Source organism: Haemaphysalis longicornis, unplaced genomic scaffold, assembly GCF_048455015.1.
Source record: "Haemaphysalis longicornis isolate Haplotype H1 unplaced genomic scaffold, Haemaphysalis longicornis Haplotype H1 scaffold_7, whole genome shotgun sequence".
In the NCBI taxonomy this organism is placed as follows: Eukaryota; Metazoa; Arthropoda; class Arachnida; order Ixodida; family Ixodidae; genus Haemaphysalis; species Haemaphysalis longicornis.
The window spans coordinates 99997489-100068936 of NW_027526422.1; the positions used below are offsets into that span (position 1 = coordinate 99997489).

The window sequence follows — 71448 nt, forward strand, 5'->3', positions numbered from 1 at the left end:
TTACACCCCGTAGGACAAGCTTTGCGGCACAAACACCAGTCGAACGGGAACCTTTATGAAGTCAGTTGGAATGGTTGTTATCAAGCAACGCCTAGCTTCAACTTCAGCAACATCACAACATTTTCCCCGATAAATTGCTGTTTGATGTTTGGGAATGTTTTGATGAGAACACCAATGCGAATGGTGGAGTGCCTGCTATCTTCCCAGAAATGCGTAATGAAGTGTACGTTTAGATCACTCCGAGCGAAAAGGAAATAACACAAAAAACAGAAACTCAGCTAAATCGGCAAAGTAAGCATTGCCTTTCGGAAACTAAAAAAATAAAAATAACGCAAAAATTACAAACGTAAAAACAATAAAAAAGCCCAATGTTATCACGCAAGTAACTGAACAACTAAAAAAACACAAAGATATTAAAACTAGAAATGTACGAAAAAATCACAAAGTTTTTTTCAGCATGCGATAAGGAAAAAACAAAGAGAAGATAAAACAAAAATATAATCAACTCAAGGAACCGCACAGGATGGTTCGAAGTCTACCCTCAGGTCATTAACTATCGAAAAATGAAAAAGGATCTGCTCAGATACTGTTTGTGCGTGTTGTTTCAGTTTTATTCTTTGCAGACAATTCTTGCAAAGTAGCAGCGAAGCAGCAGAGTTTTTCCACCTCTGACCGGGATCCTGTTTCGTGAAACAAGAACCAGTTTCTTCCCCTTGAGAGCACCCGATTCTATTCTGAGTGCAGTACCGTCCTCTGGGGCAGCCGTGATCGTATAGTGGTTAGTACCTTGCGTTGTGGCCGCAATAACCCAGGTTCGAATCCTGGTCACGGCATGTTTTTTTTTTATTTTCACTGAGGATCAATCACATACTCTCTCACCATGGACTAACCCGTCAACCGTTCCCTCCCCCACATAAGCAACCCACCAACGGCGAAGGTGTCATACATACCTCGTCAGCTCCAAACTGACACCTTCCCCGAAAACACGCTCCGGCGCAAAATATTTTCACCATCCAACTAGAGACGCCGGTTCACCTCTTGTCTCGGGCAAGAGCAGCTGCCACGACTCGCGGCTATCCAGACTAGGATGGCCGCCCACAACAGCACTGTCCGCTCCAATAAACGTTTGTCTCTTCCTCCTTTAATATTCATCTGAATTCTTCTTGTGCCCCACATCAGGAACCCTGTACCTCGTATTGTGGGCAATCCCAAACGCCCCACATTCCCCTTCTGATCACAACCCTTTACAGTAGGCAGCGACGCTGACAGGCTCCAACCCCTGCTCGCCGCTTCGGCTGGTGAATAGGGCATGGACTGCGGTCCTGGACTAAAGATCAACATCTAAGTACGATCACGCCAGTTGAGAAGAGGTCGGAAAATAAAGTCTATTCTATCTCTCTCTCTCCCTCTAGAGATCCTTATAAATGATACGTGGAGTTTTGGGAACCCTCTAAACGCTTCGGCCAGATGAAGGGAAATATTTCCTGAAGCTGAACTATTTAAATGTTTTACGCTCAGCGATCGTGACGCTTACTACAACTGCGATAACAAAAAAAAAAAAAACGTATTGTGCAACATTGTCAATAAACGCTTTCACCCTTTCCTTCGTGCATGGAGGTGCTGCCAAAGCAATAGTTGTCGCCAGCGCAGAGTGGCACTGCGTCATTTGCTCGCCGCAGCTTATACACCTCGAAATTTCTTCTTTCATTTTTCTTGTAATATTATTTAAACTCACGGTGGAATGCAGTTATTTGTGCAAATGAAAGGAAGCCAGCCTACGGTCACGATATAGCTGAAAACACGTCACTTAAGCACGCAAACACCACCATGTCCGGAATATAAAGAAAATGCTTTTGAGTAAATTTTCAAGATACGCCATGGGCATAGGGCCGTAATACTTGAGCGAGATACTTTACAACCCCTACTTTTAACTTGTGAATGCGCTTGTTGACTGGGTACTGAAGGCTCTGCGGCATTAGAAAAATGTTTTCTGAAAGTGCTTTGGATTTGTTTTAAATAGTTTTGGCCCCTGGAACGAAAACGCGTATGTATGACCACTAAATATGACCACTAAATAAATGACCACTAAAAAAATGTATGACCACTAAGCACCATCAAGAAGAGATATTTACCCTGGCCCAGGTTTTGTTTTGGACATATGAAATTGCATCAATTTTATACTAGACATGGCGCATTAAAGCGATGCTGTTCGTTTCTCGTCAGTCGAAAAATTTTATATATTAAACAAAAGCTCAGGTAGGACCGCGCAGTTCTCGCTCAAGACGCCGAGAGTATGCGTCAGGCTGCTTGGCAGGACCCAGCTTTTGCCTCCAGAAAGGCCCAGCTGGATGTTTCTTTGCAATCCGGCAGACAGCATAGAGTAAAGTATTACTTAAAAAAAACACAAAACAGGCATAGAAGCCGCACGATAGATGACGGGGCGCCTGTGAATAATGGGACCCCCCTTCGTGTTCCAAGTAAAGATTAGGTTTGGAGCTGCTTCCGAAAAAAAGGGGGAGGGGATTTGACGTCATTAAAGGGAGAGATCATGCGTCATTCAAGCTTTGCCACCAGGGAAGCCGAGCGCACGCGACAAGCCAGCCCAGACGGCGAGAACCATTTCATACTTTTCCACATCAGCATATGTAGTCGTTTACAACGACTCCCTGGGCATCCACTTTCGCAGGACGAGATTGCAGCATTTTTTTCTTCTTGGTTTTCTTAGTTGCTTCCCTCGTTTTTCGTAACTCCAGCGTCATTGACACCGACATATGGCTAGCCTGCGCTCAGTAAAATAGACGTTTTTTTTTTCATGTAAAATCTGCGATGTTATTATGCTTAAGCTATACATAACGTGAATCGTAATGGAGGGGTGCGGATTCATTGCGCCTTCGTGGAGTGTTTAATGAGTTCTGAGCAGTAAAGCAGTAAGCAGGGCTACTCTAAAACGGAGTAAACCATAAGCATCTCTCCAGTTCATTCGATCAAGTTGCCTCGTTGAATAAAGGTAGCGGCTGGCTAATATCTTTATCTACTGTCTACTACTTTAGCTGTTCCATACACGAAGAAGTGGTGTTACAATACCCGTGAGTCGATATGAGCTAGTACGTTCTATGGCAGTGAAGAAATGGACACTGTGGTTGTCCGACATGACCTTTTCTCAATCGCTACCAGCGGCACCCGCTTTATAGAATAAATACTTTGGGGCAACTGCTGCAATTTAGTTCGTGTCAAGATTCTTTCGCACACCATGTTGTAACCACGACCTTGCATAAGGACGACATGTCACACTTATGCTAATGGTATTGTCGCCAGGTATTAAAACGAAAAAAAGCATGGTTAACGCGGAAATTGATGAGGCCTGTTTCATAAAGTGCAAGTCCCGAAGCTTCGATCGTTAAGCACTTCCTTTCTTTTTCAGTTTATAATTCACTTGCAGAAACTGATGTTCAGAAGAATACAATGGCCACGCAGGTATGCGGCAGCCCGAAGTTAGCCTTAACGTCGTTCTCTGAGGTTCAACGTCCTGAATGGGTACACTCAGCTCGCACTGAAATGTGTATGACATTGCATTGCATGTAATTAGGCCCAACGTGAAACCACCGCTGTGATTCACTGGCTAAGGTGTTGTTCAGCTGAGCCCATGGATGCGGGTTCCATTCCTTACGCAAAGGCTGCTTTTCAGCTCGAAGCAATAAGCGAAAACGCTTTAATCCATAGTAATCCCGAGCTCACAACTACGGCGTGCCTCATTGCCCATGTGTAGCTTCGGCGCGTTCAACCCCATATACAATCAATCGGGCTCGACGTGAAGGTTGTGGTGTCTATTTCGTACTTGTGACCCGTGTGTTTTTGACGCTGTGAAAGATGATCGACGTGAAGGTTACCGAAAGTTTTCTAGTTAGCTAAGTTGGTAGAGCGACTACCCCAAATTGCCGAAAATAAGGCTCGATATCACGCATTGTGTTTCATAGGGTAACTTCTGTTTGAACTCTGGAATTTGAATTCAGGAACTCTAGAATTTGAGTTTTGTGAAACGACACTACCATTATTCGTGATGACCTGATCTCCAAGCTTACATTCCCACCTTACCCGGCATGACTCAACATCTTCGGAACATGTTTGTGCGAGTGTGTCATGCGCTATCTCATAGGCTCTCACTGGTAGAACTTTTTTATTCCTCTTCCTTGCTGTTATAATGCAGAAAGAAAACATTTATTGCACTGCCAACGATGTATTCTTTCGGCAGACCTTATTGCTTGTCGTTGATGGAGGCACTCTACGCAAAAGGAATAATATTAACAGTGTTGGGGCAATAGCTATCTGAAATCTACCGCATTGGACTTCTCTCGTTATTTTATATCAGCCTATCCAGTATGGGCGACATATGCGTCGCGCATAGAGGTGAATGTAGCGCGGATGGGACTACGCGAGCAGCAGCATGAGATAAATTGATATGCGGAAAATAAATTACCCACCGAAACATACAAGGGGAAATATAAAAATGTAAAATAAAGTTGAGAGGTAAATACAGTATTCTATTCCCCTATTTTCTGTGACTGGATTAAGCGTATGCGGCGACGCTTAAGCTCAGTCGCGCAAGGCTTGAACCAATACAAAGCTTCAGGATTCCTGCCTACGTGAGCACTCAAGGACACATCCCCACGCAATTGTTCTAATTTGAGATTGATAATTTACAAGTTTCTTCGTTGCTTTGCGATCTGAAAGTATACCTCATTGTCATATGCATCGATATCATCGTGTTCGTCATGCCAAGTATTACATGCGGGGCAGCGATTTACGACAGATGGGACGCAGCGGCGGCGCATACGTGCACGACGTACGCGCGGCGTTCCTGAAGTCGTGTCGAGATTCCGCGGAGCAAGTGTTGCGCCAGCTTTGGCGGTGTTGGTTGCCTGGCAATGCGAGGCGATGCTCGGGGTTTTCGAAAGTTTCTTTTTTTTGCCAAAGCCACTGCGTGAACCCGGGTGCTCGGCGGTCACCGTGAGGCATGCGGGTCACGAGAATTCGGCATTTTCTACTCTGTATTTTTTCTCGGTATTTTCTAGGTATTTTTAACGGGTTACGCACCACACATTATGGCCAGATAATTTAGCAGTGTGCTGAAAGTCCTAGGTGAAAATATTAGGCGAGGTGGTGCTTGCCCAGAAGACGTCGCACTGTAGCGACGACGAATAAAAACGTAATTCTCTAGACATGTATTGTAAAAACACCATTTTATTCGAACGTCCTGTTGGCTGCACTCTGTGAAATCAAGTATACTTATTTTTCTAGGAGGTCCCGTTGCAGTCTCTGACTTTGGGACCTCCGTCTGTATATCATAACCGTGTACTCAACCGTCTGTTCAGAATAAAATCTTCTAACTCTTTCACTCGTCCCTCTTCACTGGTCATACTCCTTCAAAATGTGAAACGGCAAATATTTTTGAATCCTTTTTTGAGTCAATGGCCAGACAGCGCAAGGCAGATATTTACGATCCTCATAGTTCATTCTGTGTTTATTTTTTATATATTTGTCTATATTGCAGGTACTCGCGTGATGTCCAAATACTTTTTGATTTCTTTAGTTCGTCCTGGGTTGTTTAGTTTTATGCTTTGTTATTCTTGCGTTGTCTGTATGTTTCCTGGAAACTCGCATAGCCCTTTGCGATTTGGTTCCCTTATTGCGGATAGTTTTGTTTTACATTATATTGTTTTTTCAGCAACGAACAAGAGCTTCTAGATTAGGTTCTAAACAGCTTAAGTTGGTGATATTGTTCTATTTATTTAGAAATTTTGCGTTTCTTTGTTTCCTCTTGCAATGACCAAATTTAAACTATTATAGAGAATAAATAAACCAACTTCGCGAATAGGGCATTTTACCGCCGGTGTTGGGGTTATAGGCCTACAATGCCCACGCATTCAGAACATCGTACTGCCTAGCGTTCTGCGCTGTAGTGTTGCTGAACTCGGAGCTGGTGGACGCTTGATAGCAACCACAACTGCTGATTTCATACAGCGTCGGGTACGATTGGCTTGCATGTGGAAAACATTTTTTCTTCGCTGTGTAAGTTTACCGAATATATCGTGTAGCTTATTTGAGTATCATTCTTCTGTTCTCCAAAAAAGCAGCGAGCATAGCTTTTTTTTTTTTACAAAGCGCTTGCATGAAGGGAGTTTGTGGCATTCAAGAAAACAACCAACTGAGCCGAGTATTTCTTGCTGGCACTCTCGTGTCGAGAGGGAAATAACGCACCAAAAACCGCGAGACACGTCTTCTAGAGCCATTTGCGGTGCTTCTATAGAACGTATCCATGCCCCAATCTTGTTTTTTGAAAGCGGATGCCTCCAGCATGCTTGCACGGTTGATACGCAGTTGCTGAATGGTGTCGAAACTGCGAGCTGAGTTAGCAACATAAACATGATATACAGACGGAGGTCCCAAAGTCAGAGACTGCAACGGGACCTCCTACAAAAATAAGTACACTTGATTTCACATAGTGCAGCCAACAGGACGTTCGAATAAAATGGTGTTTTTACAAGAACGCCCCCTGGCTACGGCCCTGGTAGTCAACGTTGTTTTAGTAATAGCAGAAATCAATTTTTGATACGTCAAAATAATGTTTTGTGGGATGAGAACTGGTAAGTTACGGTATTTTACAAAACACCACCTGCATTGTGTTTTGTTTTATTTATATTGTGCCTGCTTATTCAGCGCGGGCTGAAATTACGAGGAAAAGACCAACCGAGCGAAATCCTAAGTGCCTGCTGCTTCAACATTCCTGTAGGCTCTACGAGGCTTGCCTACAGCATATATCTCCCTTGCGTCTATGAAATCGTTTTTACCCATTGTTATGAACTGTACGAGGAAGTTTACATGGTAGAATATACTTTCCATTGCGTAGAGTTGAGCTGCTAAGTTATCACAGCGGTGATAAGCTTGCTTATGCAACACGCCGGACGTTTTCCCGTGCCGAGTGCGTCGGGGTTGTAGCTCAGATGGTAGAGCGCTCGCTTAGCATGCGAGAGGTACGGGGATCGATACCCCGCACCTCCACGTTTTTTTTTTTTTTTTTACTGAGGGAGTCTTCTACGTTCAATTTTTTAGCATAGCTCAAAATTTGTGCACGGTGAGGTGGAAAAGAAAGTTTTTCAGCTTTCCATTGTGAATAAGTATATTCATGCAGGCTAGGCAACCTTGCATTGCAAACAAAAACGCGTGATCGAAAAAAACGCGAATTCACTGGCTTAGTTAGGAGGTGCCATTCCTCCTAAGTCAGGACCGAAGTGACGGAAAACAAAAGAAACACATTCCGTCGAGCCGGATTCGACCCAGCGACCTATGGATGTCAGCACGGTACCTCTACAGTCCACCGCTCTACCAACTGAGCTATCGACGGGGATGGCTTCGCCGCTTACTTCTTTCGGACCGCTCTCGTAGAGCAAGGAAACTGTAGTACCAAATGGAGCTTGCGGCGGAAGTGGCGTAGAAGCAGCTTAGTGTGCTTTCTGCCCCTATAGCGACTCGTGGCAGCCGATTGTTTTGCTTTTTGGTTTTCGAGCTCGTTTCTTTTCTACGGGCGTTAGCTTCTTGAGCAGCCTGTTTCATTTTTTGTCTCTGTAAATGTGGTCTGACCAGCCCCTCGGAAGAATCCGCGCTGTTAACCTTTCAGCAGAGAACTCGGGGACGACATACAGCGCCGACTCCAGAACCGTGTCTTACTACACAGACTCGCCCCGTTCCTGTAGTAACCCATCTCAGGGTACTCAGACTCACAATCCTACGAGACGGCTCAGGCTCGCACACCATCCTGGCACTTCAACGAACAGTTACTCAATTGGCACAACTAGTTAAGCGCATCACCCACCAACGTACTGGTCTAAAAAAAGCTGAAACTGCCCGTCTGGTTCAAGCTTTCTTCATCTGTCGCCTTACATACGCAGCTCCTTACCTTCCCTCAAACCAGCACAGCACAAGAAACTGAACATTTTAATTAGGCAAGCGTACAAAACTACACTAGGCCTCCCCACTAACACCTCTACTGACTTGTTCTTACGCTTGGGAATACAGAATACGTGGACAGAGCTGTGCGAAGCTCAACGAACTTCGCAAGTCCAACGCCTTAAGCTTACTTCCACTGGCTGTAGTACCTTAGCTCGCCTGGGCTACCCGACCCTGCTCTGCCTCACCACCTGGCACGCCTTCCGCCCAAACTGCGCGCTCGCATTAAAGTCGCCCCGCTACCCCGGAATATGCACCCAGGCATCCACGATGGTCGTCGCAGCGCCCGCACCAACTACATCCGCATGCAGTACCAGCATCTTCCGAACACGCTGTACGTGGACGCAACCCATATCCAAACCGATCAACTTATGCCGTCGCCACTTTCTTCAGCCAAAAACCCATTATCGCCACTGCCTCCACGCGGGCCTCAGCACAAACTGAAGCTGGAGAGATATTCATTGCGCTCTCCCTTACCTCCACTCGTCGCGACAACGTGACAGTGATCACGGACTTGCAGGAAGCCTGCCCGTATCTTCAAAAAGGTATACTTCCTCGAACTGCCCCACACATCATCGAACACTATACTTACCTCCCCGAAGAGTGCCACATTCTATGGTCTCTTGGCCATTGTGGGTTGGCCGCCAATGAAGCGGTGCATTACGCGGCCCGAGAATTGATACACCGGGCCATTGCCCCCAACCTCCCTCCTTCCACCCTGGATGCCCACCCCCTCCTCATCTACGACATTCTCACACATAAGCTGTCTCGTCGCACCTTCCCGACACTTCACCCTTCTCTAACTAAGGCTGACGAAATCACTCTCCGACAACTTCCAACCCGGACCTTCCCTCACAATACACTATGGCATTTGATTTTCCCTACCTCTCACTCACCCCATTGCAAGTTTTGCCCCTAAAGGGGTACACTTTATCACATAGTATGGGAATGCTCCCACACGCCCCACCTCCCTACCAGTCCCCACCCTTCGCCTTCACAGTGGGCGGCGCAGCTGTCCAGCTCGCTCTGAACCCAGCTCCCAGCTTAACCTGGTGAGACGGGCACGGATGGCCAGCCAGAGCGAGGGGCTCTTGTACTAAGGAGTCCCCCCACAGGTCTGCTTCCACACACGGAGTCAGATTCGGATTCCATAAAAGTTTATTCCTCATCCGCCTCCATTCCATCTCAATTCCTGCTTGTGTTTTTATTCCTGCTATGATGCATTCTTTCAACAGCCGTAAGATTTGTGAATTAGGGACTGCTCGACGAGAACTCCCTAGAAGTCGTAAACAACGGATGCAGTACATCTTTTGAATTTCATTCGCCTAATTAAAAACGTTCCGAGTAATGTAGTGTGCCAGCACAAATATTCATAAACGTTGCAAAGCTCGCCTCCAACGCTAACCTGCAAAGCTCACCTCAACAGTCCTTTGCCCTAACATCTGAGCTATCGACGGCTGTTTTCCCTAAATACACAAGAGATTGGCCCGAAAAGCTTTTAAATCCCCGTATCTACAATGACGGAACGTTCAATGACACCTATTTTAGAAGTCAGGCAGGCACACGCAGCGTGAGGCCCTCCTCAAGAAAATGCCACCAGTCTGGCAGCTGCGATTGTGCCGCATACACACAATACACGACCGCACATTCTTCGCGAAAAATTGATTTAGTCCCTTGAGATTCCTCCGCAGTTTGGTCAATTATGCGACACCTTCGCAGGCAAAACGATCCGATTAGCATAAAAAGGTCGGAGGGCACAGGACAAAGAACCGTATCGTGCTATAGCGCAGCTCCTTCAGCGCTCAGTCAGCACGCCCTGGCAGCCACAGCGGCAAATTTTGTTCGTTCGGGGCCAGCGAGGTCAGCCACCGCCAGGGTGCCAAGTAACGCAAAAGGACACCGTCTGTGTACTAAGAAAGAAAAGCACTTGTTAGGCAAACCTAGTGGCTAACGCAAACACTCTATTAAAATAAAAAGGGACGGAGAGCTGCCTGCGTGTGCTCATCACTACCCAGCTTGGCTTCCTAAATGGAGATGTAAGTTTCGTGAAATCTTCAGGGACGTGAAAAAAACAGGTTTCTCACATGTTTTTCGTTCCAAAAAATATACAAAATTGAAAACAGATAATTCTGCACAGACCTATAGGACATACATCTGAAAATGGAAGACTAAGACGTCTCCTCAAGCGTGAAAAGAGATCGTAGTTGCGGGTGACGGCACGAATAAAGCCAAATTACGGACGGTATAAAAAGAAAATAAGTAAGAAAAATATACATACAAACTTATTTATGTTCAATTGGGGTTGAACTCCGGTCACCATGAGCTGCAGCCATGTGAGGTAACTACAGCACTAAACCTTTACCGCGCCAGTACGGCACTAGAGTTTCCAGGGGGCATGCAGCATGACTGGTGAACGTCACGGCGACGCAAACACCTCGCAGAGGTGAAGACGCATTCCATAATCGCTGACTTTCACCTTAACATCAGTTAAAAAACTCAGGTTCCTGATGAATTTCTCCATTTACATAACAAAATAAATAATTGTTTCATGCTGCATCTCACAAGTCCCAGCAGAGATTCCGCTGTAAAAATCTGCACACGATTTCACTTCAAATCATTGATTTCAGAAACAGTTTCCCTCGATGCAGATTGATGGCATCACAAGTAGTTTATCCGTGGAAGCTCTCTATATATATTTTGTAACTTTAGTCTAGTTGAAAAAAACGAAAAAATCCTTGTGCTTTTCCAAATAATTTTTTTTTGTTTTCTGACTGGTCGCAATAGTTATCGAATTACTCCGAAAAAACTGAAGCAGCTGGTACTGCCGGTTCTTATGCCTTAAACCCCTTACATTATTTGAGGCAGTGTATAATGGTGTGAAGGTGGACAATATGTGGCTAATTCCTCCACTCAAAAAAAAAGGAGTCACGCTTTTTTTTCAGTTTTCAAATCTAAACATTTTTATTTATTTTAGAACAAAATTTTACCAACTCTGTTCAGGTCTCAAAAGAAGACTTCCAAATCATTTTGGAGCATACAAAAATTTTGTCATTGATAGCCAATATTTTCAGTAAAAATATTTTGAGTGGCTTTGTAGCCCCCAAAATTTACTTGCTGCGCCACAGAACTTTGAGGAAAAAGATTTGTTTCTATAGGTTGAAAACAACATTTTCGTCTAAAAAACGGGTAAGCTCAAAGGTACAGAAGGGAATTTTTTTTTTTTGCAGCACGCTTAGCGTGAGCCAGACAGCATAGGAGCGTCAGTGGTAACGCAACGTTCTGGCTACTTCGCCGCTTAATTGTTCTTTCTGGGCCGCTAACGTCTCGAGCCCTACATTTCAAGGCAGAAATTCGCCTGACTGGAATTTCGATAGGTACGATAGCCGTACTCTGCCCTTTAGAGATTCTCTTTGCCGCACGGCTTGGATTTCGCTGTCCACCGCTGCCGCATTTCAAGGCAGGCTATTGGAGCCGTGCCAACCACGACGACGACTAAGGATGCACAGCTTTCAAAGGTGCTGAGCGGCTGGTGGATACTCCGAAGGCCCAATAAGACGATGGGGTGCAGAACATCATAAGGTGGAGTGGCCACCTTAAAAGTACCTTTCCTTTCAGCTTTTCATTTTAGCGTATTTGCTTTCTAAAAAGTGAAAAAAGTGAGTTTTCAACCCTAGCATTTTGAAGAAAACGTCTCATTGTTACATATTATTCGCGTTATTGACCTAAGAATAGACTTTTTGATCCCCGCCGCATATCAGCACCATCGGCTGATTTTATTGGGCTACACATTTAATTACACGGCACAACTTTAAACTTCAATTGGAGCATATCTAGTTCTAGCTGTGATAGGTCTTCGTCATTAGTTTACTCCTTTACCCGAAGAATTCCGGCACTTCGCTTAAGGTTTAACAGTGGTGTAGCCTCTACTCACTTGTGTTGGTACAATGTGTCTACGGCGAACATGCCCGGTCATTTGATTATCCATTCACACACGCTATTTGCTTTAGTATAACGAGCTATAACAATTCGTTCACTTCATCGTCGGCTGGCTCAACTTTAAGCTTTTTCCTCGATACCTAACGTACGTACGGGCGACCGTCCACGCGCTAGCAATAAGATACTGGGGCTATGGTATGATCGCCCGGTCTTCTTCAACGCTGTGACTCTTGACCATGCACTCGTGTCTAAGAATTCTTATTTCACAACCTACTCACACACTCGTGGATACACATATGCTCGGTGTGATTTCTCCGGTTAAACCATATTGGCGGACCAAACGACCGGCTGACAAACGAAAAAACCGCATTGGGTTTTAAGAGCACAGTGTTTCGCGTGTACACGTTACTCGCGGTGCATGCGATTCTTTAAGAGATCTGCCATGCCATCGAAAAAAAAAGAGACGTGGAGGTGCGGGGTATCGATCCCCGTACCTCTCGCATGCTAAGCGAGCGCTCTACCATCTGAGCTACACCCCCAAGTATCACAGGAATGAAAACGTGCCACGTCGTGCCTAGGCAGACGTGTCGCAGGTGTTGGCGTTGAGCAGCGTATTTCTGTGCTACTCAAACTCATTTTAGCACTTATACTTCGCATTATCCTTTTTATAAAATTGTTGAAAATATTTACAGATTACTCTGAAAGATTGACTCTATGTGCCATCCCCAAGAGGTTGCACGAATATTGAAGCAGCAGTCCACTTGGCTGGTCGACCTACCAAAAGTTCTGCCAGTCACAGGATCTAGAAATAGAAAGCAATAAATTACTCAATAAATCAATTTGGCGTTTCGTCAAATACCTGAATTTACCAATCACTTTTGGACATATTGTAAGGTGGAATTATCCAAAAACGCTTGTGCTCGCCATCAGAAAGGAGGAATGACAAGTAATGTATCCTACAGAGTGTCGTACGCCTTTTTCTAAGCGGGTAGAAATGACGTTTAAATAACTGGTCAGCGTCTCAAATCACACCATACACGATAAAACAAGCCTGTGGCGTTGTGATAGCCGTACTGTAGTTTATATAATTGTGCAGAGAGACGTGCCCAGACATTTCGTGTTCCCCTTTAAATAAATACCATGTGGGAGGAGTTGAGCTTAGATTTTTTTTGGAGAATAAAGCACACTTTTGAAATAATGAACTGCCCAGAGAAAACCGGAAACCATTTACCAGCAAATTCACCGCATGGCTGTTCCCTGAAGCTCATGATCTTAAGTCATCTCGTTTTCGACTCGATTGAGCGACTCTGTGTCAATCGTGTTGGTGTTCCAGGCCTATTAGCTTATCAAAAGGGAAGATGGTGTATACATATATTGTTAAATACGCCCAGATATTCCTCCGAAAGACGGACTTTAGGCCTCTGCTGTATTCGGTTTTCCGAGAAAAGCGCCCGCAAAGAATATTCGTCACAGTTGGTTGTTCTTCTGAACGACAATGAATGACGTTGTGGCAAGCGCATGTACGAAAAAGGGAGTGTTTGCTTCCTCAGCTCACAACTGAACAAAAGTGTTAAAGAAAGGTTCGCGATGCAATGAAAAACTTTACACCCCGGAAGAAATGTTTTGTGGCACAAAAGCCAGTCGAAACGGGAACCTTGATAAAAACAGTCTGAACGGTTGCTATCAAGCACCCGCTAGCTTCAAGTTGAGCAACATCACAGCGTTTACCCCGATAAATTGCTTTCGAATGCGTGAGCATTCTTTGATGAGAACACCAACACGAATGGTGTAATGCCATCTAACCTCCCAGAAACGAGTAATGGAGTGTATATTTAGATCACTGCGAGCGAAGACGAAACAACACAGGAAATAAAACAGCGAAATCGGCCGAGTTTTAATGGGACAATAAAGGAACCATTGTCCTTGGGAAACTAAAAAATAAAAAGAACGCCACAATTAAGAATAGTAAAAATTAGCAGAGAAATCCAAAGGGATTACGCAAGTCTCTAAACAATAAACAGAAAGTGAGAAAACACACAAATTATAAAGACTACAATTGTATGAAAAAATCACAAAAGTATATATTCCACACGTAATTAACGAAAACACAAAGTAAAAATATAAGAAAAATATGATCAACTCAAGGAACAGCAAATGATCATTTGCTGTTCCTTGAGTTGAAAAAAAACTAAAAAAGAAGGAAAAAGAAAATGCCCAAAAACTGTTTATGCGTGTCGTTTCAGTTTTATTAACGAAATGTCAGGTTTCGCAAACGCAGAGGCAGAGTATTAAGTCTTACAAAGCAGCAGCAAAGCAGCAGAATTCTTCTAACTTCTTGCCGGGATCCTGTTTCGCGAAACAGCAACCCATTTCTTCCACTTAGGAGCACCTGATTCTATTTCGAGTGCACCGCTGTCCTTTGGGCCAGCCGTGATCGTATACTGGTTAGTACCTTGCTTTGTGGCCGCCATAACCAAGGTGCGAATCCTGGTCGCGGCATGGTTTTTTATATTTTCACGAAGGATATACTACATACACTCTCACTATAGACTAGCCCGCCCGTAATTTCCTCCCCCTCATAAGCAACCCACCAACGGTGAGAGTCATACATACTTCGTTAGCTCCAAACTGACACATTGCACCAAAACAGCCTCCGGCACAAAACATTCCCTATACAATATTCACCTAAATGCATCTTGTGCAACCACATCACGAACACTATACCGCAAAGTGTGGGTATGCCAGAAAACCCTATATTTCCCTTCCAATCACAGCCCTTCACAGTAGGCGGCGACGCAGAAGAGCTCGCAACCCTACTCGCAGCTTCGGCTGGTGAATAGGGCACGAACGGCGGTACTGGACTGAGGATACCCCTCACTGGTCCGGAGGGACCGCAATCACGACAGATGAAAAAGCATGGGAAAATATAGTTTATTCTCTCGCTCCCTATCTCTCTATCGCTCCCTCTCCTCTCCTCTCCTCTCCTCTCCTCTCCTCTCCTCTCCTCTCCTCTCCTCTCCTCTCTCTCTCTCTCTCTCTCTCTCTCTCTCTCTAAAAATCTTGATGTACGATAATTGGCTTTTTATGACCCTTCTCACCACGTCAGCAAGACGAAGATATTTTCTAAAGCTGACCTGTTTAAAAGTACGTTCAGCCCTCATAATGCGTACTATCACCATGATAACAAATAAAAGTACTGTGCAGCACTGCCCATAAACTCTTTCACCTTATCTTTAGTGCCTAGAAGCACACCAAAAGTAATAGTTATCGCCGGCGCAGAGCTGGACTGCGTGATTTGCTCAACGCAGCATATACACCTCGCATTTTCTGCTTTAATTTTTTCTGAAATTTTATTTAAACTGACTGTCGAATGAGTTTATATCTGCAACAGAAAGGAAGCCCGGCGGTGGCCGCAATATATCTGGAAGAAGGCCACTCAAGTGCGTAAACACCACCAAGTCCGGAAAAGAAAGAAAACGCTTCTGAGAAAATTTTCAAGATACGTCACGTCATGCGCGTAGGGCCGTAACAATTCACTGACGTATTTCACGACCCACAAGTTTAATTACTGGCTGTGCATCTTGACTGTGTACTGAAAGCATTGTGGAATTAAAAAAAATGCATTCTAGAAGTGCTGGGGATTTGTTTTAAATGGTTTTCGACCGCTAAACGAAAACACGTACTTATGACCACTAAATATCCAGAAATGGCCGTACCTTCACGAAGAGATATTTGGCGCTTAACGGGTTTTATTTCGAGCGTGTGCATTTTCACCATTCTCAATCTACACAGGGTAGTTTTACATCGAAGTTCGTCGCCTCTCGTTGGTCGGAAAATTTGATGTTGCAAATAAAAACCCAAGTAGGACACCGTGGTTCTCGCCGAAGACGCCGAGCGTAAGTGTCAATCTTGGCGGGACCCAGCATTTGAAACCAGAAAAGCTTCGCCTAATTTTTATCAGCCATAAGACATACAGCACAGACTTTAGTATTCACTACAAAAAACCCACAGAACACGCCTGGAGACTGCACGATGAATGAAAACGGAATTTGATGCGTTTGGTTAAGAGGTGGGATGTGTGTTGCAACTGTAGAAAATTCTTTAAAATAAGCTCTTTCGTGGCGTTTATTTTGTCAGTTAGTTTAAAAGATACATCACACGATACTGGACGTGCATTCCAAGGGGCAACAAGGTCAGCGGGAGCAGCTTTGTGTAGGCTGTTCATCGTCATACCGAGTTCCTAGGCCAGCGGGCCCATTCGCAAGGAGAATGGCATGGTGATTAATGGATGGTTAAGAAACAGATTTCTTGCCGACGTGTTTGTGATAGAATTACTTCGGTGATTATTCAATGACGCCACCTTGAGGGCATACATGGCTGCTGTGTAAGAACGCTGGTGTTTTAAATACCACTGGTCACACTCAACGTATAAGCTTTGGATGAGGCTTGTCCGAAATGCTCCGGACACAAGGCGAAGCCCCGAGTGCAGAACTGAATCCAACACTGTTAAGGCTGTTTGACTGGTGGATCCATATATTGCACTGCCATAGTCCAGGCGTGACCTCACTAAGCTGTTGAAGAGACACAGAAGGGCTGTTTTATCTGCTCAATATGACTGGTGGGTCTAGCCTTTCAGTATATTCATTGCCCTGACACACTGATTTTTTAGTTGTTTAATGTGTGGAATAAACGTTACCTTTTCATCTAGCACAACACCGAGAAATTTGTTCTTTTTTAATCGGAATCGCGACACCATTCCGAATAATATTATCATCCGGCCTTATGCCACGCTGCCAGGAGAACAAAACAGAAGTGCTCTTTTGAGGCTTCACCCTGAAACCATTTTCATCAGGCCGCATGGCGAGTTTGTTAGAATAATTGCAACTGCCGCTCGCAGATGGAGAGATTACAAGCTTTATAGCTGATTTGAATATAGTAATCGTAAACCCAGTAGAAAATAGTTAATTTTAACAATCAATGTAAAGTGTGCAGCTCAGTACGCCACCGTGGGGGACCAGTTTTCTTGGATGTGTGTTCTAGAAAGCGATTCTTCAACCCTTACGCGAAAAGTTCGTTCACAGAAGGAGCTTTCTATAGCGTCGAGCATGTTTACAGATACACCGCAGCCTTCGATGTCACGCAGGATGCCGTATCTCCATGCAGTATCGTACGTCTTTTCCAAGACAAAGAAAATAAATACACAGCGCTGCCTGTGAATAAAAGCATCTTTGACGTACGATCCCAAAGCCACAAGCTGGTCGGCCGTAGATCTTGTCGCCCGGACACCTGCCTGGCAGTTATCAAGGATACCACAATATTCTATAAAGTGCACGTCTTCTATTTACAATTTTTTCGAACAGGTTCTTTTTTGCGAAAGTTTGCTCTGCAGCAGAAAACGGTGGGGGCGAGTGTGTCTAAATGCACGTAAACGGGAAGTTTTCACTCAAAAAGTCTTAAAGGCTCCGGTGATACGGCCCAAAGAGCCAGCGTCTGTAGTCGGGCGGTCGGCCTGGGTTGAGTCTCACACTATGTAGTACTTGCTGTCGGGAACGTTGGAGTCCACGGCAAGTCCACAGAAGATGGTGAATATCTGCGGTCGATGCCGACGTGACACGAAATGGACATGTCCGGCCAAACGGAGCCCGTCGATCCGGGGGCCAGGTGTGGGTGACAGCTGGTGTAAGAGCAGCCCCGACGCGAATCCTTCGTAGCGCCACCTCCTCACGGCGGGTGAACCCCCCAGGGAGGTTTGATCCACACGGTGGAATAAGTGCGCGTGTAGAGCGCCGAAGGTCTTGTTTGTCGGTGGCCAACTTTGACATTGCGTCGACTGGAAATAAGGGCGGTGGATGCGTCGTGGGAGGTATACGAGTCGCCGCATCCGCCTGTTGCTGTCCAGGGGTCGACGTCCTCTGGGCCCAAGTAATATTAACTCTGAACCTAAGGGTCGTAGCATTCGCGTGGATGGTTTGGGACATAGGCACTTGATGAAGTACCTTCCGGAGGTCTCGGACTGCTTGTATTGAATCTGTAAAGATGTTGACAGGTTGTGATTGGTCTGGCCTCAGCAGCTCTATAGCCGCCAAGGCGTCGAAAATCGCTTTGAGCTCAGCTTAGTTAGACAGCAGGTTCTTACGTTCAATTACAGTTAAACATGCGTGTAACGAACATCTGTAGAACGAATTCCTGGATAGAATGATTTTTTTCAATGCCCCATTGCCACCCCCATTGAAAGCCATAATTTTGCTACCTCTATATAACGTAGGCGTTGCGACAGTTAACCGTGATGTAATGAATTCACTACGCTGGTGAGGCATTGTCATTGCACTTATTTTAAATAATTGGATGGAAAAGGCAGTAATTCAGCGAAGTTCACCTTCACCACGAACTACCGTGCGTCTCCACATGTGAGTGCGGTGTCGGTTTGGGGGATGGCGGGCCTGTACATGGCGGTCACGCGACGCCACTGTTATCTTTGGGGTCGGTTCGTCAGTGATGATTTATGCGGTAAGAAAACGAAAAGTTTTGGTTTTTCTAGTCAGTTTCCCAATTTTAAATGCCGTCTTCGCCGGCGAGAAAGAAGGACGTCACTGCCCGGTACAGTATCCCAGCTAGTACACTCTCAACAATTTTGAGTTCCGAAAAGAACATCAGGTTCGCAAAAAGGCGCCGTTTTCCTTTAAACGCGTAAAGGCGCTTAAAAGTGTCGAAAGAAAAAGTGATACTTAACTAAAGTTTGTGAATACGGGGTAAGTGACATGGGTTCTTTTGAGCTTCGTGTAGTGAGTAAACGCGGGGGGAAGAATCATAAGGAATTCACGCAGTTTGTCACTGTGAAACAAATCCTTGAAGGGTGAGTTCACCATCACTGATGTCTATCATTTTAGTTTTGTTTGTGGCTCAATGAAGCGACACTTAACTCAAAACCTGCATGTAACAAAAACCTGCATGTAACAAAACATTGCGAATTTTAGACAACTTCCTTATTTCCAGGTTTAACTGTATATGCCCTGCTGATTAGGCTTATTGCTGAAAAAAGGCTGTACAGGTTGTTCAAGCTGGGCTTGGCCAGAACGTAGCCGTCACCACTCTGTACGCAAAAGGAGAGAGAGAGAGAGAGAGAGAGAGAGAGAGAGAGAGAGAGAGAGAGAGAGAGAGAGAGAGAGAGAGATGTAAACGTCAAACCTGCCAGGAAAGGGGCTTGCTACATCACCATGGTATGAGTACAGTCGGATGGCACCGATATGCGAAATGGGTGGTGTGACTGCAGCAAGATAGGAAAGAAAATGACGATGAAAATAAAATGAACGAAAACGAACGGAAACACCAAAAGGGGAAAAAAATGAAGGGGCATATAAATTAAGCTCTACAGAGAAAAGCAGTGCAATTGGGCAGCCGAGGTCAAAAGCAGGAGCACCGCCTTGTCCGCGGTCGTGCAAAGCGCCGACAAACTCCCGATACCGTTATAATGGTGTGCGTCATAAAGTAGTAGTAGCGCTCTTAAACAGAAAAGTAGGACCCATTGTACAAGAATGGGCGGTTTGGAATGAGAGCGAGGTTCAGTACAAGCAAAAGTGTATGAATGCCTCTGGAGAGAGTTCTCCGTGCATCGGAACTGTGAATTTGTCGTTTTTCACTTGACGTTCAGTGCTGGAGGTCGTAGCGAAAAATACAATACAGATCAAGCAACTACAGTACCCGTGATAGGCGGCTTTTAAAGGAAGGATTGGTTATTTTACGATGTGAGTCCGGATCAGTTGCGTAGAGGAGGAAAAGGGGGGGGGGGGGGTTCCATGGTCAATAGATTGAGAGCACCGTAAAAGTTTTATGTGAGGCGAATGTAGAAATGTAGAACAACTACAGGTTATAGGTTAAAGTGTAGCAAATGTACAGGCATTACAATAGGGGCGGCAGTGGAAACCGTGCCTCGGGTTCTAGTGGCGCCGGAGACCGCATGCACAAACAAGGAATCAATGAAAGCAGAGGTCCTCTGCTTTCACAAAGCACAAAAGCTGAGCATGAGCGGCGTGATGCATGTACATCGGCCTTTCATCTTCCTCTACGTTGTTTGCCTCATCAGAACAACGCGACATTTCCGGGGGACGTTCAAACAGGGTTTAAAACAGGAGAAACCTCAGGGATGGTGAGCGTGAACAATTGGCGTAAAGTTTCTGCAACCGCAAAGCAGAAGTGCCGCGTAGAGCTTGCCCTACATGTCTGTACGGCGTCGGTGGCTGGACATTACTAGCGTCCTTCCTGCCCTCCCCCTTCCACTGCGGCTTCGGGCCATCCTTTCTTAATAAAGTTTTCTTCCTTCCTTCCCTACATGTACCAGAAAAGATGTCTCGGTCAGTGCACGCCGTAAGGGCGATCTTGGTTACTGCGAGAATCTCTGATTTCAAAATGTATATCTATATATTACAGCAGCAATCACACCAAGCGAAAAGCTGGAAGTCGGAGACAGTTGAATTATCGCGCTGCTGCTAAATGGTAACTAATGGTTGGTTGCCAAATAGCACCATACTGCGCTGCCTCTTGCGCAAAGTCACGTGATCGCGTGAGAATTTTTTCGAGCTTCTTTCGAACATACGTATGCCGGTTTCGGTCCTTAAAGTAACATTGTCAACTTCATAACCAATTTTATTTGGACACTCCTATCGCTGTCGTGCTTCCAGCTGTATTGTTCGTTTTTTTCTCGGTTTCAATGGGGAAAAAGGAAGAGGCTAGGAACCAGAGTTTTCCGAATTCCACTGTGAATAAGTATATTCATTCAAGCTACACAACGTTGCACTGAAAACAATGGTACACGAGTGAAAAGAAATGATTTTAACTGCCGCACAACAAGAAAAAAAAACACTCCGTCGAGCCGGATTCGAACCAGCGACCTATGGATGTCAGCAGGGTACCTCTACAGTCCACCGCTCTGCCAACTGAGCTATCGACGGGTACGACTTCGACGTCCACACGTTTCCGCCCGTTCTCCGGGAGAGAGGAAACTGGAGCACCAGTTGGACATACTTTACACCGATAGTGGCCCATTGGCAGCTAGCTGCGCTTTCTGCGTCTATTGTGATTCCTGGAAGGCGATTGTTTTCGCTTTTGAGTCTCTCGCTGGTTCATGTTCCCAAACCGTTCGCCTCTTGAGCCGCCTGGTTTTATTTTTGGTTTATTGTATCTCATGTGATTCTCGTGATTTTATTCTTTCTATTATACCTTCTTTCGAGAGCCGTTACTATTGCGAATGAGAGATTGTTTGACGAGAACTCTCTAGGAGTCGTAAACAGAGGGAGCAGTACGACTTTTGAGTTCAATTCGCGTCATTACATACGTTCAGATTCACGTAGAATGGGAGCATAAAAAACCATAAAAATTGCAAAGCTCATTTCCATGGGTTCTCTGCATGCGTTTTGCATAGTCTACCCGGATTTCATGGTAAGATATTGTTTATCTTCGAATATTTTGTAAGGTGGGTGGTGTGGACCTGTGCACCGCACCACGTCCAAGCTCCCTCTTAACTGTAACCGCTTCAGAGGTACTGAGTGTCCTCCAAAAAGATCGTCCCTTTCCGTAAAGCAATGCTCACCCATTCAACCCATACCCCCTTTTAGGTGATCCATGTTACACATGATTGACTGATTGTAGGGTTTAACGGTCCGACGAAACGCAGCCGATAAGGCACACCGTAGTGGAGGGCTCCGGAATATATTTGACCACCCGGGGATCTTTAACGTGCGCCGAAATCTCGTACACACAGGCGTTTTTGCTTTTCGCTTCCATCAGAAAAGCGGGCGCCGCGGCCGGGAATCAAACCCGTGACCTCGTGCTCAGCAGAGCAACGCCTTAGCCACTGAGCCACCGCGGTGGGTACGTTACACATGGATATCGGCATTGTAACTTTTGGGAATTAGTACAGTTTAAACTTTGTAAAATACAGAAGGCAGAACATACAGGGCATACAGAAACTCGTGAGGAAAATGCGAATTTCTGAGGAATTCGAAAGTGCAGCAAACTCTTTAATAAAGCCCTCACGAAGCTTAGGATTGTTGGGATAGGCAGAAGCAAGTGAAAAGGGCCTTTGTACATACTTCATGTAAGGACGGGGCCAGAACACTGCATAATATTTAGTAGAACTCCGAAATAAGACCGTCTGGTTCTGGTGCTTTATTTCTTGACCTTGATTTATTTATTGATTTATAAATTTGATGTATTTCCTGGCTTGACTTTCTTAACTTCAATATTTCTTGACTTCGAAAAGGCATTCTTATTGGACCCTTTATTGTCATTTGATGCATAAATTAAAACAGCTGAAGTTTGATTCATTTGCACTAGCCTGGATATGTAACTTCTATGTAACGATATGTAGTCGTAATTATAACAAACAAAATAAATAATAAAACAAAATATAACAAAATATAACAAATTATTATATAACAAAATAAATCAACTAACGCGACAATCAACTAACCTTACAAAGACACCTTTTAGCAATTGAAAATTGGTGTAGCGAGTGGCAGATGTCACTAAATGTACTCAAATGTAAAACCATATCTTTCCATAGACGCCGAAACGAACCTAATTACAGTTAGTCCCTTCATGGTTCGGTACTCCAAACTACTAATTCGTAGAAATACCTTGGTGTACATCTAACAAATGATCTGACTTGGTCCGTACATGTTGAATTGGTTGTTTCTGCAGCAGCCAAAACTCTCGGTATTCTCCAACGCAATTTAAAACTTGCCGCTCCTGAACTAAAAGTTGAACTAAAAAAGAATATGCATCCGCTATCTGGAATACCGTCAAAAAGTACCTTTCTCAGGCACTGGAAGCAGTACAAAATCGAGCAGTCAGGATTGCATTTTCAGACCATTCATCTTTTACGTGTGTAACCAAGCTAAAACAGCGTGCCTCTCTTCCACTTCTAGATCACCACCGAAAGCTTGTTCGACTAGCACTCTTTCATAAATAATATTACACTCTGTCACCTAACAAATACGTCATAAGTAGCGCAAATTTTTCGAGCCAAAGAAAAAACACATTTAATGTATCGTATACCCGGCCCAAAAGAGTTACATACGCACACGCTGTTTTCATTCGCACAGCCTAAGATTAGAACGAGCTTCAGCAGGAACTGGCGCAGATTAGAGATTCAGTACAGTTCATGCTATAGCTGTTAAAAATACAAGCCGACTGACTTAGCTTAGTTTGCGTGCAATGCTTTCTCCCGATAGCACGTTTTCGATCACCTGCATGTCTTTAAAAATGCTTTGATCACTCTTTTGCCGTTTTAAACTCCTTTTTTCATTCCTTCCGCTCTTTTTTTTTTCGCTTGTGACCCGCCACCTTACTTTTTTAAATCAATGCTTGTCAAGTTCGTTCATATATCGCGAGATTTTTCGCCTGTGAATTTTTTTCTTTTTTTATTCTGTGTATGTGCCTTAAACTCTTTGACATTCCTTCCGCTTTTTATTTTTCCCCTTGTGAGCCGCCCTCCCCTGCAGTTTTTCAAATCAATCGTTCATGAAGTTCTTTGTTAATATTTCGCGTGGTTTTTATCAGTGATATTTCTTTTGAGCTCACCACTCATGTAATGCCTGTGGTCCAGGCCTTTGAGGTACTAAAATAAATAAATTCTTCAGAATAACAAATTAAATAATTTTTTTCATAATGGGAACAAGATGCCCTAACTATACTGTGTGCATCAGAAATGCGTTAACCACCATACTCGATTTCCACTATAAACTTTTCTAGGGCTGACTGCCTTTCATCAACAAATACATGTCGGGTTGGCGGCTCCTGCAAAAACCTACGCGTTCTTGACGGAGTAAGGGCTCTCCGATATTTTTTCAGCCATAATATGCGGTATCTGAACTTTTGCATATTTCATCAAAGATTGTACCGGACTCCGCTGTGTTAGGCTCATGCAATTGGATCAAGAAACTGCTGTGTTCGCGCAAGTGAGCTCGCTTCAGAAAAGACGCCCGACCTGATTTCTCTTTAGCAAAGTCTTTACACCCTTGTTTAAAACAGGGTCATTTTTGAAAAATACTCAGGAATGAAAGTTCGAATGGACCTTTCAAGTAAGCTGGTATGGCGTGCTGAAAAGATCCATCCAAGAGTACGCTACTGTTGAGTTTCAACAGGTTCCAAGGGATGTGAGCAGCATGCCAGCCCCGTGGACCCATCCGAGCTGAGATCAAGCAGTGTCCAAAAAACAATATTGCCCTAACAAGATAATTACGCACAATGGAACACTTCCCTGCGAAAACGTAGCTTTCGTACAGACGGACACTAGGAAAACGATAAAAAGGGGTAAGGTGTAGAATGCTTCCTCTAGCGATCCCTATATTAACTAGGCCACTTTCACTAATGACATCGCTGAGAACCGCGGTACTGGCATCATAGCGCCAGTTATCTGCCGAATGACCCTCGTGAGTACACACGCAGTTAAAATCCCCTTGCAGTTGAACACTTATCGCGGTGCACAAAAATTGAGCCAAGGAGAGGAAGAAACTCACCTTTCCGTGAATTCGTTTGGGGCACACACGCATAGAACGTGCCATTCAATGCCCGATATGTCATCGTCGCAGCAGAGAACCACTCCGCGTCATCCACTTTGCAAGCAAGAACAGTCAGATCAAGGTTTTTCAGAAGAAAAGCATACAACCTTTAGTTTGGCCAATCTAGTGGCTAACGCAAACACTCTATTAAGATTAGAAGGGGCGGAGAGCCGCCTGCGGGTGCTCATCAGTACCCAGCTTGGTTTCCTGAACAGAGATCTAAGTTCCGTGAAATCTAGAGGCGCGTGAAAAAAATCAGGTTTCTATCATGTTTTTCTTCCCTAAAAATATCGAAAATTGAAGACAGACAATTCTGCACAGACCTATAAAATATTCGACATACTCCTTAAGGTGGAAGACTAAGACGTCTCATCGAACGCGAAAAGAGATCGCAGTTGCTGGTGACAGCACAATAAAATCAAATTACGGCCGCTGTGAAAGGAAAATAAGTAAATAAAATATACATACAAACTTATTTAGGTTCTATTGGTATTTTAGCTCCGGTCGCCATGAGCCACCGCCATGTGAGGTAACTACAGCACTAAACCTTTACCGGGCCAGTACGGAATAGAGTTACCATTGGGGCGTGCCGCATGACTGGTGATCGTCACGCCGACGCAAACACCTCGCAGAAGTGAAGAAGCATTCCATAATCGCTGACTTTCACATTAACATCAGTTAAAAAACTCAGGTGCCCGATGAATTTCACCATTTACATTACAAAATATATAATTGTTTCCTGCTGCATCTCACAAGTCCCAGCAGAGACTGCGCTGTCAAAACCTGTACACTATTTCACTTGAGATCATTGATTTCAGAAAGCGTGTCCCTCACTGCAGATTGATGGCATCACTACTAATTTCCCCGGGCGAGCACTTATGTATATTTTTTACTTTACTCTGGTTGGAAAAACAAAAAAAAATCCTTGTGTTTCTTTCTATTGATTTTTTTCATAGTTGACTGCTCTACATCGGAATATTCGCGTTACTTTTCAAATTACTCTGAAAAAAGTGAAGCAGCTGGTAGTGCCGGTGTTTCTGCCTTTAACCCTTTACATTATTTGAGGCGATGTGTAGTGTCCACAAGAACCGGCTAACCACTCCCCTCAACGAAAGAAGGAGTCACCCTAGTTTTTGAGTTTTGAAACCGAAACATTTTTTCTTAATTTTACAACAAAACTTCACCAACTCTGTTCATCTGTATGAAAAGAAGACTTTCAAAACATTTTGGAGCTTAAACATTTTTTCATTGATAGCCAATATTTTCAGTAAAAATGTTTCGAGTGGCTTTGTAGTCCCAGAAAGTTATTTACTGCGCCTTAGAACTTTGAGCGAAAATATTTGTTTCTGTAGGTTGAAATAAAAATTTTCATTTAGAAAACGGCTTAGCGGAAAAATACTGAACAGAAATTTTTCTTTTTGCTGCACGCCAGCGTGAGCCAGACAGCGTAGGAGCGTTAGTGGCCACGCAACGCTCTGGCTTCTTCCCCGCTTAATTGTTCTTTCTCGGCCGCTAATGTCTCGAGTCCTACATTTCCAGACATGCATTCCCCTGACTGGAATTTAGATAGGTACGATAGCCGTACACTGCCCTTTAGAGATTCTCTTTGCCGCACGGCTCGGATTTTGCCGTCCACCGCTACCGCATTTCAAGGCACGCTATTGGAGCCGTGCCAACTACGAAGTCAGCTAAGGATGCACAGCCGCCAAAGGTGCTGACCGGCCGTTGGATACTCTGAAGGCCCAATCAGACGATACGGGGCAGAATAGCATGCGATGGAGTAGCCACCTGGAAAGTGCCTTTCCTGCCGGCTTTTCCTCTTGGGGCCCTTGCTTTTGAGTTTTTAACCCTAGCATTTTGAAGAAAACGTCTCATTGTTACCTATTATTCGCATTCCTGACCTAGGAATAGAATTTTTGATCCCCAGTGCATATCAGAACCATCGGCTGCTTTTATTTGACGCCCCATTCATTTATACGGCACAACTTTAAACTTCAATTGGCGCATATCTCGTTCTAGCGGCGATGTGTCTTCGTCATTAGTTTCCTCCTATGTCTCACTGTAAGAACTTCAGCCGGAATACTCACCCGAAAACGTCCGGTACTTCGCCCTGGGTTTCATAGTGGTAGAGCCAATACTCACATGTGTTGGATGCATGTGTCTACGGAGAACATGCCTGGTCATTCTATTATCCATTCGAATAGGTTATTTGCTTTGGTATAACGAGCTATAACCATTCTTTCACTTCATCGTCGGCTGGGTCACCTGTAAGCTTTTTCCTCGATACCTAACGTACGTACGGGCGACCGTCCACGCACTAGCAATAAAATACTGCGGCTATGGTATGATCGCCCGGTCTTATTCAACACTGTAACTGTTGACCCTCTACTCGTGTCTAAGAATTCTTATTTCACAACCTACTCACACAGTCGTTGATATGCATATGCTCCGAAGGATTTCTCCAGTTAAGCCATGTTCCGGGACGAACCGACCGGTTGACAAACCACGAAACTGCGTTCGGTCTTAAGCACAGCGTTCCGCTTCCACACGTTACTCGCAGTGCATGCGATTCTTAAAGAAATCTGTCATGTTATAGGAAAAAAAGACGTGGAGGTGCGGGGTATCGATCCCCGTACCTCTCGCATGCTAAGCGAGCGCTCTACCATCTGAGCTACACCCCCGACGGGCACCCGAAGGAAAACGTGCCCCGTCCTGCCTAGGCAGACGTGTCGTTCGCGTTTAGCAGCGTATCTCTATACTACTCAAACTCATTTTAGCACTTATACTTGGCATTATCCTTTTTATAAAATTTGTGAAAATCTTTACAGATTACTCTGAAAGATTGACTCTATATGCCATCCCCAAGAGGTTGCATGAATATTGAAGCAGCAGTCCACTTGGCTCGTCGCCCTACCAAAAATTCTGCTAGTCACAGGATTTAGAAATAGAAAGCAATAAATCCTGAGACACTCAATGTGCCGATTCGAGAAATACCAGAAATTACCAACCACTTTTGAGCAAATTGAAGCTGGAATTATCAAAAATAGCTTCTGCTCGCAATGACGAACGATGAATGACACGTTATAAAACCCACAGAATGCTCTACGGCGTTTTCGAAGCGCATGGAAATAACCTTTAAATAATCGGTCAAGTCAACGTGGTCAAAACACACCATACACGAGAAAGCAAGTAGAGAGAGAGAGAACAATCTTTAATGAGTCTGGCTGTGTCAGCCGAGCTAAACCGCCTGGCTTGCTACGCCAGATGAATGCTGTGACAATGATGATTATAATGTATGTGGTGTTATGATAGCAGTACTGTAGTTTGTATAGAAGTGCAGACAAACGTGCCCAGGCGTTTTGCGTTCATCTTTAAATAAATTCCATGTTGGAGGAGTTCAGGGAACATTTCTTAGGAGAATGAAACACTCTTTTGAATTAATGAACTGTCCCAGAAGAAAGGGGACATCATTTGCCAGCAAATTTACCGCATCGCTGTTTCCTGAAGCTTATGTTCTTAACTCATGTCGGTTTTGACACGATTGAGGGACTATGTGTCAATCGTGGTAGTCTTCCAGGCCCATTAGCTTATCAAAACGGAATATCGTGTATACATATATTGTGAAAAACGCCAAGGTATTGCTCGAAAAGAAGGACTTTTGCTCTCTGCTGTATTCGGTTTTCCGACGAAAGCCCCCACAGAAAGTATTCCTCACAATTGGTTTTTCTTCTGAATGACGCGAACGATGTTGTGACAACAGCATGTGCGAAAAAGGCAATGTTTGCTTCCTCAGCGAACAACTGAACAAAATTACCAAAGAAAGGTACGCGATGCAATGCAAAACCGTACACCCCGAAGGAAACATTTTGCGGCACAACAACCAGTCGACCGGGAACCTTGATAAAATCAGTTGAAACCATTACTATCAAACAGCCGCTAGCTTCAAGTTCAGCTACATGTTAAGTTCGGGCTCCGCATGTAATTAATGAAGGCCGCCGGTGGCCCATGTATTGGCGTAGCCTCCGCTGGTAGCTACGATCCCGTGTCCCTTTCAAGTAGCCGCACGAACGTCAAGTTCGGAGCCGCGGAGAGCCTGTGTTGTGCCCGTCCTTTTGTGTGTCAAAAGACGGGGGCGATTAGCTTGAGTACTTCTGTCGCGTCGGAGGTGGCTGGGTTGTTCGGCATGACAAGCTGACGAGAAGCTGAATGACGGTGAATCTCTTAGTGTTGAAAGCGCGCGCGGTTTAAGTTTGGAAATCTTCGACCCCGGCGGCGGCGTGGGTCGTTGACGGGTCAATCGCCTCGGAGACCACCGAGTGGGCCTGATGCGCGTCTTCCGGTGCGACTGGCGGCAGGCCGCGGCGCCCTTCGTCTGGGAGGGAATTAGCAACCCTCATTGTCCCGCGCGTTGCGGGACAATGGGGGCGTCGCGGGAGGCGCCGCGCGGAGGGAGGTCAGCCGCGCGAGGACCGCTCCGGGCCCTCGGCTTGGCTGTTGTTTGTGCAGATGCCGCCCGCTTAACGTAATGGATAGTTCACTTAAGGCCGCAGATGTCCTGTATTTTCTGGCCGGGTGTAACAGCGTGCGTAGGAAACGCACTTTGAGTGCATAAGAGAGAGGGTTAGGTCACGTGACCGCAGGTGAGGACATGTGTGTGATTGGCTGGTTACTGTGGCCAATCAATGGTTTGTAATAATTGTTTTGAAAGGTTTTTCTCTCTTTCTTGAACGCCCCCTTTTTGGAGGCGGGGTTTTTGCTATCAAAACCGGAGTGTTGGGTTTTGTCGAAGGTCGGTCGAGAGGGGATCGAGTTTAGTATAGATCTCGGCCGAACAGGCTGCTGCTGTCAGAGTGACAATGTAACCGTCACTCTGACCTGATGTAAAGTTGGAGTTTTGTAAATAATGTAAATAAGCCTAATATCTAGCAAGGAAGGCAGTCCTCATCCCTCACCCGCTCCAAGCATCGGTCGTCGGTCATCGGAGCGAGTCGAGATCGTCCTCTCGGCTCGCGCATCAAAAGAACATCCCTATTTCGCCTCCATCAGTTCGCCAAGAAGATGGAGAGGCGAAATTTAACTGGCGCAGTCGACAGGATGACCACGACCATCGGCTGGAGCTGGTGGGGCATTGCGGAGAGACTCCTTCAACGCAAGGTTCGGCTCCGACCAACGACGAGCCAGACTCCAAGCATTGACGGGGCGACACCTCAGCGGGAGGCCTCGTGAGTTCCGGCTCAGTGCGGCAGCAGCCGCGATTCAACGGCAACGGGGCGACACCTCAGTGGGAGGCCTCGTGGGCTCCGGCCCAGGGCGGCGTAAGCCGCGGTTCAACGGGGCGACACCTCAGCGGGAGGCCTCGTGGGCTTCGGCCCAGGGCGGCGTAAGCCGCGGTTCAACGGGGCGACACCTCAGCGGGAGGCCTCGGGGGCTTCGGCCCAGGGCGGCGTAAGCCGCGGTTCAACGGGGCGACACCTCAGCGGGAGGCCTCGGGGGCTTCGGCCCAGGGCGGCGTAAGCCGCGGTTCAACGGGGCGACACCTCAGCGGGAGGCCTCGGGGGCTTCGGCCCAGGGCGGCGTAAGCCGCGGTTCAACGGGGCGACACCTCAGCGGGAGGCCTCGTGGGCTCTGGCCCAGGGAGCACGGCCCCATCCCAGCGGCGAGAGCGGCGCATCGGGTCCACGAGCTGCTGCACCAGCGACACTGCGACCCGGCCGAACCCGGAGCGGGCACAGGTGGGCCCTGATTTGTTTTCTCCGGGTTCACCATGGCCACTATGCTAACGGGATGTCGCGGCACCGATAGGAAGGTTAGTGCCATTGTGCTCGAGATTGAAGAGTTGAGAGCGGAGTTAGCTCTCAGGAATGCGCAGCACGCTTTCGAAAAAGCAAGGCTGGCGGGTAGCAGGGGCGCGGGTAGCTGGTCCGAATGGACAGCTGAAGAGCTTAGCGCTCAGTTAGCCCAAGGGAGAGCGGAGGTCGCTTATGAGAAAGCGAAGCTCCGCAGGATCGGTAATCTCGAAGAGGACACCAATGTCTTCACAGTGTTCGTTCCATCATGGGCGTTTCGAACGCCACAGGATAAGGAGAGTAGCTCCGCCCCATGCGCCGACATAGACCCCGCGGCCGACCGCGAGGAGCCCCTCGTGGATGAGCTAATTCCGAGATCGAGCGAATCTGTCGAAGGCATGGTCATCTCGGAGGAGGCAGAGGTAGCACAGCCGTCATGTGAGGGCAGCGAAACGGCGGGCCTAATTGTTGAGCCTGCGTGCTCGAAGCAGGAATGTGCAGGCGGCCCGCGGCGTCTTGCGCGTAGGTCGATTCCGACGGGCGCGAGAACGCGGGACGCGGGGGCAGGTGGGGTGGCGCAGGTGCGACACCGTCGTACGCGCTACCGCCGAGTAGGGTGTTCCTTCTCTCCCGGGAGCAGAGGACACCGCGAGCCAAACCAGGGTTCGTGTAGAATCAGCTGGTGGCGCACAAAACGGAATCGGCTTCCGTGCGACGGTCGGTGTGTGCCACCGTGGAAGGAGGTGTACGCGCTGAATAGTATGCAGTGCGAGACAGGGACGGTTTAGTGTTGTTTGCCGCACACTAATTTGTTATTGTTTTGCGTTTTTTTTCTGTTGTTTTTTTTATGTGTAGGGTTCGCCCAGACGAGCGTTATTGTTAGTTTTACCTGTATTGTAGTTCTTCCCCTTGTTGTTAGTTTTTTTTGTTTGTGCATGTGTTGGTTGCGTTCAGCTGTCGTAAGGTGTGTGATTAGCGAGTAGCGCAGCTTGGCGGTCTTAACTCTGTCTTCTTGTGAAGCAGAGCCGCGGGTACAACACATTAGGGAGTGTACCTTTGGGTACAATGGCGAGTGCCTTCCTTTATTTGCGCTCGTTGGCATATGGTCATGGTGGGCCATGGAATGTGCAGGTAGGGCCCACTTGTGGCGCTTGTGTGCGAACTAGTGTTTGAGGTACTGAAAAATGAACTTTCAGTACATCGAATGTGGACAGCAAGTGAACCGCAACAGGGACGAACAATCTGTGTCGCATCCCGAAAGAACCGGCGTCCGCGAGTGCGTGAAGAGAACTTTCTTTTAACGTTTTTTTATTTGTACAGGACTAGCCTCATTTGTGCGTTTGGGTTTGTTTGGGTGTCTGTTCCTTTCCTTAGAGTGAAAGAATGCTCCTGCATGCACGTAACATTTAAGAGTGGATGGTGTCATTCATTCAGTTGTGAAGTTTGAACATTTATACCCTTCGTGGGGTTGGTTACCTTTAATGGTAGAGGGTGCCACGAGTTTGTTCTCACGGGCCCTGTAGTTGAGCGCCTTCGTTTAATGTTTGATGTTGCGCAAGCCATGGTTAGGCCAAGGCACTGAGTATGCCGTGTTGTATCCGTTTTTTTTTTTTGGTGCAGTTGGCCGGCGCGTGTGCTGGTTGGGTTGGCGTGTACCGGGTAAATTTTTTTTATTGTTGTATTGTATTGTATTTTGTAGTGTACTCGCGTAACGGCTTGAGCGCGTTTTGTTTAGTTCTTGCTCTGCAGCAAGACATAACAAATAGTGAGAGTTAATGTTGTACGTACAGCTAGTGTACGGACAACATTCTTAGTGCGGAGGTGTTAAGTTCGGGCTCCGCATGTAATTAATGAAGGCCGCCGGTGGCCCATGTATTGGCGTCGCCTCCGCTGGTAGCTACGATCCCGTGTCCCTTTCATGTAGCCGCACGAACGTCAAGTTCGGAGCCGCGGAGAGCCTGTGTTGTGCCCGTCCTTTTGTGTGTCAAAAGACGGGGGCGATTAGCTTGAGTACTTCTGTCGCGTCGGAGGTGGCTGGGTCGTTCGGCATGACAAGCTGACGAGAAGCTGAATGACGGTGAATCTCTTAGTGTTGAAAGCGCGCGCGGTGTAAGTTTGGAAATCTTCGACCCCGGCGGCGGCGTGGGTCGTTGACGGGTCAATCGCCTCGGAGACCACCGAGTGGGCCTGATGCGCGTCTTCCGGTGCGACAGGCGGCAGGCCGCGGCGCCCTTCGTCTGGGAGGGAATTAGCAACCCTCATTGTCCTGCGCGTTGCGGGACAATGGGGGCGTCGCGGGAGGCGCCGCGCGGAGGGAGGTCAGCCGCGCGAGGACCGCTCCGGGCCCTCGGCTTGGCTGTTGTTTGTGCAGATGCCGCCCGCTTAACGTAATGGATGGTTCACTTAAGGCCGCAGATGTCCTGTATTTTCTGGCCGGGTGTAACAGCGTGCGTAGGAAACGCACTTTGAGTGCATAAGAGAGAGGGTTAGGTCACGTGACCGCAGGTGAGGACATGTGTGTGATTGGCTGGTTACTGTGACCAATCAATGGTTTGTAATAATTGTTTTGAAAGGTTTTTCTCTCTTTCTTGAACGCCCCCTTTTTGGAGGCGGGGTTTTTGCTATCAAAACCGGAGTGTTGGGTTTTGTCGAAGGTCGGTCGAGAGGGGATCGAGTTTAGTATAGATCTCGGCCGAACAGGCTGCTGCTGTCAGAGTGACAATGTAACCGTCACTCTGACCTGATGTAAAGTTGGAGTTTTGTAAATAATGTAAATAAACCTAATATCTAGCAAGGAAGGCAGTCCTCATCCCTCACCCGCTCCAAGCATCGGTCGTCGGTCATCGGAGCGAGTCGAGATCGTCCTCTCGGCTCGCGCATCAAAAGAACATCCCTATTTCGCCTCCATCAGTTCGCCAAGAAGATGGAGAGGCGAAATTTAACTCTACATCACAACGTTTACTCCGATAAATTTCTTCCTAATGCGTGAGCATTCTTTGGTAAAAACACCAACCCGAATGGCGTAGTGCCTTCTATGTTGACAGAAATGCGTAATGGCGTGTATATTGATACCAGGTAAAGTGGTATTTACAATGGTGTATATACGACACTAACTCAGAGGCTAGTTATTAGAAAACACGGTGGAAGAAAGCACAGCGCAAGCCAGGGAACGAACGCACTTCACCATCAGCGTCCTCTTTATCTTCCTTCTTGATGATGATCCCGGCTAGCACAGTACTTGTATACCGTCCTCTTTGCGGGAAATATAATTATGCCCCGTAACAATATTTTAATCACTGTGAGCAAAAGTGAAACAACGCAATGTATACACAAAATAACGAAATCGTCGAAGTTCGGTTTTAATGGGACATTGAAGTAGCCATTGTGATTAGGAAACTAAAAATACAATCAACGCAAAAAATAATAGTAAAACTAGCAAAGAAATCCCAAAGGGATTACGCAACTAACTAAACAACACACGAAAAGTAAGAAAACGCACAATTTATAAAGACCACAAGTGTATGAAAAAAATCACAGAAGTAAATATTCAGCACGCAATTAAAGAAAAAAACTACAACAAGATATGAAACAAGTATAATCAACTCAAAGAGCCGCAAGGGATCGTTTAAATTCCCTGCTCCGGTCATTAACTAAAAAATAATGGAAAAGGAACTGCCCTGAAACTGTTTGTGCATGTTGTTTCAATTTTATTAACAAAACGTAAGGTTTCGCAAACGCAGAGGCAGAGCAACAATACTTACAAAGTGGTATGAAACTTCTAGAATTTCTCTACCTTCTTACCGGGATCCTGTTTCGCGAAACAGGAACCAGTTTCTTCCCCTTGAGAGCACCCGATTCTATTCTGAGCACTCCGCCGTCCTTTGGGGCAGCCGTGATCGTATAGTGGTTAGTACCTTGCGTTGTGGCCGCAATAACCAAGGTTCGAATCCTGGTCACGGCATTGTTTTTTTTTAATTTTCACTAACGATATATTACATAATCTCACTGCAGACTAACTCGCAAACAGTTTCTTCCCCCACATAAGCAACCCAACAACGGGGAAGGGGTAATACATGCTTCATTAGCTCCAAGCTGACACATTCTCCCAAAACACGCTCCGACACAAAATATTCCATATCCAATACTCACTTGAATGTATGTGCTGCCCCAGACACATCGCGGACACAACACCGCATAGTGTGGGCATGCCTGAAAAGTGCATATAACTCTTCCAATCACTACCCTTTACAGGAGGCGGCGACGCTGACAAGCTCGCACCCCTTCTCGCAGCTTCTGCTGGTGAATAGGGCACGGACGGCGGTCCTCGACCGAAGGCACCCATCACTGATATGGAGGGTCCAGAATCACAACAGATGGGTAAATATGGGTAAATAACGTTTATTCTCTCGCTCCCTATCTGTCTCTCTCTGTCTATCTCTCTCTGTCTGATGTACGATAATTGGCTTTTTATGATCCTTCTCACCGCGTCGGCAGGACGAACAAAGATATTTTCTCAAGCTGAACTGTTTAGAAGTTTTACTACGTTCAGCCGTGGTAACGCGTGCTATAACCATGATAACAAATAAAAGTACTGTGCAGCACTGCCCATAAACTCTTTCACCTTTTCTTTAGTGCCTAGAAGCACCCCCAAAGTAATAGTTATTGCCGGCGCAGAGCTGCAACTGCGTTATTTGCTCGTCGCAGAATATACACTTCGAAGTTTCTCCTTCCATTTTTCTTGTAATCGTATTTAAACATACCGTCTAATGCGTTTATATCTGCAACTGAAATCAATCCAGCCGATGACCTCGATATAGGTCGAATGACGGCCCCAAAGAAAGGAAACGGTTTGGAGTAAATTTCCAAGATATGTCACGCGCGTGGAGGCGTAAGACTTCACTGAGATACTTAAAACCGCTAGTTTTAAATACTGGATGCGCTTCTTGACTGTGCTCTAAAAGCAGGGAGGAATTAGAAAATTGTGTTCTAAAACTGCTGGGTTTTTTTTATAGTTCTACCCGGCTAACAGAAAATACGTACGTATGACCACCCAATGTCCAGCACTGGCAGCACCTCCACGAAGAGATATTTGCCCTGCACGAGGTTTTGTTTCGAGCGTATGAATTTGCACTAATCTCATTCTAGACAGGACGATTTTACATCGAAGTTGAGTCGAGCCCTTTCCGATGTTTATGGGGCGACGTATGTGGTCAGTAATGTTTGCAATATTCGGGCAGTATCCTACTATTTGATGCCCCGACGGTGCTGGTAGATGCGTTTCAGAAGGGGCGCTAGTGGCGACAGTGTTTGATGTAGCGTGGAGACAATGTAGTGCTGAGCCGTCCTCTTCGTATTGTGAGCCCCGACACCGCAGGTGCGGGACGTTCGGGACTGGCTGCTTTGCCCGGTCAGAGAATGCCAAGGTCTACAGTGACGCTTTTTATCCGGATATGGGGCCAACCATAAATTGACGAAAGTCTATGCTTGCCTGGTCCCCGAGCCAGAGGTGGAAATCAAAAGAGAGACGCCACATGTAGCCAGCATCAGCACGAGCCATGAGCACCTGAGGTGACCTTGGCACCGAAACCTATTCCGAGTACCTGCTCAATTCGCTTCCACCTCTTCCCCGTGCGCCCAAAATCAAACAATAGTCGGCAACACGCGAAGCAGTTAATTACTGGATTGCTCGAAACAAGCGAGCAGAGTACTCAAGTTATGGCACAACTCTACAACATCAAGAAGCCAACGGATAGCGACATGCAGAAATACAACTCGACGGGGAGCCGCCCCACATGCCTCTCTGGACATGAAGTATAAAAACTCGGCGTGTGAAACGAAAACTTGGGGACTCGTGTTTAGCGTATGAAAAAATCCTAAATATAAAAGAAAGATGTCTTACGACCTCCATATTTTGATATACGATATGCTACATTGTAATAGAAAAATGTTTCCTCGGCAGTGCATTTGTGTTTAGAGGGGAAGCCGACTTTAAGGAGATCGGTGTAAGCTTCGTCGTTGTTAGCTGGCTTTCTCGCATTGGAGTTGCAAGGCGAAGCATGTGCATCTGCGGAGGGAGTTTGGTCACAGTGCTGTTTTATTCTGCTGCTTATTTTCACAGCCTCTTTGCCGAGCCACGTAGACTGCTCGCCGCCATGTTTTTGCGAGCAGGGGGAAGGGTGTGAGACGTGCACGCGCGTGAAGTTTTGAGGCGGTAGCCGTTGACATAGGCTTTCTGCTGGGAACGAGATTTCAACGTCCACGTCGCAGCCGGATGTGGCCTGACTGCTGTCCACCGGGGTCGAGCGGTTTGGATTAGTGTGTTACGCAAACAGTATGATGCCTACGATGTTCACAGAAAAAAAATGTCGTCGTGACAAGTTTTATTCAGCTATAATTAAGTGGCCAGTATTCTCAATCGCAAATTTAAAACAAACGTGTTTTGTTTCGTGCACTCCTTGAACTGCGCCCAGCTTAGCTGGTAATCCTTCTCCCCAGAGTGAAACGCCACTGTTTTTTTTATTCTGTTTTGAAATAATTGTTTGAATGGGAAGGTAAAAAAGACGTTTGTGAATTACGAAAATTGCGCTAAAAGGACAAACAGAAAAAGGACGACAGGCAATGCAGCTTACTTTAAAAGTTTTGTTTTCGCATTGTATTTGATTTTGCTCTCCGCCGGCAAACCATAAATTCAAAATTTGGCTATAAATAGCCACATTTGCTGATATTGTTTTGTTACGTATATTTTTGTGTGTTTCTTTGTTTCATCTTATAGTGATTAAAAATTATACGGATATAAAGAATTAATAAATCCAATTCGCCTGAAATGCATTTTTGTGTAGATAGAAGTCTGCACCGCACGCGTTGGGGTTCTAGGCCTGAAATACCCATGCATTGAAAACAGTGTGGGGTGGGGGGGGGGGGGGGAGGTCAACGCTGTGGTATTGCAAAACCCGGAGCTGGTGGACCTTGATAGCAACCCCAACTGGTGATATCATAAAGATTAACCTTTCGGCGCTAGCCTTTTTCTTTCTATCGAAAAACGTTTTCTGTGTTTACTTTTTATTATTTCGAACCTATAAGCTTGCAAGCAACAAATTGAGCTTGTGATGCAAGTGATTTACAAGCCATTCATCTAATTACGCCATCAGTGCATTGAACTTTAGATTTTCTGCAGAAAGCTTTCTTTTGCTTATTCTCGGAAACTTTAGAAATCAGTGAGCCCACATAGAAAATATCAGGCTAGTAGGGCAATTATTTTTAGAGTTACAGCCATGTAATCCAACTAGGACTTCGGTCCTTGGGGTAACCCTGACGTCCGTTTGGCCTTCACTGCAATGCCTCCTCTTTCTAGCTTTCAACTTTAGCAGAAATGGCTGCGACCTAGCTAGGCAAACCTTGCATATGCAAAGCAAAAGCTTGGCTTAGTCGGGTTGAGTCTTGGTTTCGCTTGGTTAAGCTTTGATGTAGCTGCATTGCCGACCACGGCTCAAAGCCACTAGGTCTCGTGCAACGGTCACAAAAGGAGGACCGGCGAACGCGCCGTAACCCGGCGCGAGACGAGTCACGTAACCCGAGACGATCCGGTGGCGCATGCATGGGAGGCTGCGGGGGTGGTCAGCTGCCGATCAGCTGATCGGCCGCTACAGGGGCGGCGTCCGCCGCTCATATGACCAGAACGACTTAAAACGAGGCCTTGTGCGCAGCGCCAAAAGCGGGCCAGGCGAATCACGCGATGCGCTTCGCCGAAGGTGTGTGGCCGGGGGTGTGTCTCCGGTCAAAAGGTCACCTTGCGCATCCTCCACGAAACCCCTGAATGAAAGTACTAAAGCTTTGCTTTAAAAAGCTAGCAATGGTGACATCTATTGGAAGAGGCATCCTTGAAGAACTATTTTAGACAAAACTCGCTGTTCTAGTTTTGTTCTCAAACGGAGAGAAGTCTTTTGGTTCATGTCCTAAATATAGGACGCCAGGGCCAAAAGGGACACAATTGTCTTTTTCTACTTCACGAGTTCCGTCAACCGGAGATATTAATATTTTCGCCTTAATCGCAATTTCCATGGCGGAAATGGTGTGAGAGCACATAACAAAAGAGTGGAACGTCATTACGGTAGCAGGGGCAGCGGTAGCGAACTGTGCGTGGAGTTTATTCTTTCGCCCCTGGATGAAGCTAAGTAACGCGTAACTTATTTTAATAGTCGACGCATCAGTTACACGGCTTTAACAGACCAAACTTTAGGACGTTCTCTGTCTCGGAATAGATAGCATACGATGACTTATGCTAAACAAAATATGGTTTCTTAAGCGAAATGAATGAATGTGCTTTATTTAAAGGAGGCACGAATCCCTTTGGGGGGAAGGAGGTAAGTGGGGAGGCGATGAAGTGGGATACTACTAAAGTTCATTGTGGGATCATAGGTCCTTTCGAGGGCGTCTTCATTCTTGGGTGCCGCCTAAAAAAACACATAGTCAGGCCCGCTCTAAACTGCTTTGTAGAGACCGCTCTCTAGTGCGTATCGGCCTATTGCTCCGAGTAAGGATGCGTTACTCCGGAGTACCTGTAAGTGCGCGTGAGCGTCAGATGGCAGTGGCCACTTATCAAGCAGGCCGGCTCTGCTCTTGTGGAATGTCGTACACTGTCAGATTAAATGATGCAGGTTAGGCGTTGTAGCCTGCCCACAAAAGGTACACGTGGGTGCCGATGTGAGGGAAGTGGCGCCGTTAAAACATTTTCGGGTTACGTTGGGGGTATATTCCGCGTTTGCGTAGGCCTTGTTAATAAAGATTTCTTCTGGCCGTCAGAGGGGGATTCCAGCTTAAGCGAAATACTATTCTGTCATCGTACTCCGAGCCCACGCAAATATTTTTTTGTAAAAAAAGCTACCCTACGCTACCTCGGGCGGTCTTCCGGGGTGACCAGTTTTGCCCTTGGGCGATAGATGTCAAACCACACCCCCTTCCACAAGCGCCTGGCATGGAGCAGCGGCCCGAAAACGAGGAGAGGTAGGCGAGGAGGGAAAGGAGATGACCGCGGGACCCGTGTGCGGGGCTTGGCGGGAGAAGGCGTGGAGGCCGCCGCCGCAGCGATAAGCGCACGCCACTAAGGGAGGCCATGAGGCCACGTACGGCGCAGAAGTGTGTGGGATAGAAGAAGACGTACAGAGGGAAACACCCTTGTCTATAACGCAGGTTTCATACTTATAGCCTCATCTTGCCTCGGCCGAAAAACATTTGAAGAAAACTATTGTGTCATTCTGAAGTATTGACCATATATTTTGACCCCAACGATATTTGTGACACGTTTGAGTAGGCAGTTTTGAGAGATAACCAGTTCAAGTCAAACTCTGTGTTATAGACAAGGGTGTTGCGCACTGTACATCCAGCTGTGGTCCCATCCAGCGGCGAGGCTTAAACAATGCCGTGGGGCGAAACAGAGTACATACGCTATTGTTGCTTACAGCTTGGCTACCTTCAAATCTTATGCATTAGTGTGAGCTTCCTTCATCTTTTATTTCTTCCTGCCAATTTCTTCTATAGCGTTTTTTCCTACATCCCGATTCGCCAGCAGGGAAGCATGTAGCCGTTATTAAATGCCGGCAAAATTATCTGCTTTTTTAAAAGAGAGTGTGGTGTCTCTCTCTCGTGCCGGTAAACTAATACTTCGGCAAATGGCAGAATTTGGTCCCAAAAAACTCATTTAAACGCGGAAATAGCTACCATTAGTGACCGTGTGCTAACAGCGACAAACGAATCTCGCAACTTTTTAGAGTGACGTTCTTAGGAATTTGCAAGGGCTGCGTTGCAATGTTCAAAACTTGTTTGGCTGTGAAAAACGCAGTTTCAGCCGTATTTCGTAAAATACAATGAAGGCAGTTAAATAGCGCGAAGTGTGTTGTTCCTGCGAGCATTATTACAATCACTTTTCTCTTCTTGTAACAGCACCGAGAGTGCACAGGGTGCCTCCGGAAAAACTTGCGTCGCCGTCCACTATTCATCCACACACTTTTTCTCACATAGCATGAACGGTACACGGCATGAATAAAACACATTATATTCTCTCCTTACTTCTGCGGACCACTGCAAGAAAGTACTCGTTCTTTTCTTGCTACATTAGGTTTCTTTTAGTCTGGCTTAGCACGTGGTAAAGCTAGAGGCAAGAAAAAGGCAGGATGTCACTTTCATTTATGGTCGACTGGCTAGAGTTCGAGGGCACAAATTAGCCCCAACTTTCACCCACATAGTTAGGTACCATGTCATCCAGCACTCTAGCCATCACCAAAACTAAAGCAATCCTAGCCACCGTTCTAGACCGACATTTACGAGAGAACAGTGAAGTTGTCCTCTTGAAAAGTCTTGTCCATTGGCATCAGTGACTTTAGGGGAGTGCGTGGCCTGGTGTTCGCCTCGTTGTCGTTGGAGGCAAGGTTGGGTGCATGCATACACATGACTATGATCACTTACCCATGCCCCCCTGTCCGTGTTTTGTGTATTCGACGGGACATGCTTCCTGCCCCTTGAGCGACGGATTGCGCCTGAAACCGAAGAGACCTCCCACAGCCCCTACCACTTCTTCCAATATATACCATAAAAGAACTGCTGGTGGAACAAGGAAACGGAAGGAATGGAAAAGGAATCCTTCCACCGCGTGGACCTGACCTCCCGAGAGGGCTCGCTCGCAGGGAAGAGGTCGTACTGCGGAGGCTTCGAATTGCGTTGGCGTTACCCCCGGCAGTTACCCACGCTTGGCCGGCGGGATATCACGCCCCGTTTGCGGACACCTGCCTCTTCTGTGTGCTTACTGCGTCAGAAGCAGACGCTGAGAACATGTTGTGGACTTGCCCTCAAAAACGAACGGATGCAGCATTTCCGGGGCACTCAGCTCCATCCTGGGTTCCAAGCACCGGTCTCTCCTGGCATCTTTACGTGAAACTGGTGGTGGTGTACCTTTGAAAATATTGTTTTATGCCGTAGGGCGATATCTCGCAAAGAAGAACAATAAAAATAAAAAGAAAGCACAAAGAAACCAGTTTTACGAAGGCTTAGGTACTGCATGAAACGAATCAGTATTACTGTGTCTGTCATCGTTCTGAAGGCTTGCGGATGGATGACCACAGCCGAAGAAAGCGATCAAAGCTAACTTGAGAATTTATCTTCCGAGGGCTTTAGCTATGACGCCGAGAACCCAAAGGCCATCAACACATCCTGTGAATATGACTAAGTGGCTACTCTTTGTAGATGTGATGGAACGATGGATTAACGTTCATTGGTCATGTTATCCGAAGTCCTAAGGCGATAAGACACCCAATCGTCCAGTCTCAGGTTGTCTCTGCAGGAGTCTCAGCAGGGCGATGGCGATTAAAACTCTCGAATATACTGGGCGAAGTGACGTGGTTGATACGACGAGAAGTTAAGAGGGTATGTACAAAAATCACGAAAACAGCCAACTGTTGTTTTTAAAACGATGAAATACCCTCTGAGCCAAACATTTCCCGTGGGGACTCCCGCCCCAAACAGAATACACCAAAAATTGTGAGCTGCTATTCTAGAGTAATTTGAGGTGCTTATGTGGAATGTATGCATCTACCGCCGTCATTTTTGATAAGCCGTTTCCTCTAGCAGGTTTGTATAGTTAACATGCAGTTGCTGAATTGTTTCAGAAATGTAACTCCAGCTTATAAAATGAACGCCATGATATAGCCACGCATTAAATATATTATTATCGCGACATCTGTTTCTTTCGCTGACAATTCTTTCTTTCGAGTGTACGTTTTATTATGTAACCAGATATTCCTTGAACGCCCACATATCATTTCTTTTCTTTTCAGAACAATAAACAAGACATGATCATGTGCGCTCGTGTGGCTGCGTACTTTCTAAACTACTTTACTCTAATGTTACCGCAGCAGCGTGGTTACAATGTAGATGATATGCCTTTTCCATCATAACTACAGATTTCAAAGCTACTCCTCCCTCTAATAAGTAGACTTTTAACAAGGAAACAGCCATAATTGGCTGTTTCGGTCCTAATATGCAATACTGGACATGATGTTGGCAGACGTGAAAATTATTTTCGATACCTCCACATTCCCATCTGTCCGGCAGCAATTCTGAATTTCGTGACGGAGGCAAAAAAAATAGCAGTCGCTCAGCTCGGCTATGCCAGGATATACGTAGCGTGAGCTATGGTTCAGCTGATTATGCTGAGGTTTCCTGGTTGTCTAGGATTAGCTGATTATCATGCTTACTGTTGCTAAAACGATTTCCAAACCAATCTAATCCAATTCAATTCAGTCCAGCCCAGTCCGGTCCAGTGCAGTCCAGTCCAGTCACTGCTCCGCGCGCATGGCTCCTCCCGCAGCACGGCTCTCCAGGAGCCGTGCTGCGGGAGGCAGCGTCAGACTTGGCTACTGCGCAACGGAGGCGCACAGCTAGGCACGCGCCGGCGCCAGTGCGTCGGCCGCGGCTATGACGTCACTCCACTGGAATGCACAGACCAGCGAATGGGCGGACTCAATTCGCTACCCACCTCTACTCCAATTGGATTGAATTTCAATCCATCACAATCCAATTTATTCCAATCCGATCCAAATTCAATTCAAGCCAAGCAAATCAAATGCTCCTTCGGCTTGCGCAGAACGGCCCTTCACGGCCCACGCAAAACTATTCAACCTCGGGCAGTGTAGCTTACGCTACAAAACCGAAACGCCCGTGTGTCGCAAGGAGCCTGTATAAAACTTCTGGAGTAGAGATCGCCCTTAGGTGGCAACGCAGCGAGGGGAAGCCAAGCAAACCGGCAGGCGGCCATATTGCCGTGGGCAGAAAAGGCACTGCGCTGGCAGGGACGCTGAAGTGCTTTCGTGGTTTCTTGTAGCGTAAGCTACACTGGCCGAGGTTGAGCAGTTTTGCGTGGGCCGTGAAGGGCCGTTCTACGCAAGCGCGAGGAGCATTGAATTGGTTTGGATCGGATCGCATCGAATCGGATTGGATTGGCTTGGCTTACCTTGGCTTTGCTTGGCTTGGCTTGGCTTGGCTTTGCTTTGCTTGGATTGGATTGGATTGTGTTTGATTTTAATTCCAATGCAATTGGAGTACGGGTGTGTAGAGAATTGGGTCTGCACATTCCGCGGTCTGCGCATTCCAGAGGAGTGATGTCATAGCCGCGGCAGGCGCACTGGCGCCGGCGAGTGCCTAGCTGTGCGCCTCCGTTGCGCAGTAGCTAAGTTTGACGCTGCGCAGGAGCCGCTTGATAGCTGTTTCGCGTGGCTCCTGGAGAGCCGTGCTTCGCATGCGCGAGGAGCAGTGGCTGGACTGGACTAGACTGGATTCGATTTGACTGAACTGGACCGGACTGGAGTGGACTGGTCTGGATTGGATTTTATTGGATTGGATTTGATTGGATTGGATTGGATTATTAATCGTTTTAGCAGCAGTAAGCATAATCAGCTAATCCTAGACAACCAGGAAACCCAAGAGTAACCAGCTGAACGTAGCCGAGATAAGCCACTGCTAATTTTTGGCTTTTCAGAGGAAAAAACGATAACTCAGTTGGTTCTGTCGTTGACGAACGGCACTTGGGTGCAGCCTTGAGTGTCGGGATTTCGGCGCACGTGAGCGACCCACAGCTGGTCAACATTTATCCGTAGCCCTCCGCTACAGCGCGGCTCGGTGTAAGTTCAGCGATTTGAAATCCCACATTAGGCTATATTTTGCGGTGTAAATTATTGATTTATTTATTTTCCTTTTTTATTATTTTTTATTTATTCTTTATTGAGTTATTATTTATTTATTTATTTATTTATTTTATCTGTTCTTTATTTTGTCCCTGCAAAAGTTATGAAACAACAGATCGTGCCTCATCAATGCAGTTATGGGGACTGCCACTGCAATATCTATGCAACATCGAGGAGGCTGGCCTATAGAATAAATCTCTCTTGCGAATTTAGAAACGTTCTTTGTCATTATTATGAAAAGGTGAAACGAAGTTGGCACGCTAGAGTGTACTTTTGCATGATGTAAAGCTACTTTGCGAAATAATCACAGCTGCTATAGGTCTGTTTACGCAAGTCGCCGAACATTTTCCAGTGTCGCGCTGTTCGGGGGTGTAGCTGAGATGGTAGAGCGCTCGCTTAGCATGCGAGAGGTACGGGGATCGATACCCCGCACCTCCACCATGTTTTCTTTTTTTCCAGAATGGCTTTTTTTTCAAATTCTCGCACTGGGAAATAAAATAAATAACTGTTAGCCGCCATTGATGCATCTTGACCAATAGGCTACACAAACGCGGACAAGAAAGGAAACACGAACTGAAGTTTGGGGGGAGGGGGGGGGGTAAACGGAGTTTGGTCAATACACGCAAAAGTATATAAACGGCGTCCGACAGAGTTATCCACGCATGGAGACAGTGAATTGATCTTATCTTAACAGAGGTTCAGTCCTGGAGGTCTTAGCGAGAGATATAATACATAACAAGCATTTAAAGTAGCCGTTCTTGGCCGCTGTAAAGTGACTACATGACTATTTTATGAGGTAGGTGGGAATCAGTTGGTTGGGGTCTATATTGAAATGGTTTCCATGGTCGACAGAAGTTGCGGTATAATTTCCGTCAGATGCGAAATGGAACAAGTCCATATGAAAAGTTGAAGCATGGCAGGTGCACAGGTATTACAATAGGTGCAATTTGAGGGAGGTTAGGCGTGAACCATTTGCGTAATGCTTCTGGTGTGTTGGCTGCGAAACGGCTTTATCATGCGCCCAGAACGGAGTCTGCCCGTGAAGCTGCGTTCGCTCGAGATCGTCGCTATACGTTTCGGCAAAGCAGCGGTGACACGTGCAGTTGACGCCACGGGTATACTAGAAAATGCCTCATCCTGCGCACACTCAAAGGGGTAGTTTGTTGCATGTGGCCATTTGTGGTATCATGTGTATTTCAGAAAGGCAGTGTCTTTTGAATCTAAAACGCGGCGGCTAATTAATCCCAGTTAATTATACGTCGTGAAATCGCATGCCCGACACAACTGTGCTGCCATTTCCTCTCCCGTCACTTGATCACGTCGGAGTTCTTTCGCCGTCCCTTCAAAGGTACGTGTGTGCGTGTTTTGGTCTTTCTGGTTTCAATTTTCACCTTCATTATTTCTTACATAAGGCAACATTATCTGCGTCTCGCTCACAGCTGCATGCTGTTGTTGTTTTCATGTAAGGATAAAGGAAGAGCCCAGCAATGCCTGTGCTACACAGAAACATTCAATTGACAATTGAACGGTGGCCCACAGGTGTGCCCTGTGTATTTACAAAAGGGCACTCGATAGACAATTGGTTCAACCGCCTTCCAGAGGCCTTTGAAACGGCCGTCTAACACAGGTGTAACGGGTGTTTTCAATAGTACATTATAAATAAGTTCATCCATTCAATCCCGCAGCGTTGTGTTGCAAGCTACAATATGCGATGAAAAAAAAGGACCAACCTTTCCGGCGTAGGAACGATCGCACCCGCCTCTAAGGGGGGCCATAAATGGAATAAAACACAAAAGCAAATCCGTCGAGCCGGATTCGAACCAGCGACCTATGGATGTCAGCAGTGCGAAACCTCTACAGTCCACCGCTCTACCAACTGAGCTATCGACGGGCGTGGTGTGGCCTGTGACAGCTTTCCGTCCATTCGTCGAGTTCGAGGAAACTGGAGCGCCAGTTGTACACAGAGTGACCTTGCCCCGACATTGGCCAAGAGGCCGCTGCCGGCGCTTTTTGCCTCTGCTGTGGTTTGTGGCAGGCGATTGTTTTGGATTCCCTTTATTTTCAGGGCTCGCGTTCCATTCTGTTCTAACACAGTGCTCCTGACGAGTAGCTTGGCTTCATCTTCTGTTACAATCATGTGATTTCTCTTTTGTGCTTTTTTATTATTTATTTATTTATTCAGGCAACCAGATCTCGAGTGAGTAGGCTACCGGCAGATGTACTCCGGCTGGCTAAGGCCCATTCACCCGTACATAATCATTGCTAACAGCGGTAGCAGCAAACGAAGACAACGTGCAGAAGGGAGAAGAAAACAAGATCAACCGTAGGAAACGTAACCGAAAGAACTACTCGGCGAAAAAATTCACAGAAATGCAAAACAACAGCCATTCCGTGTATACAACAATTCATATTAAGCCCATTTCATTCAATGGTCCGAGTAAGAAGGCACTGCTTACAATTGCGTTTAAAGGCGTGTATAAAACTCGGCTTATGTACCATTTTGGGAATATCAAAATTTTTGTAATCACTGGGGTGTTGTTTAGTTCACGTCTAAATGTGTATACATGTTGTGAGGTTGATAGTGTATATAAAAGGCGGATTCGAGTTTGATTTCGTTACAAATGCGTACTGAAAGCTTAAAATCAAACAGCTACGTAATCTTTAGCTGTTTATTCTCGGAAAAGGTAGGTGCGATTTATTCCGACTAAGGAGATTTTTCATGCAGCGAACTGCGCATTTTTGTAGAGCTGTTATTCGTTTTGTATTCATCATAGTAGCAGTGGCCCATACTAATAAGCAGTAGTCTAAGTGCGATTGCATCAGTGCGTAATATAGTTGACATTATAAGGATTTAGAAATACATTCCCTAAAATTATGCCTTCCTATGGATTTTGACACATTTGCATGCACGTTATTTATATGTGGTTTCCAGCTCAGGCTTTCTTCGAAAAAAATCCTTGGAATATGCATTAAGTTTCACGTTCTAACACAATTACGAAACTGCATTTGGGTTTCGTAATCATCCGGTTTAATTGTACGCATTAACACAGAGTATTTACCTTTCCCACAAATGCATGCAATTGATTCACCTGTAACCATGTTGTCCAGTCACCTAATCAAGTGCTAACACCTGTATTAACACTGCCGAACTGCTTCCAGAGAAAAATACACTATTGTAGTCAGCATGCGACACGATGTCTGGTGTTCATGGTATGTGTACAATATCGTTGTGGTGTTTTATATATATATATATATATATATATATATATATATATATATATATATATATATATATATATATATATATATATATATATATATATATATATATATATATATATATATATATATATATATATATATATTTATATATATATATACATATATATATATATATAAATATATATATATGAATGAAATGCCTGTACAGCATCAAAAATGAACCTATATGGCACTGTTGTGTTTCAAAATGCCTAATTGACGTTGTCTGTTATGTGCACTATGCCACATCAGTCGATCTACCTTTGCAAAAACCATATTGCTCATTCATGATAAATTGAGAAATGTTCGGAAATTTATTTAAGCGTCTTTTTAAAAGATGCTCAAGTACTTCTGAAAAAAAAGGAATAACGGAAATGCAGCTGCAGTTACTTATATGGTCCCAAGGACCCCCTTTATGAATACTGACTACTTTTTTCTGCTGTCTGGAAACATGAGGTTCCACCCGAAGTATTGCATAAATGCGCCAGGAGAGAACTCAGGAGATCAGCTACGGCTATAATTGGCGTACCCAGCCGCAGTATTTTTATCTAACGACAAAAAAACTAATTAGTTTCTATTCAGTACTAGACATTAAAAAGAGAACGAAAAGTTTTAGACGGGGTGTATTTCCTACATTCGAAGCATGGCTTGTGGGACAAGTGTGCTGCGCCCGCATACAGAAAGCAATTATTGAATTTTCGTCTGGACACTCAGACTATACTCTACGTTGCCGATTACTAGGGCGACTGGGGTAGAATTCTTCGGCGTACTAACTAAATTTCTCATTGTATTCCATATTTTACTCAGATGGTTGGAAGTAGACTCATACTTCCTTTTGAAAAGTCTACCTCATCCTAGGTCCGAAGCTAACTTATTTTTTTGGGTGCATGCTTGTACTAAATTGGCTTCCCGAGAATCGAATAAATTTTCATACAATTTGTCTGGAGTTTGTATTCTTTTGTATAAATTTCGCGTGAGCCAGGATTTCCACGATTTTTTATTTAACTTTTGTTCTTTTTTTCAAAACGGTTAGTATAATGTAAAATAAAGACTAACCAGCGATACCTCCCTGGAAGTCGTAAACCTCAAAAGAACACGCGGCCGAACATTACCAAAGGAAACGTCCTGCCAGTAAGACTGCGATCAAACCTTCAGGATACTGCGTAGTTCAGGTGGTCATCACCGGAGTTACTTGTAGGCACATGTAGAGTGCTGTGCACTCGCCATGTGCCTACAATATCATAACGGGCTGGGAATTTCTCTCTTCGACGTATGCTGTCATCTCTTGTCCTCAACCGGCCACTGACATCTGAGATATAGATCCCTGTTCTATGCTTAAACGACGACGTCGTTTCGTTTGACAGCAGATTGTGCTATACCCCCTCGTCAAGAGCAGCTCTTGTCTATTTCTGCATGAGCTTTTACCGAAGAAGATATCTCCGTTGTGTCCTTCACTCCCGGGCTTTCTCAGGGTAATACAATCGCCGCAGGTCTTGTTAGATTTCAGCAATGGGCTGCCGTGATTACCATACAAACCAATAAAGTTATGTTGGGTACTGCAAGAGTCCTTCCATGCCAAACAAAATTGAGTCCGAGAGAAATGAATACGCGTGAAAAATAGAGAGAGAGAGAGAGAGAGAGAGAGAGAGAGAGAGAGAGAGAGAGAGAGAGAGAGAGAGAGAGAGAGAGAGAGAGAGAGAGAGAGGGAACATATTATTGAGCAGCTCCTTAGGTCAGAGGATTCTCGTGGCCACAGGCATGAGCCGAGCGGCGACGTCGGTAGCTCGGACGACCAGGGTGATTTGCACGCCTGGGTCCGGGCTACGCAGTGCCTCCTCCCACTGCTCCTCGGATGTGATTAAGGGAGATCTATTTTGAGGGCAGGCTCATATTATGTGAAATAGACTGGCTGGGGCACCGCATAGGGGGCAATCAGGTGTGCGGTATATTGACAGGTGAATGTGTGTTAGCCTTGCGGGGTTTGGGAAGGTGTTTGTTTGTAGGAGGCGCCAGACACAATGACATCACGCAACATTACCGCCTCTGCCGCCGGGTCTACGCTCCAGTGGAAAATAAGGAATAAACAGAGGGCTAAGCACAGAGTGAACAATTCACAAAAGAACAAACCGCAACGCCAGCTGTACGGAAAAGGCAGCACCGCCGCCGGCGTCAGCGCAGGCCCGGTTTTACATTTCCGCGTAGCGGCAGAACTCCTTGTCCTTTCACCTCGAGGCGATTGTGTGTTTGCTTGGAACGTTACCTTAGCATTAAATTTGCCTTCGCGGCACGGAAACGGCTAGTTTCGGCGACAATGCAATCAGGGCCAGTGTCACCGGTTTCCTGTGGCCGTCGATAGCTCAGTTGGTAGAGCGGTAGAAAATAAGGAAGAAACAGAGGGCTAAGCACAGAGTGAATAATTCACAAAAGAACAAACCGCAACGCCAGCTGTACGGAAAAGGCAGCACCGCCGCCGGCGTCAGCGCAGGCCCGGTTTTACATTTCCGCGTAGCGGCAGAACTCCTTATCCTTTCACCTCGAGGCGATTGTGTGTTTGCTTGGAACGTTACCTTAGCTTTAAATTTGCCTTCGCGTCACGGAAACGGCTAGTTTCGGTGACTATGCAATCAGGGCCAGTGTCACCGGTTTCCTGTGGCCGTCGATAGCTCAGTTGGTAGAGCGGTGGACTGTAGAGGTTTCGCACTGATATCCATAGGTCGCTGGTTCGAATCCGGCTCGACGGAATTTTTTCGTGGTTCTTTTTCAAACATGCGGGAGAAATGTGGGGTGCTTCTTCATATTTGTTTTCGCGTGCATGTGAGTGTTTTGTTGGAGAGGAAGAGGGCTCTGGCGGCTCTCCGCTCACACTTCCAGGCTGATGATTAATCCATTCTTTTGGGGATTCTGCTTACCTCACAACTATCTTTTTGAATCTCACGAGTTCCATGAACAACAGAGATCAAGATTTTCGCGTCAATAATAATTTCAATTGGTGAGCTTGCGTGACAGCACGTAAGAAGGGAGTGAAACGTCATTACGTTAGCCGGAACAGCGCTGGCCAGTGGTGCGTAGTGTTTATTTTTTTGCCACTGGATACAGATAAAAAACGCGTAACATTTGTTTAGTATTCAATATATTGATTACACTGGCTCAACTGAGCTAATCTGTTATGGGTAAATCACTGACTAAATCAGTTGCGTTTCGCTGAATCACTCCAGAGTTACTTAACGACACTCTGTTTTTGAAATGGCTAGCAAGCAATTACTTATGTGAAACGAAATTTTGTGTCTCAACTAAAAAAGAAAATTGTACGCCAAGCCCGAACCACTATTTCTTTTCATTCTTTTATGGCAACCTCCTTCTAGGGCTGTTTTTTCTACATCCCGATTCGGCAGCCGAGAATCATGTAGGCCATAATTAACACAGGCAACATTCACTGCTTTTTTTAATACGAGTTGTTCTCTCTGTTTCTCTCGCCAGTAAAGTATTACTTCCGAAAATGGAAGCCCTGATTTCGGAAAACGCATTTAAACTGAAAGTAGTCACTGTTATCGACCATGCGCTAACAGTCACACAACATTTTCGCAACTTCGCAGAGTGCACTTGATAGGAATTTGCGCCAGCTGCGTTTAATATTCAAAATTTGATGTCTCTGAAAAACACAATTTAAGCCGTCTCTTGTCAAAAGACGACCACTAAAAGAGCGCGTAGTGTTTTGTTTCTGCCAGTATTATTACGATCATTTTTTTCCTTTGTGGAATAGCTTCGACACTTCACAGAGTGCACACCTTTCGGATGCAAAAGTGCGTAGTAGTCTACTACTCGTCCACACACGATTTCACGTATAGCGTCAAGGGTCCACGGCATGAATAAACAAATGATTTTCTCTCCTTACTTGTGTGGATCACTGCAAGAACGTTCTTGCTCTTTCCTTGCTACATAAGCTTTCTTGTTGTTTGTGTTAGCGCGTCGGAAAACGAGAGGCAAGAAAAAGCCAGCATGTGGCTTCTATTCATGGTTGCCTGGCTAGATTTTGAGGGCACAAATTACCCCAGACTTGACTAATAGATTAGGCACCACGTCAGCCAACACTCTAGCCATCGCAAAAACTTTCTTATGAAGTTAAGCAATTCTAGCTGCCGTTCTGTGTCAATATTTGCCAGAGAAGGCCGAAATTTGTTCTTGAAAAGGCGTGCTTATTCGCATCACTGGCTTTAAGGGCGTGCGTTGCGCGGTGTGCGCCTGGTTGTCTTTGGAGAAATAACAAAAACCTTACAGAAACAACTGGGCACAGAGGCTACGTGAAATCAACCAAAATAATACGCGAAATCAACCAACGTATCTGAGTGGCTGCTCTTTCGAGATATGACGTAAACGCGGTATCAAAGCTTGATGAACGTATTATCCGAAATCCTGTGGGCGATGGGGAACCCCATCATCCGGACTCGGGTTGACTCGGCAGGAGTCTCAGCAGGGCGATGGTGGTATAACTTCTGTAATATGGTGGCCGATGTGGCGAATTCTAGACGTGGTTGAGACGGTTAGAAATTATGACATTATGCGTAATTATTTACAACGACGGCGTAGTTAGGTCAAGTGGGCTCCAACCACGAAAACAAGCAACTGTTAATGTTGTTGTTAAAAACGATTGAACCTCCTCTGAGCCGACTATCCTCCGCGGGGACCCTCGTCCCAAAATTGAATGCACCAGAATCCGCAGGCCACTCTTCCGGACTCACTTCCGGTGTTTGCGTGGAATGTACTCATGCGCATCGTAAGTTTTGCTATACGGATACCTCTAACAGGCTAGCGGGGTTGATGCCTAGTTGCTGAATGGCATCAAAGCATACAGCTGGGTTAACAAACGAAACGCCAGGAAATAAGCATGCATTAAATATATCATTAGCGACGTCGGTTTTCTGTGGCAGTTCTTTATTTCGCGAGTCCATCTTATTATGTAAACGAGTATTCCTTGAACGACCCGAATGTTTTTTTGTTTAGAAAAAAAAGAAGTGGTGTCTTCGCACGTATGGCTGCGTATTTTATTAAACTATCTACTTCTGTCTTAGGGAAGCAGTATCCGGTCGACACCTGTGATACAATTTTTCCACGATAACTTGTTATTTACATAGTTACTGCTTCCGCTATTAGGTAGACTTTGAACAAGAAAACAGCTGGAATGGCTCTTTCAGTAATAATATACTATAATGATGGTTTGGTAGACATAATATTTTCGATTGTTCGAAATTTTAATCTTTCCTGTGGCAATTATAATTTTATGATTGAGGCGAAAAGCAAGAATGTTCGTGTGTCAAGCTTTGGGCGCATATTAAAGATCCACAGCTGGTGAAAATAATCCGGACATCATCACTGCCACTACAGCGCGCCCAGGTATGGTTGGGCGCATTATAACTTCACAATAAAAAAATAAAAATCAAACTCCTTATCTCGGGTATTTTACGGATTGCCACCTGCATTTATTCCTTCATTGCTGTATTTATTTATTTATTCTATGACCGCAGAATGTATAAAGAAACGACAAATCGAGCAAAATCAATGTAGCCATGCGCGTTGGGGTTACAAATGAATGCGAACTCTCAAAGGCTGCCCAATGGGATAACTCTTTCTTGCGAATATAGAAGCGTTTTCAGCCCTTTTTATGAAACGGTGAAACGAAGTTTTCACCCTACTCCGACGATGCAGTTCGTATAATGTAGACTTACGCTGCAGAAATAGTCGTCACTGTCTTCTTATGCAACACGCTAGAAGTTTTCCCGTGGGGAGTCCGTCGGGGGTGTAGCTCAGATGGTAGAGCGCTCGCTTAGCATGCGAGAGGTACGGGGATCGATACCCCGCACCTTTTTGCATCGCGAAAATATTTTATAAACTCATGCACTATGGCTGATGTTTGTGCAGGTGGAATAGGGGTTCTTGAAAGCAACATCCGTTTCGTCGTTCTGCCAAATAGCCGTTTAATCTTCAGAAAACTTTTTACTGGAAAATTTGTATTACTAAGCGTGCGAATGGTCTCGCTATATAAAAGAGCTATTAAATAATGGGCCTGAGGCCCGAGTGCAACGCAGCGGCCACAGTCGGTTGATAAATACGGCTATTTATGCAGTTGGTTGAATACAGTTTGGTACACTGTTAGCCATCTCGCATCGTGCCGAGCTCTTAGTCTCGCTCATGCGCAAATGTGTGCAATCAATTGTAACCCAAGCAGCTGGGCTGGGCAGTCCACCACCTAGGAATTGACTCTGTCGTTTAAACATTTTATTTATTTATTTATTTATTTATTCACTCAACAGGGGACTTTCGAGAGAACTAGAAAAATGCAGCAACCAAAAAGCTAATAAAGTGGTTTTCCTGAGGTTTATTTCGAAGTTAGACAGTCTGCTGGATGTGTGTGCCCCCGTAATATATCCTTCCCATTCATCTTAAGCGCACAAAAAACACACGGACACAGCCATTGTCCTTGTCGTTGTCACAGGATAGCGCTTGTCCTTGTCATCTGTGTCCGTGTGTTTTTTGTGCGCTTAAGATGAACGTTATGGAATACCAACTAGCCCGAACGCAATCCCTCCTTCAAATAATATCCTTCTCATCGTACGCATCTGAACATGCGCATGTTTCCTGTCATTATCATCAGTTGCGAAGTCAAGTTTTGACAGTTGAATAATGGTGATTAAGCAACGAGTTATACAGCTAGATTTAAGGAGAACAATCGAACAAAACAGGTTAGCACAGGTGTGGACAGAACCAGTTTAAGAGGTCTAACGTGCCGACGCTACGCAGGCGATGAGGCGCGCCGTAGTGAGTGTTGCGGATTAACTTTCACCAACTGGGTGGATTTAACGTGAGCCGAAATCTCGAGCTCACGGGCGTATTTCCTTCTCGCCTCCACCAAAAAGTGGCCGCCGCGGCCGGGAATCGAACCCGCGTTCAAAAGCTCAGCAGCACAAACAGGCGATAAAAACTGCTGCATGTTCCTAATGTTTCTCCGTCCGAGGGTACAGCTCAGATGTTGGAGCGCTCGATCAGCATGCGATGGTTACAGGGCGGGATACCCCGCACCTCCGCGTTTCACGTTTTTACCGCAGCAGTTTGCCTTACGTGCAGTTGTTTGCATCATTTGACGATCATGCTTATCGCACAAAAAGTGCTGTGCAGGTTGTGCAACTTGTGGTTGAAACAAAGTGTCTGTGTCAACTCTCAGCACACTGAGTGCCAGAGAGACAGAAAAAGAGACTGTAGATGTCAGCACAGCCAATAACGGGGCTTGCTGCACCACAATGATATGACTTCAGTCGGATGGAATCAATAATATGGAAATAGGTTAGGGGGATGCAGCAAGATGGAAAAAGAAATGAAGAGGAAAATGAAATGAAAGAGAATAACATGAAATAAAACGCCATGAGAAAAGTACGACGCTAAAAGCCACAAGAAAAAGATGAATAAAAGCAGAAACTAAGCGCCACAAAGCAAGACCAAAATCGGGCAAGCGAAGAGAATGCAGTAGCACCGCCATGTTGGCGGGCGGGTAGAGAGTCGATAAACCTCCCATAACGGATTAACGGTGTGCGCAGTGGAATAGTAGCAGCACTGTTAATAGAGAACAGGAGGACCCGTGGACCAAGTAGGAAGAATGGGTGACTTAAAACCAGTTGAGAATTTATTTACTAACAAGAATGTATGCTCCTACCGAGAGACTTCTCCCTGCGCGCCGTACATTAGTCTTGTTTTCACTGATGGCCTGAGGTCGTAGCGCAGGAATAAATGCAGACCCCGCTGTCATGTGGTAAGAGCCCATACCCGAAGGGGGATTGGCCCCAGAAGAAGATGTTGTCAGAAAAGATGAAGAGAAAGAAAAATCAGCATACGGGATGGTGAGAAAGATTTTGAAGTGACCAATGGAGAAGAAACACAGGGTAATCGAAGAGGAGGAGGAGGTAGCTGGTTCAGCGAATGGGAGCCGCACACGATAGAATGCGAGGTGAAGAGGAAGAGAACAAAGTTGGAGCAGAGGGGGTGGAACGGGTTCTTTGGAGGAACGGTGGCAAGTTCGGGCCGTGCCCCACAACGCACCAGCGGCATCGCACCGTTTGGCAGCGGGCTGCCCGGAACCACCGATTACCAGCAGCTTCGCTCTGCTGGCCTCCTGCTGAGCCGCGCTGCTCAGCGAAGCCGTGGCATCGCACCGCGGTCATCCGGACCACGACTCACCAGCACGGGCCATCGCAACGTTCGGCGACGTTGGGTGACGCGTAAACCAACCGACCCACTGGGCCACGTCATCGGCATCGCACCGTGGTACCGGCGGTAGGATTTGTTTGAATCTGACAGAGACAGTTAATGTATTATAGTGGCTTTAGGAGTAGAGTGTTGGTAGTGTGAGGTCGTGCCTGTTTTTGCTGTTTAGGGTGATATATGTGTGTTCAGTCGCTATGATTCCATTCGTTTGAGTGGTATTGTTCTGTAAATATATTGTGTTGCCATCGAATGAATCAACTTGAGCCTCATTTCTCTGCCGCGTGAGACGCGTGACAACATTTGGCGAGCCTGCCAGGATCTATCCTTGGCCCAAACACGCGTCTCACCTTGCGGAGAGATGAATCTCGAGAAACTTTTAAGCTTGGCTAATACATTAGGTTTGACCAAGGAGGAGGTGTTCAGCCTGTACGAACGGGAGAGTACAAGGTTACGAGAGAGAGCTCAAGAAGATGAGAGGAAAGCCGTGCAGGAAATAGAGATTTTGGAACTTAAGATACGCCAGGCAGAGTTAACGCGGCGCCTCGTGAAAGGGAACGTATAAAGAACAGTGAACGCGCTGCACGTGAGCATGAAGGCACGCGGGTCGCCGACCTCCATGATGCACGTGAGAAAGAAAGTAAGCAGATTTCCGACAGTGAAGAAGCACGTGCGGTTGACAGAACGCGGTTCGCACACCGCTATGAGGAGAAAGGCGCGTTGGAAGCGCGAGGCGGTGAAATGGCCGGTGGTGGCAGAATCGCAGATGAGGCGCCTGAAGATGAGTGTACTGAGAAGCCGCCATGCGAGGACAGCGCATTGCCGCCTAGTATCTCTGTTGAGCCAGTTGGTTTTGCGGTCTCTGAGAGATTAATAATTGAGACGGAGGTACTTGCCGCTCCGTGCACTGGCAATAATGGCATCCGGACAGAAAGCTCTATTGCTGGTCGGGTAAAAATGCCTATCACTATTGAGAGTACACTTGCCCCAAAAAAGGACAGTGCGAATTCTCTAGACGGCTCAGCGGACAGCTCAGCGTCTAAGATGATAAACGGGGTCACCAGTGCACAGCCAGGTGGAGGGATTTCAGAGCAACTAGTACAGCTCCCTCAGACCGAGCAGCTTGTTGTTGACAAAGACTCCCGGCTCGAGAAATTTAGGCAAGGCACAGGACCGGGGTCAGCACCCCGTGAGATTGCTGAGTCTCAAGAACGCGAGAAAAAATGTCACGTTTTCGTAAGCGTGCGAACCAGAGGAAGAAAAAAACGTTGGGGCTTAGGAAGATTCGAGTGCATGAGCGGAGCTGTGCGAAAAGTGATGCGGTGGTTGAGAAGTTCGTAGAGTTAGCGCACGCTACCCAGATGACGCGCAGACAACCAGCTAAGGCCCGTAAGACGAACGGCTGGCTTCGTAGTCAGTACCCCAGACAAGGTGGTGTCGGCCAAAAGATGTGCAGTGAGTCCTCCGGGAGTAGGCAAAATATCAACGTCAGAGGAGAGCAAAAGCGCAGACGCGCAAAGAAGACAAAAACGCAGAGATCGTGCGAGTCAGGCACAATCAAGAGAAAGCTGAAAGTAGCGGACTTCAGACAAGTCACGGGTCCTAGGGCAGTGAGTCAAGTGAACATTGATGGTGGTTCAAGCATACATGACAGTGTAGTGAAAGGGGCTGAATGGACGAAGCGCAAGAAGGTGAAGATGAAGTAAAAGATTAACAAAGCCGGCTGAAATCATGGAGTTGACTTGGAAAGAAGTAGGACTCATAAGGGAATATGACAAATAGGTTGTGTATATTGTAAAGCATAAATGTTGTTGTATGGTGCAGACGACGAACTTTAGTAGGGGTATAAAGTGTGCACGGAAATGAGGTAGTTGAGAAGTGTAGATTGTGTTTGCAAGCTTGAGATTTATTGATGTGTTTGATTTTGGTGTTGTTAGAGCCGATTGCATGAGCAGATTAGTGTAAGAGGATGAGGGTGTATTGTCTGCTAGTGTTACGTGTTGTGATTGAGTGTAGGATTTGTAGTTCGTTTTTGTGAAGATTGAACTCGGTGTGGGATGAATATTAGTAGTTGAGTAGGACTGATGTAGTAGGTTAATAGGACTGAGGTTGTTGTGACGTACGGACTGCGGACTTTGTTTCCACGAACAGTCGGTGTGTGTAGCAGTTTTTTTTTTTGAAAAAAAAAACTCTTCAATTTCGGGGGGTAATGTCATGTGGTAAGAGCCCATACCCGAAGGGGGATTGGCCCCAGAAGATGTTGTCAGAAAAGATGAAGAGAAATAAAAATCAGCATACGGGATGGTGAGAAAGATTTTGAAGTGACCAATGGAGAAGAAACACAGGGTAATCGAAGAGGAGGAGGAGGTAGCTGGTTCAGCGAATGGGAGCCGCACACGATAGAATGCGAGGTGAAGAGGAAGAGAACAAAGTTGGAGCAGAGGGGGTGGAACGGGTTCTTTGGAGGAACGGTGGCAAGTTCGGGCCGTGCCCCACAACGCACCAGCGGCATCGCACCGTTTGGCAGCGGGCTGCCCGGAACCACCGATTACCAGCAGCTTCGCTCTGCTGGCCTCCTGCTGACCGGCGGCATCGCACCGCCGGCGACCCGTCGAGCCGTGCCCCACGACGCACCAGCGGCATCGCACCGTCTGGCAGCGGGCAGCTCAAGACCACCGATTACCAGCAGCTTCGCTCTGCTGGCCTCCTGCTGAGCCGCGCTGCTCAGCGAAGCCGTGGCATCGCACCGCGGTCATCCGGACCACGACGCACCAGCACGGGCCATCGCAACGTTCGGCGACGTTGGGTGACGCGTAAGCCAACCGACCCACTGGGCCACGTCATCGGCATCGCACCGTGGTACCGGCGGTAGGATTTGTTTGAATCTGACAGAGACAGTTAATGTATTATAGTGACTTTAGGAGTAGAGTGTTGGTAGTGTGAGGTCGTGCCTGTTTTTGCTGTTTAGGGGGATATATGTGTGTTCAGTCGCTATGATTCCGTTCGTTTGAGTGGTTTTGTTCTGTAAATATATTGTGTTGCCATCGAATCAATCAACTTGAGCCTCATTTCTCTGCCGCGTGAGACGCGTGACACCCGCATACACTCTACTCGCGTTAGGCCACTTTTAAGTGGAGAAATGGCTAATTTATAAACTGTGTACGAATCCATTTCATAAGAGTCTACATGGAAAAGATAAGGTCAATAGAAGGTGCGGTGAGTTTTCGATAAGTGGCCAACGTAGGACAAGTTCACGTGAGATGGGGGCATCTCAAATGAAATGGGAGCATCCTGACGGAAGGTTGGGTGTGAACCTCGCATAAATTTCGGTGAGTTGGGCTTTGAAGCGGCTTTACCGTACACCGACGGGGAGAGGGACCATGAAACTGATCCAGCTCGAAAACGCGGGTATACGTGTCTTCCATATTGGAACACTGGGCGTAAAGACCAGGATGAAGGAAAATGAATGGTTTGTGACATGGGGTGTGCACTGTTTTCTGTGTCGAAAGCCAGAAACAATTGAGCACGTGTTTTTGGACTGTTGGGGAGCGGTGTTCTTTTGGGACATCCTCCAATGAACACTCAAAAAAGATTTGCCTGTGGATGCTTACGGTATTACGTTTTTGAACGTTGAAAGTGAGGACGGTGTGCCGCTTGACACAATTATGCTGTATGGACTACATAGCATCTGGAGAAACAGGATGGCGGTACGCTACTCCGATCCAGATGCCAGACCCATCCGACAGTACTCCAAATAGTCAATAGGTACTTTTGTGTGGATACAGAAACTTCAGCCCTCTAAACCAGAGTGGCTACCCACAATTGAAGCATTGTTGGTTATATGAAAGAATACTGAAATTACCCCGCTGGCCCAAGAAAGGCTGCAGTTTTAGTGTTTATTATTGAGTGTACACATAATCATTTATGTGTGTTTTGTTTGCCATCTTTTCAGAGAAGAAAACAAAGGAAAAAAGCTGTCTGCAAGCCAACGGTGCCATGAGTCGTTCACGCTAACTGTATCCTAGAAAATGTTTCGTTCTGTGCACAGTGAAAGAGGCAGCTTCTTTCATGTGACCATTTGTGGTTTCAAAATATATTTGTCTGGAAAGCAGCAGCTGGCACAGGGCGGGAAAATATAGACGATCGGTGTGGCTTTAATTATCACATGGCGACTAATTGATGGTAATTAATTAAAGATCGTGCAATCGAACTTTCAACATATCTGCGGTGCCATTTCACCCTCCATCCCGTGACAACATTGGTGTTTTTAGACCACCCTTCAAGAGTACGTGTCTTTTTGGTTACAGTTGCCACTTTCATCATTAATTTCATGAGGATACCATTTTCTGCTTCCTGCTCCGAGCTGTATGCCGGTTTTGTTTTGAAATGGGGAGGAAGGAAGAGGCAAGTAACCGAAGTTTCCAATAGTACACCCTAAATAATTTAATCCATTCAAGCTGCCGATCCTTTTACTGCAAACAAAAATGCGTGATGAAAAAAAAACAGAAAACTTGCTGGATAAGTAAGGAGCCGCAACTCCTCCTAAGCGGAGCGCTAAGTGAAGAAAACAAAAACACTCCGTCTAGCCGGATTCGAACCAGCGACCTATGGATACCTGCGAGACACCTCTACAGTCACCGCTCTACCAACTGAGCTATCGACGGGCACTGCTCTGTCGCTTACCGCTTTCTATCTGTACGCTAAAATGAACGAAACTGGCGCAACAGTTGTACCCACATAGACCTGTCGGCAGCAGTGGCCTAAAGGCAGCTGGTTGCGCTTTCTGCCTCTATTGTGATTTCTGGTAGGCGATTGTTTTGGCTTTTGCATTTCTCGCTCGCTCATATTCACACTCGGTTAGCTTTCTGAGCGGCCTGCTTTTAGTTTGTGTTCCATTTCGTCTCCCTTTCTTCTGGTGCTTTTATTCCTGCTATGATGCCTCCTTTCGAAAGCAGTTAGGATTCCGAATTAGCGACTCTTCGATGAGAACTCTCTAGGAGTAAAGGAGTTAGCAGGGGCAGCTGTTGCGAATGGTGCGGGTTGTTTATTCTTTTGCCAATGAATAGAGATAAGTAACGCGTAACTTCCTTTTAATAGTCGATACATTGATTTCACGGCCATAACAGAGCAATTCTGCCATAAGAAAGGCTTTTGCTAAATCACTGCCAAGTAACTTTAGGACGCTCTCTATCTCGGAATGGATAGCATGCAATGACTTATGTTAAGCAAAATTTGGTTTCTTTAGCTAAAAATAGTCTGAAATCGTACGCCCATCCCGCGTAAATATTTTTTATTATTTCTTCCTGCCCCCCTTCTTCTGCATCGTTTTTTTCCTACATCGCGATTAGCCAACCGGGAAGCGTCTAGGCGATATTCAACGCAGGCAAACTGTTTTGCTTTTTCAATAGAGAGTGTAATGTCTATATCTCTTGCCGGTAAACCATGCCTTCCACAGATTACAAAATGTGGACCTGAAAAACCTATTTGAACTCGGAAATAGCCACTATTAGTGACCGTGCGTCAACAGTGACAAAACACTTTCGTACATTCGCTGAGTGTATTTCTTAAGAGAGAGAGAGAGAGAGAGAATTTGCGCCAGCTTCGTTGTTAAATTCAAATTTTGGTTGGCACTGAAAAGCGCAGTTTCGGTCGTATTTCGTCAAAAACAGTGGGGCAACTAAAATTTCGTGTTGTGTTTTGTTTCTGTGAGTCTTCTTACAGTCATTTTTCTCTTCGTGGAACAGCATCGAGAGGGTAACGGTGCATACCTTTCGGATGCAAAACACGCGTCGCCGCATACTATTTCTCCACTCACTTTCCCGTATAGCCTCACGGGTACACGGCATGAATAAAACTTAATATATTTTTTCCTTACTTCTCTGTTCTACCGCAAGAACGTTGTTGACCTATCCTTGCTGCATAAGGTTTCGCTTGAAGAGAGCCAAGGTTTCTTTTAGTTGACTTTGTCGATGGGGACACGTGAGGGCAGCCTTGGTGCGTCGAAATTTAGGCACACGTGAGAAACACACAGCTCGTCAACATTTATCCGTAGCCCTCAACTACAACGCGGCTAGGTGTAGGTTCCGCGCGGTAAAACCCCACATTAGCCTATTTTACGAATCACCACATGTTTATTTATAGTCCGGGATCGAGTTGTCTCAGCTTGATGCTCAGCAGGGCGATGGCGAAAATAGTTCTCGAGTATGGTGGCCGAAGTGAGGCGGTTGATACAATGAGAATTTAAGAGGGCTGCAGGCTCAGTCCGGCATGATTTTGGCTTGTGCCATGTCACCCAAAACAATTGTGTAATGGCCTTGAAAGAAATACAGGTATTTTTATTTATTTATTTTGTAACTGCAGAAGTTAGCAACAACAAATCTAGCGCAAAGAATGTACTTATGGGGACTGCCACTGCAATATCAGAGCAGTCTCTTGGAGGCTGGCCTATAGAATAAATCTCTCGTGCGAATTTAGAAACATTTGCAGTCATTATTATGAAACCGTCAAACGAAGTTTGTATGCTGTAATGTTATTTCCATAATGTAGAGCGACGCTGCGAAATCATCACAGCAGTGATAGGCCTGTTGACGCAAGTCCCCGGAAGTTTTCCCGTGTGGAGCCCGTCGGGGGTGTAGCTCAGATGGTAGAGCGCTCGCTTAGCATGCGAGAGGTACGGGGATCGATACCCCGCACCTCCACGACATTTTCTTTTTTGAAGCGTGAGTGTTGTTTTTGAATTCTCGCATTCATTAAAAATGAAAACGGAACTGTGAGCCGGCCCAGTTGGAATTGATGCATCTTCACAAATAGCGCCCACAAACGCGTACAAGAGAGGAAACTTGGACTTATGAATGTGCACGCTGAACAATTTTTCAACACACTGGGGTTTTGTGGTTTAGTCAACTGGCTGCGAGGTCATCGAAAAATATCGTAGTGACGAAGTAACATTCCTAAGCGTGCATGGTCAGGCTGTATAAAAGAGCTATGAAATAATCAGCCTTAGACACGAGTGCATAATGGAGGTAATGGTTTTTCCTCGATAATTATGGCTAGTTATGTAGTTGGTTCAAGACTTGTCGATGCACCTTCAGCCACCTTGCATTGTGTTGAGCGTGTGACGCCCACTCATTGATTGATTGATTGATTGATTGATTGATTGATTGATTGATTGATTGATTGATTGTAGGGTTTAACGCGCCGACGCAACGCTAGCGATTAGGCGCGCCGTAGTGGAGGGCTTCGGGTTAATTTTGCCCACCTGGGGATCTTTACCGTGCGCCGAAATCTCGAACACACGGGCGTGTTTGCTTTTCGCCTCCATCAGAAAAGCGGCCGCCGCGGCCGGAGATCAAACCCGCGACCTCGTGCTCAGCAGCGCAACGCCTTAGCCACTGAGCCACCGCGGCGGGTTGATGCCCACTCATCCTCAAGCGTTCGCGATCTAATGAAACCGAAGCAGCTTCAGTTGCAATCCGCCACTTTGTGATAGACTATGTCGTGTAAATATTTTTATTTACCAATTTTTTTGTTTTACTTCGCGGGGCACTTGAGAGAAAAATGAACAATACAGCAAATTCATCAATATTAAACAGTTTTCATGAGGTTCATCTTTAAGGTCGACAGTCTGCTGGGTGTGTACCGATGTAATAATTTTTCTCATGTTTCGCGTCTGAACACGCGCAAGTTCCCTGCCGTTATTCCCAATCGTCAAGAGAAGTTTGGACAGCAGCATAGTGTTGACTAAGTACGGACGAGTGTACCTAGAAGAAGAAGAAGAATATGCTTTATTCTAAAAGATACATAAAAAAACCGTGAATCACGTATCTGGGTCCTTAGCCGACCAGGCTAGTACGGACCGATTACAAAATGGGGTTTGTACACAATACCTTCACGATAGCTCAGATAAAAAACAATAACAAAAACAGGACAGCTTAGATTACAAATAATAACCCTTTATAGGTTAGGAGAAGTATAACACTCGGAAAAAACGTATTTCTTTAACGTTACTGCAAAATCTGGCACACACTTAATATCCCTCGGTAACGGTTTTCATACTTTGGTTCCAATAAAAGATATTAGGTGATGACCATATAGAATGAACACACTGTTGGCAAATTGAGGTTGTTATGGTATGCATGCCACGTATCCTGAAAAGGCAATAAAAAACTTATGACGGGTAAGGTGTGTGCAGAGTCAAAACTCTGATAACTAGAACGGACGCTTTGTACTCACGAACTAGGTTGAAAGGCATTTTGCTAAGTTCATTCAAAATTCGTACGGAGCGTGAAGTCCTTGAAGCTGATAAAATGGTTCTGAAGACTTTTTTTTGAACAACGTTTATGTGTGCTAGATATGATGCATAGGTGGAACCCCAAGACTCTATGCAATACATTACGTGACAATCAAAAACACTAAAATAGATTACACGTAAGGTTACTTTCTTAAAATGTTTTCTTGCATGCTTAGCGTATAATATGTGTAAGGTAGTTTACGACTTAATTCTTTTATATGTGGTGCAGAATAAAGTTTATAGTCATTCTCAAACATTCGTACTGGTCAACCGGGTAGATTTCTATCCGTCCACTTTTAAGGTACACAATTTCAGCCCTTTTTTATGGTTTGAGGAGAACAAAGTAGATTTAGTTTTCTTAGTATTTAACAAGAGCTTGTTCGCATTGAACCACTTAAGTGTATTCTGTAGTTATTTATTTTCAAGTGACTGAATTTCAGTAAGTGACGGTTGTGTAATGAGAGCGGTATCTTCTGCATATAAGACGGCTTACAGTTTATACAGGTAGCTAGGGTAATCATTAATGAAAAGGGAAAAGAGTATTGGTCCTAAAACAGAGCCGTGTGGTACTCCGTTGGTTATTTGTTCTACTGATGATTTGCTTAGAGCTGTCTGCACAAATTGTTGGCGATTAGCTAAGTAACTTCTGATAACTTTTATAGCTGGCCCTCGAAACATATTTCGTTCTTATTTAGTGAGGAGAATTCAGTACGCTATTTTTCCCCTTAAACGCCCAGGTATAAGGGGAACAATAAGTCAAAGCAGGCGAGCACAGGTGTGCAAGAGCAGATGATACAAGGTACAGCAGGTTCCCACTGGTCTCCCGTCCGGAGTAAATTCGGTCTGTAGAGCGGAGGCTCAGCATGCGATACTAGTTACAGGAACAGACACCCCGCACGTTCACGTTTCATGTTTTTTTGCAGCGGGAGTTTCGTTAGCGTTGAGTTCTTTGGTTTGACAATTATGTTTATTGCCCAAAAAGCGCTGTACAGGTTGCGCCACTTGTCCTGACCACAAAGTATCTGTGTCCACTGTGAGCCTACTAAGAGCGAGAGAGACAGAAGACGAGACTGTAGAGGTTAGCCCAAACAAACATGGCTTGCCGAACTTGAATGAATGACTACAGTCTTACGGAAATGAAATTACGATGGAAATAAAATGCAACCACCAGAAGGAAAACAGTAAGAGAAACACCCCAAGGAAACGATGAATAAAAGTAGAACTAAGCGCAGCACAACGAAAAGTTAACCGGTCTCGTAAATGATCTTAATCAGATATACGAATTCAAGGTGGTACAGGGCTACGCACTACGTCCAGCGACCACGACCAGCTCGTGGAACGCTTCTATAGAAACATGGAATCAGCTATGGCTGAAGTAAAGACACAGTATACCGTAGTTAAGGGAGACTTCAACGCTGAATAAGGCAAGCAGCAGGCTGGAGGCAAGGCAGTGTGGAACTGTGGTCTGGATTGTAGAAGCAACAAAGGTGACTTAGTAGAGTTCGATGAACGGAATAGTATACGAATCATGAATACCTTCTTCTATAAACGGGAGAACCCTAAGTGGACGTAGAGGAGCCCGAATGAAGAGAATAAAAATGAAATAGACTTCATATTATGCGACAACCCTGGCACCACGCAGGATGTGATAATGCTCGGAAGAGTGAGGTGTAGTGACCACCGTATGGCAAGATCTCGAGTTAGACTAGATTTCGGGAGGGGCCGTAACAAGCTAGTACGGAAGAAGCCCATCAATGACCTAGCAGTAAGACGGAAAGTTGAAGAATTGAAGAACCGATATTAAGCTGTAACCAAGGAAGCAGAGTCTACGACACAGGAAGCCAGCGACAATCATACGTACATTATCCCGGAGTGTGCAGTAGAACTCGGAGGTACGATCGCTAGGCAGGATACTGGTAAATTTTTCTAGGAGACAAAAGATTTAATTAGGAGACTGCACAGCATGACCATCTCCACCCTAGCTGGCAGAATAGAACTAGCGGAGATTTCGAAGTTAATAAGCGTGAGCCAAGTGACATACGGAAGTATAATATGGAGAGTACTGAGCCCACTGTAAAGAACGGAGGCAGCTTGAAAGCAGTGAAGGGGCATCTAGGCATGGGGAAAAATCATATATAAGCACTTAAAAACAAGCAAGCCAATGCCATCAGAAGTAGGGATAAAATATTTATAGTAGCTGAGGAGTTCTATGGAGATAGGTACTGGAGCCGTAACATCCACGATAATAGCGAACGAGGAAGTAGTTCAGAGGAGGTAGAGATCCCTTAATTAACGACAGAAGAAAAGAAGCAAAGAAGGCTTTAAAATAAATGTAAGGGAGCAAAGCACCTGGTGAGGGTCAGATAACAGCAGACCTCTTGAAGGATGGCGGGCAAATTGTGCTGGAAAAACTGGCAAACCTGCATCCACAACGCCTAATTATCGCGAGTGTACCGTAATCTAGGAAGAATGCCAACATCGTCCTAATCCATAAGAAAAATGGCATAGAGAACTTGAAAAAAAAATCGCGCCAATCCACCAAGTGAATGTGGTTGGAATGCAAAGCTGTAAACGGCAGTCATAACGATTACCCATGCGACGTCACTTAAATTCACTCACATCGCTCTACAAATAGCAAAACCAGAAAGAAGTGGAATGCTTTTAACCACACCATTTATTACTCCAAAGAGATATTCTTGTTAAGGTTAAATCAATGCATGAAGCATGAACGGTGTTGGTTGAGTTGTATTGGTATAGCACAAGAGTGGAAACTTTTTTTATAAAATTAAAGTAAGCTCCAACCCGGTGTTAGACCAGCTGTGTTCTCCGTCTCTGCGCCGCGGACGATGGCGACGAGATTTGCGGCAGAGAAAGAGGAGGAGGAGGAAGAAATACTTCTGTTCAGATTTCTGAACGGCCAAGAGTGAGCCCTGGGGAGTGATTCCTTCTTCTGTGGGGCCCATATGCAGTCCGCGCGGCCTGTGTTCTGTCAAGCACTGAAGCTCGGTAGGTAGAGAGGGCCAAGACAGCAGCATCTCCCATTGCTCTTGTTGGGTAGTTGAGGGTGCTCAGGGCTAAAGGCGCACACCCCGAGTACGGGGCGGAGTGTTCCTACTTCTGAGCAAAATTTACATTCAGCGTCGTAGCGATTCGGATGCATTAAGTGAAGTCGCGTAGGATCTGGGAAGGAGCCCGGATTGTATGAGCCGTGGGGTAGTTTGTTGTTCTCTGGAAAGGTCAGGGTAAGGCGAAGGCACGGTCTGTTTCAAAACGCGATAATGCTGGGTTATCTCCCTGAACGTGACAAGCGGGTGACAGTCATCGTGCCGCTCCATAGCACGGGAGGTAAAAGCGCAGGCTTGTTGGGTGGGCGTTTTTGTTGCCCTCCATTGAAGCGCGAGGGGGTGTCCAGATGAGCTGAATGGAAGGGGGGTGTTTTTTTAGCACACGCAGTGCAGCCCAGGACACCCACCCCTACTGATAATTCCAGTAGGCTTGCTGGGAATCGATGACTACCCTCCGAACCCCTGGTTGAGCGAGAGCCAAAGTGATGGCTGGCTCTTCTGCTGCCGTCATTTCTTTGGTCCTAAGCGATGTACACGCAAGGAGGTTGGTTCTGGAGGTAGCCAAGATGATGGCGTATTGCTGCCCTCGATGATTGGAGGCGTCTGTATAGATAACTGTATGATCACCACCGAGGGTGGGGTTTAGCACTTGACCCCGTGCTTTCCGGTGACCCTCGTCATGTGAGGGGTTCATATTTCTAAGCAAAGGGAGCATCTTTAGCTTTTGTCGCCAAGAGTCGGGGAGTACGTCAAGCGGAGTGACATTCTGGGCTGCCCAGCCAATCTGATGAAGCATGCGGTTACCCATCGCAGTTCTGAGTCGGACCTTCTGGTTACAAAGATGTTCTTCTATCAGCTGGTTCTTTTTTTACATGTTCTTCTGGTTACAAAGATGTTCTATCTACCACAGTGCTGTGGAGCCCCGTGCTAAGCAGCCTCTGTGTGGACGCACTCATGAGAAGACCAATGGTCCGCTCGACCGCCTTTCTAATCATTATATAAAGCATCTCTACGTCTTCCATGTCGAGAAGAAGACAGGGGGTTGACGTAAGTAACTCTCGAGAGGACAAAAGCTTCAATTAATCGAAAGGTACCGGATTCCTTAGACCTCACTTCTTGGTGGCAACTCGCCTGATCATGTGTATGATTTGATTATTGCTGTTTTTGAGGCGCTGCAAGGAGACGTCACTCTTGGTGTTAGCCTCGAGATAAATACCCACGATCTTGATGCTGGGGCTTGAAGTGATGGCCTGGCCATCAAGGAGTATTTGACTGTAATCCTTGGTTTTGGCGTGAGGGCGGACGACAAGGAGCTGTAATTGTTTACGTGAACACTGGAGGCCACAGGCTATAGCACATTGGCGTACTAGAAGTGAGATGTCATGTATTCGTCTGAGCTTCCTTTAATTTTCGTAACTCTTAGCACATGAGCAGGGTGCGCACAGGGCCGCTAGACGGGCGTGAGTGGTCGCGTGACACTTTCACGTGGCATTCAGCGAGAACGCAGGGGTAAACCCGTAGATGTGCTTGGTGAGTACACCACCTGTCTTCCCAGTCTTCGCGTGGGCTCGTAGCTAAATCGGTAAGACAACGGGCTCTCACTTCGTTAGTCTATTAGTTCCAGGTTCGATTCCCGGCGGTGCGGGTGAATTCTTTTATTTGTTCGCTGGGGTTTTCTGGTGACACCAACGGTCGCGAAAGAACCCTTGGGGGGTAGAGGTAAAAAGCTTTGCTTTAAAACAGGCCGATCACCTTACTGTCAGTCGTCTACAAAGTAGATACCAAGGTAATCGCTAACAGAATATCTACCACCTTAGAGTTCAGTCAGCCTAATGAAAAAGCACGGTTTCGTAAAGACTATTCAACAATAGACGATATTCATCGATCAATTAGGTAATAGAGAAATGCGCGGAGTACACTCAACCCTTATATGTATCCTTCATAGATTATGAGCCAGCATTTTATGTGGTCGAAACCTCAGCAGTCATTCAGGTATTGCCGAATCAGGGTGTAGACAAACATTGCGTACGAACGCTAGAGGATATCTACATTGGGTCCACAGCTGCCACCGTGCTCCGTAAGGAGACCAGTGAAATACCTACAAGGAAAGTCGCAAGACAAGGAGACACAATCTCTCCAATGCGATTCACAGCATGTTTACAAGAGGTATCAAGAACATTTGATTGGGAACAGGTGGGCGAAGGATTAATAGAAAATACCTGAGTACCTTCAGATTTGCTGACGATGTTGCCTTGCTGAGTAACTCGAGAGACGAATTGCAAAGCATGCATGATTACTGCACAGGACTGGGCCTTACAATTAATATGCAGAAAACTAAAGTAATGATCAATAAACTCGGTATAGCACAGCGGTTTGAGATGGGTGGCGAGGCAGTGGAAGGGGTAAGAGAATATATCTACTTAGGCCAAGTAATAACCCCGCATCTCAACCATTAGGCACAGATAAATCGAAGGATAAAAACGCGGTGGAATGTATTCGGTAGGAATTCTGTGATAATGAATGGCAACCTACCATTGTCACTGAAGAATAAGGTGTATGACAGTCACATATTACCGGTACTCATCTATGGGACAGAATCTTGAGGGCTCACCGAAAGGGTTCAACTTAAATTGAGGACGACTCAGCGAGCAATGGAACGGAAGGTGATAGGTGTAACATTAAGGGACAAGAAGATAGTGAAGTGGGTCAGGGAACAAAGGCATGTTAAGGATATATTAATTAACAATACGAAATTGGCGTGGGCAGGGCATGTATTGCGAATGCAAGATAACCATTGGTCATTTAGGGTAAGAGGGTAGATCCCTAGAAAAGGCAAGCGTGGCAGGGGGCGGAAGAAAGTTACATGGGCAGATGAGATCAGGAAGTTTGTGGGGATAAATTGGCCGCAGTTAGCACAGGACCGGGATAATTCGAAATATATGGGAGAGGCCTTCGCCCTGCAGTGGGCGAAGATAGACTGATGATGATGAAGCGCTACAGAGAAAGGGCGCGAAATTTGGCGACCGAAGTAAACACAAGGATCGCCGCCATCTCCGTGCTGGTCAGAGCGCCGACAAACTTGCGATGCCGTAAGAATGGTGCCTGCCATGAAATAGTAGAAGCACCCTTAAGATTGAACCGGAGGACCACTTGTGCAAGTAGGGGTAATGGGTGAATCGGAAGGGGGTGGGGAGCATCAATGAACGCCTTCAGAGAGAGTTCTCTATATATCGGAAGTGTGAATAGGTCTTTTTTTCACTCAAGAGTCAGTGCTGGTGGTCGTAGCAAAGAATATACCACATCGTCACTATTCGCGGTACTCATGATAGGTTTCTTTGAAGTGAATAGATGACTATTTTATGAGGTGTGTCCGCATTGTGTTAGGTGGGATCTATGTGGGAATGGTTTCCGTAGCACAGTGGTTCTGAAATGGGGGTCCGCCACGACATAACCGAAGCTATTTCACCCCGCTCTCCTTCATTCATTTCTCGCTGTTGCTCAACCTTGACGGAAATACAATGAACATGGCGTCGCCACATGACTTGTACGTTTAATTTCTCTGCGTAGCGCATGTTTTAACGTCGGGTTTTTGCACGACACGCTAGCTATTGGACAATGGCACACACAAAAAAAGCTGTGTGACTTTGCTGCAAAAGCAAATTGTTTGACACTGTGACACGCATAAAAGTTAGACATAAAAGGGGACATTCAATAAGTTTGTTGGCAACTTCAGCTGCAAGTGCATAATTATTTACATTGCGGAACGATAACATTAGTTAATGGGGGGGGGGGTCCCCCAGCAATTTTGCATACCCGAAAGGAGTCCTCGGTACACTGATTATTGAGAACCACTGCCGTAGTCGATAGAGGATGCGGTAAAATTTCCATCGTAGGCGAAATTGAACAAGTCCAGGTGAAATGGCGGAGCCTGGCAGGAGTATCGCTCTTACAATAGGCGCAATTTGAGGGAGGTTGGGCGTGAACCATTTGCGCAGAGTTTCTGATATGTGGGCTTTGAAACTGTTTCACCCTGCGTCCGTGGGATGTGCTTCACGGGACGTACTTCCCGGGGCATGCCTGCGAAGCTGCGTTCGGTCGAAATCGTCGCTTTACGTTTCGGCAAAGCAGCGGTGACAGGTGGAGCTTACACTACATGTATCCGAGAGAATGTCGCGTTCACTGCTCACTGAAACAGGTATTTTGTTCCATGCGGCCCTTTGTGGTATCAAATTTGTTTCTGTCGAAACCAGCAGCGGGCACAGGGTGGGAAAACTGTATGTTGAATTTGTAACACGGAGGCTAATAATCGCAGCTAATTATACGTCGTGAAATCATACATTCGGAAAAGTATTTGGAAAATAGTTCGCATTTGAAAAGTATTTTAAAATATTCTGTGAAAATAAAGGAATAACGACATGGAGTGGTAGTTAATTTTTTGCCTCTCCCGTCACTTTATCACGTCGGTCTTTTTTCGACCTCACTTCGAAGATACGTGAGTGGGTTGTGGTTTTTTTAATACAATTGCCCACTCTATTCTCGCTGACACCTGTACGCTGTTTTTCTGTTCATATGGGGACACAA

At 45.9% G+C, this 71448-nt stretch overlaps 10 non-coding genes across 10 annotated transcripts; 5 read left to right on the top strand and 5 right to left on the bottom strand.

Moving 5' to 3' along the window:
• The first annotated feature begins 761 nt into the window (after positions 1-761).
• On the top strand, positions 762-833 carry Trnah-gug (transfer RNA histidin (anticodon GUG)). Its single transcript has one exon. It is a non-coding gene; the product is annotated as a tRNA-His (tRNA).
• Positions 834-6983: 6150 nt separating this feature from the next.
• Trnaa-agc (transfer RNA alanine (anticodon AGC)) lies at positions 6984-7056 on the top strand. The gene has a single exon. It is a non-coding gene; the product is annotated as a tRNA-Ala (tRNA).
• Positions 7057-7311: 255 nt separating this feature from the next.
• Trnay-gua (transfer RNA tyrosine (anticodon GUA)) lies at positions 7312-7399 on the bottom strand. Its single transcript is given in 2 exon segments — positions 7312-7347; positions 7363-7399. It is a non-coding gene; the product is annotated as a tRNA-Tyr (tRNA).
• A 5004-nt stretch (positions 7400-12403) lies between these two features.
• On the bottom strand, positions 12404-12476 carry Trnaa-agc (transfer RNA alanine (anticodon AGC)). Its single transcript has one exon. It is a non-coding gene; the product is annotated as a tRNA-Ala (tRNA).
• Positions 12477-20794: 8318 nt separating this feature from the next.
• On the bottom strand, positions 20795-20882 carry Trnay-gua (transfer RNA tyrosine (anticodon GUA)). The gene is given in 2 exon segments: positions 20795-20830; positions 20846-20882. It is a non-coding gene; the product is annotated as a tRNA-Tyr (tRNA).
• Positions 20883-27102: 6220 nt separating this feature from the next.
• On the bottom strand, positions 27103-27175 carry Trnaa-agc (transfer RNA alanine (anticodon AGC)). The gene has a single exon. It is a non-coding gene; the product is annotated as a tRNA-Ala (tRNA).
• An 18632-nt stretch (positions 27176-45807) lies between these two features.
• Trnay-gua (transfer RNA tyrosine (anticodon GUA)) lies at positions 45808-45898 on the bottom strand. Its single transcript is given in 2 exon segments — positions 45808-45843; positions 45862-45898. It is a non-coding gene; the product is annotated as a tRNA-Tyr (tRNA).
• Positions 45899-49921: 4023 nt separating this feature from the next.
• Trnay-gua (transfer RNA tyrosine (anticodon GUA)) lies at positions 49922-50009 on the top strand. Its single transcript is given in 2 exon segments — positions 49922-49958; positions 49974-50009. It is a non-coding gene; the product is annotated as a tRNA-Tyr (tRNA).
• Positions 50010-53055: 3046 nt separating this feature from the next.
• Trnaa-agc (transfer RNA alanine (anticodon AGC)) lies at positions 53056-53128 on the top strand. Its single transcript has one exon. It is a non-coding gene; the product is annotated as a tRNA-Ala (tRNA).
• A 9009-nt stretch (positions 53129-62137) lies between these two features.
• Positions 62138-62210, top strand: Trnaa-agc (transfer RNA alanine (anticodon AGC)). Its single transcript has one exon. It is a non-coding gene; the product is annotated as a tRNA-Ala (tRNA).
• Positions 62211-71448: the final 9238 nt, after the last annotated feature.